At 57.2% G+C, this 53,234-nt stretch overlaps 1 protein-coding gene across 1 annotated transcript; it reads left to right on the top strand.

Moving 5' to 3' along the window:
• Positions 1–6,049: 6,049 nt before the first annotated feature.
• On the top strand, positions 6,050–52,827 carry NTSR1 (neurotensin receptor 1; the record flags this gene model as incomplete). The annotated part of the gene is made up of 4 exons (XM_082429793.1): positions 6,050–6,763; positions 48,302–48,503; positions 51,325–51,415; positions 52,522–52,827. 4 exons carry the CDS (start codon positions 6,050–6,052, stop codon positions 52,769–52,771), a joined length of 1,257 nt encoding a protein of 418 aa, XP_082285919.1. The 3' UTR covers positions 52,772–52,827.
• Positions 52,828–53,234: the final 407 nt, after the last annotated feature.

Raw genomic sequence — 53,234 nt, 5'->3', positions numbered from 1 at the left:
AGTCCCAAACTTGCCATGGGGACTGCACCCCGGAATCCACAGGCCGCCAGGCCTGCTGCAGGCGCCTCTGCGGGACCCCCTCCTCCCTCCAGGGCTCCCGTGGAGCAGGGGCCGCCCCCCGGCAAGTGGGTCACCTGCTCTCAGCCCTTATGGCACGTGCTCGTTTCCGAGGGTGCCCCTTGAATGGGCCATCGAAGCTCCACGGCAGGAATGACTAAGGGTTCATGGCTCAGGTTTTATTTCGGAACTCATATGAAGTCATTAGGAAATGGGAGACATGTCTTTCTATTTAAATATTTCTAGGCAACTAGAACTCCTGATTATAGACAAAGGGCACAGGCTTCAGATCCCTGGAGGATGAGCTGGAACCGTCAGGAGTCGTGTTTATGCAAATGCCACCCCCCCTCCAGGAGAAGAGAATGTCAAAGGCAGAGGAAAGGCATGCGGACACACAGCTGCCCCTCCCGCCTCAACCAGAGGGACCGCCTGGCAAAGCCCCCGGAGGAAGGCCAGGGGCACAAGCGTGTGCAGCGGGGTCCCAGCAGCTGCCAGGAGACTCGTATTAGCTGAATGTGACTCTTTCAGCTTAAGTCTCAAGTGCGTTCACAAGCACCTCTGGGAAATTTAACCAGAAATTGGTAAATTTATAAGAGGCATAAACTCTCAGCTTCCCCGGGTGAGAGCTGACAAAATACTGCTTTTCTTTGCAAATTGAACAGATGGAATTGTTTGTCCTTCTGCATTGGATGTGCTGTCGTCTTTTGCCCAAGAGCAAATCTCAAAAAGAAAATGCCTTTCCTGGGCCAGTAATTAGGGACCCTCCTTGCAGCCTGACCTAGGTGTGGAGGGGGAGGGGAATGAGGGGGGAAGGTGGTGGCCTCACGTGGGGGGGATTATTCCATCAGTTTCAAACCTGGTCCCCAGAAGTCAGGGTGCAACTTCAAAGAAAATTCTAAAAAGCATCCTTTGTGTTGATCAGCCTGAAATGAATGCCACGGCAAAGCCTTCCCAACAGTAATTTTTAGGAAACTGGGCTGCATCAAACCATGTTTTGGAGATCGGATTTTCTCTTTTTCCTTAGAAGATGATCTAACATGCCTCGTTTCCTCCAAATCATCATTTTCCCCGACATGTCTCTCTGCTGAAGTCTTCAGTGCCCCAGGCGGAGTCCACGGTTGCCAGGCCCCACCAAGCCCTTCTCTGCTGGGAGTATCAGTGGCTGGCGCTCTTACAAGTGGTTCTGCTCCATAAATCTGGAAAAGTGCACGGCGAGATGGTTTAGATTACTTAGGAGAAGGGGCCGTGCTTTGGCGGGGGGGGGGGGCAGTGAAATGACAATTGTGACAGTGAGGTCCCCATGGCCTGAATTCTGCACACCCCCCCCCCCCGCCCCTGGCCATCTCCCTGCCTGCTTCAGAGGGTGGAGTCCCAGAGGGACCAGCCCTGACCTGCAGCCTGGAACACAGGCTTCCTCATGCAACCTCCACCCCTGCTGAAACAGGAGGGAAGGGGGCAGGGCACAACCTCTAAAAGAATGACATAGCCCGAGGACACGACATAAACTAATTAGAACCAAATAGGTCCAAGATGACGGAGGAGTCCACTTCCACTAGACCTTAAGCCTCAGCATACGCTCTTTGTAACACATCAGCTAAATGACACACCTACAGGCGCCTTGACAGTTCCAAGGCTGACCATAAGGGTCAAAAAGTAGGCGGTGGCCCAATTCCTGGAAATCTCTGCCCTTTCCCCAAATTAGCTGGAATATTCCTCCCACTCATTAGCCTATGAAATTACCCACCCCTATAAAAACTGACAACCCCTTACCCTGGTGCCTTTCTCGCCTTCTGAGATGGCCCGCACTCTGTCTGTGGGGTGTGTTTCTCTATAAATAAATCCACTTCTTACCTATCACTTTGTCTCTCACTGAATTCCTTCTGCGATGAGACATCAAGAACCTGAGCTTCACTAAGTCCTGAAACCAGGTGTGTGATCTCAGTTAAAAGACCGTGGGGGATAGGCAGGGTGGGAGGGAGGGAGACGCAAGAGGGAGGAGATATGGGGATATATGTATACGTATAACCGATTCACTTTGTTATACAGCAGAAACTAACACACCGTTGTAAAGCAATTATACTCCAATAAAGATGTTAAAAGAAAAAAAAGACTGTGGGTTTTGGCTGGGTTTGAGTCCCCACACGGGGGTTCAAGTCCCCATCTGAGGTACACGGTTTCACTGCCACTCACGGGAAGGAAACCCCACGCCCGCACTCGCTGGGGTGGGGGGGGGGTCCCAGGAGCTGAGCCCCTCCTCTTCCCCGTCCAGCCTCTCCAGCTCCGGACGGGGTGAGCCCATGGGCGATAAAGCCGGAGTCTATAGAGCGGTGACCTCCACATGGTGTGTAGCTGTGCACCCGTCACCTGGTGCTCGTAGCAACCTAGTGACTTGGGGTCCACTGAGGCTTGGTCAGTTTATTTACCAAGGTCAGGGCAGGTGGACCCAGGACTCCAAACCACCTCCTAGGCAGCCCGACACCCAGGCAGCAGGATGCCCTCCCCACAGCCACGCCCTCCCCCTCTTCTGGCTCTTCCTTTTACCACAGCTCGCTTTTCCAGAAAGCTGGCCAAGGGCCAAGGCGCGAGCGGGAAGCGAGAGGGACGAGGATGTGAGAGCGGAGGCTGGTGCCCAGGCTGGAAGGACGTCCACAGCCCACCACCCCCCCCCCCGACCGCCCGCTAACACTTTCACATGTGTTGCTCTATTTTTAAAATCCTCCTTGGAATGCTGTGCATTCTGACATGGGCAATCCCATGCCGTGGGTGGGAAATCAACAGCTAAACTCTACAAATTACACGTATTACATATCCTTAGTGTCTCTAAATAAACGTACACTACTCCCCACCCACCTGTAGCTTCATAGGAAATCTAGCAATAATATTAATAACAATAAAATGTTTGTTTTGCCACTAAGTCACTGAGCTTGGGGTCCTTTGTTATGCAGCAGGAGGTAAACAGATAACTGATACAGGTATTGCTGCGAACTTATTTTTTTTTAATTTAGGAAGAAGCCTTCTTGTTAACAAGAGTTGCCCGATGGTGGCGTGGGGACCAGAGGAAAGAGAGGCACAGTGCCTTAAGGACACACTTCTGAGGGGGAGGGGCCCCTTGACACTGGGACTCCAAGGACTAAATTCTCGTAGCCAGGAAAGCAAAGCCCTCATCTCGCTGTCCATTGTCTTATCCCTTCCACTAGTTCAGCAAAAGCCCACTGAGCACCCACTCTACACAGTGGCCTCGCAGGGGCTTGGGAGGAGTTAGCAAGCCAAACAAACCAGGACCCCCGCCATGGCAGTGGCCATCCAGGCATCTTTCCTCCAGGGTCCCAGACTTGATCTTCGCTCCAGGGCCCAGGTGATGACCCAGCTTGGCAGCCAGGACCCCACCCTGCCTACATCACGCCCGGAGCCCAGGAATCCGGAGCCACTCAGGTGCCTGCTGCCCCCTCAGGTGACACGCCTACTTCTCCAAGAAACACAGAGCCTCATTTACGGACCTTCGCCCTTGCCGACACGGACAGGCCAGCTCCTCGCCGACACGCAGCGCTTGGAGGGGCAGGGGCAGGGCAGCAGGGCCCCAGGCTCTCCCGCGCGGTGCTCAGGGGGTCAAGGGTGTGATCCGGTCACTGAAGGACACAGCGGGCTAGCCCCGCCCTCCCCAAGCACCCGACCGAAGATTTCTCTAAAGGGCCTCAGCTGTTCAAGAAGCGCTCGTGCCTGGGGAAATCGCAAGAGAAAGGGAAAACAGCTTGGAGTCGGAAGGTTCCGGCTGCCGGGCCGTCCGGGCTCCCCGGTTCGCAGAAGGATTCAAAGTGGCCGGGGACCCCAGACAAGGGCCTGCCGCCCACACGGTACAGCAAAGCCTTCCAGGTGACATTTCCTGTGTGGTTTCAAGCAAATGCCTTGTCATAATATTTGTGCTACGTTGCCTTTTATGATTTTTTAAGCTCCTAGGCTGGCTGGAAGAGAAATCTTTGAAAAGAAGGTCAGCTTAGCGGAAAGGTCAGGGGTGTGAAAACCAAACAGTGAGCTTACGCAGCCCAGCCAGAGCACGTTTCCACTGGGGACATCCTGAGCGGCGACAGCTACCACCTGGCAAAGGGACAGGTCCCAGTGGCCACGGGCTGCTGCCTTCCCCTTGGGGGGCTCCCGAGAGAGGCGACGGATGGCACCGTCCATGGTGAGAGCCCGGTGTTCCCCTGGGTGCAGGGGTGAGCCTCCATGGGCCCGACACAGGCTGCCACATCACTCCGGTGACACGGACACTCAGCTCCCAATCCCAGGGCCTGCTCGCTGAACTGGTGGCCTGTCTTCCAGAGAGCAAACCTGGGCTAACTTGGTGGATTGAAAGCAACCTTTGTTGCCCTGGGCACGTCACTCTCACCCTCTGAAGTCCCCACACGATCCGCACAAGGGCGATCACTCCACAGGTGGCCATTGAGTGCCTGCTGTTTTCAGGGCTGACGGCATCCGGAACAGCTGGGCCCCCAGGAGCATGCATTCACCTGTATGCCCATTTCACAGACGACTAAATCGAGGCACAGAGAAGCTAAAACACTTGCCCAAATATTGAGTAGCAGGTTGAAACCACTTGTGTCGCCTCAGAGCTCACTGTGCTGGCCTCCAGCAAAGGGACGTTTGTGTTTCCTGTGGAGGCTACATTTTTAAGCACGGATTTTATGTGCTAAGACTCCGTGGTGATAACATCAGGGTTCAGTGGAGCAGGCAAGCCCAGAGCCAGTTGCGAACAGAAAAGTAAGTACTGAGCCTGAACTGCTCCCTTGGCTGTGCCTGGGGTCTGGGCAGGGCTCCTTGGCCTCGCCCCCTTTCCTCAGCGCCTCTCTCCCTCCACCCACTGCAGTTTCTGATTCCCAGCCCAGCAGGTGCAGCCAGCCAGGTCCACGGCTGGGCCCTGAGCGTGACATCTGATGACCACGTCTAGGTGGTGATGACAGTCCTGGACCGTACCACCTGCACCCACAGTGGCACAAGGCCACCCACAGGGTGCCAGGCGCAGGAGCCCAGCCTGCTCGGGGACCAGTGCCGCTTTGTTCTCTGCTTTCTGCTCCCCTCATTCAGCTCCCCCCCGCCCCCCCCCACTTAGTTGTGCCAAAGCTCCCCTGGGCACCCAGCTTCTGGCACCCCGTGGGCACCCCAGGAAGGAGGGGCAGCCCAGCCATCCCAGCAGGAAGCCTCCTCCTTGGGACCCCCACCCCCTCACCTCCTCTCCCCCACCGAGCGAGGTGGAGGCGACCCGGGGGGCAGTTCCCTTGGGGAGGCGGGGCATAAGAAGCTGGGAAGACCTGGGGCAGGAGGGCGAGCTGCCTGAGGAGGGTGCCTGGAAAGAGCCAATACTCCCTGCGCACCCCGCTGGAATCCCAGTTCCCTGGGGCGCTCCCCCCAGCCCGGATGGCCCCTGCGAGGGCGCGGGGGCGACCAGCCAGCCCTGCCCCCTTGCGGGGCGGAGACAGTGGCTGGGGCCGCCTCCTCTCCCCTCCAGCGCCCCCCACGGCTGGGCGCGCCAGTCGCCGCCGGCTCAGGGGAGGCGCGGAGCCCGGGGGGGTGCTGGCGCGGCTGGAGGTGCGCGGAGCGGGGTGCGCGGGGAGCGCGAGCGAGGAGAGAGCGCTCCGGACAGCCAGGCGTGCGCTGCGCTCGGCGCCACAGGCTCGCCCCGCGCAGCCCGAGCCCCAGACAGCCAGGCGCTCTCCGTTGGAGCCGGCGCTGCCGCCCCGGGGGCCCGAGGAACCGTGGGGTCTGGTATTCGGAGGAAGCCGGGAAAGCGCTCAGCCCCCCGTGAGTGCAAGCCCCGAGCGCTCTAGGCTGGCACGGACCGGGTCGGCGCTTCCCGGCTGGACGGCGAGCCCCCTCTGCCTTTCACGTCCACCCCTCGGGGGCTCCCTCTACTCTGTCCCTGCCAGAGACGCGCCCACTCTCGCCCCGGCTTCCAGCCGCGGACCCCGGGGAGCGCGGCACCCCGCCCCGCGCGCGGGACATGGACCTCAACAGCTCGGCGCCCGGCCCCCGGGTCTCCCAGGCTGGCGACCCCTTCTTGCTACCGCCATCGGGGCTGGAGGCGGCGCTCCTGGCCCTGGACTTCGGCAACGGCTCTGGCAACCTGTCAGAGCCCGTCCCAGCGGTGCCCAGCAGCGACCTGGACGTGAACACGGACATTTACTCCAAGGTGCTGGTGACCATCGTGTACCTGGCGCTCTTTGTCGTGGGCACGGTGGGCAACTCTGTGACGGCGTTCACGCTGGCGCGCAAGAAGTCCCTGCAGAACCTGCAGAGCACCGTGCACTACCACCTGGGCAGCCTGGCGCTGTCTGACCTGCTCATCCTCCTGCTGGCCATGCCCGTGGAGCTGTACAACTTCATCTGGGTGCACCACCCCTGGGCCTTCGGCGATGCCGTGTGCCGCGGCTACTACTTCCTGCGCGACGCCTGCACCTATGCCACAGCCCTCAACGTGGCCAGCCTGAGTGTGGAACGCTACCTGGCCATCTGCCACCCCTTCAAGGCCAAGACCCTCATGTCCCGCAGCCGCACCAAGAAGTTCATCAGCGCTATCTGGCTGGCCTCTGGCCTGCTGGCCGTGCCCATGCTCTTCACCATGGGCCAGCAGAACCGCAGCGCCGACGGCCAGCACCCCGGTGGCCTGGTGTGCACGCCCACCGTGGGCACCGCCAAGGTCAAGGTCGTCATCCAGGTGAGCAGCCTCTTCAGGGGAGCAGGAGTCGGAGGTCACCAGGCCAGGGTCTCCCCTGGGGGCAAGGGTCCAAGGCACACCCTCAGGGAAGCCTCAGTGCGTCGCTTTCCCTCACCCCAACAGTAGTTTCTGGTCTGTGTACCCTCTGGGTACAGGAAGTTGGAGAAATGTCCTAAAGGAAATTTACTCCTGGGAAGCTGGGAAGGGGTGGGGGGGGTGGGGCAGGAGGGGTGGGGCTTGAGAGCAGCCTGACCCCCACTTCTTCCCACCTTTCGCTCCAGGGCTGCCAGGTCTCAGCCCCCCTTATCTCATCTCCTCCTTCCATCAAAGGGGGCTGGAACCCTAGATCAGTGACCTCTCTAGGGGAGGGGCGTCCGTGGATGGGCCTCGGCTGTCTCCAGAGTCCCTGAGATGTAAGGTAAACTTGTGTGTGCTGGTGCCGGCCTCTTTCTGGGGAGAGTCCCTTCCATCAGCTTCTCAAAAGGCCCTGTGGTCCGTCTCCTCTGTAGCAGAACCGCCCCCGCCCGAACTGCTCCCCCTGTGCCTCCTGGCCTGATGCTGTCTTGGGCCAGTTCCTTAATTTAGCCTCAGTTTTCCCATCTGTGAAATGGGGCAATCACAGCCCCCACCTCTGAAGGTAGAAATTCAAGGGAGAAGGTGTGGGAAGTGCTTGTTTGGCTCCTGGCGTGTAGAAGCTCTCGGAAGCACTCTTACTGGTGGTGGTGGTGTCGACGCTGTTTCTACTGGAAAATCCTAAGGTACTGGGCGTGGTGGCAGGCGGGGGGCCCATGTAAGGTGGATAACACTGGAGCCGGGTGACCAATGGTCCTCTGAGGGTCTGGGCGAAGTGTGTGGGAACCCAGGGGGCACCTGTCCCCGGGGAATTGGCTTGGACGAGGCGGCCTGACCAGGAAGGGGGATTCTGGCCCTGGGGAGAGGCTTCTCAGGCAGGGACATTCCAGGCAGGGCCCTGAAGTGGGAGGAGGGCGTCCATGGGAGCAAGTCCTGGCAGAGACACCGCTTCCAGCGGCATCGTGGCCTGAGAATGTGGGTAGCCATGAAGGGGCGGGGGCGTCCTCCATCTCAGGGTGGGATGGGAAAGGAGGATCTGGGCTGAGCGGGGGTCGGGGGGGCTCTGGGCTGTCCCGTCTGGCTGTCGTTTCACGCCTGAGCCACCCGCAGCTTCCCAGCGGAATTGATGCCGTTGCCTCTGAGTGTGGCGGGTGTGCCAGGGTAGGGGAGCTGGCGTGCTGGGGGGCAGGAGGTGCCGTCTGCATGTCCGTCCCTGGGCTGCGGCTCACCCTCCACAGGCCACCACCGAGGTGGACCCGGCGGGCAGAATGAAGCTTCAGGCCCCCCCTCGCCTGTGCTGAAAACGCGTGGCTCCGGGTGTCCGTGCGTGGCGTGGCCCCGGCAGCCGCGTGTGGCGGGGAGATGAGTCAGAGGCGGCAGCCTCTCCTGTGCCGGAAACAGTGGCAAGCAGGGCGTGTGCAGTGAACAGAGTGGGAATGACCTTCCCGCTTCCTGTGAGGTCTCGATGGGCTGTGCCCAGGGTTGGGGGGTCGGGGGAAAGCAGCCATGACGCCTGCCTATGAAGGTTGGACGTGTCAGGCTCAGGTCAGCGGCTCGGGGTCAGCAGTGCCCACTGCCCGCCAAGGGGCTGCTCCCCTCAGACCCCTGCCCGCTGTGACCCCTGTGGCTCAGCCAGGAGCAGCCGGGGTTTGGATCATCCGGAAAAAACAACAACAGCAGAGGGAGCACGGCCTCCCCCTTAAAGCGTCCTCACTCCCTCTTGGTCGTGGAACCAGACACCTCAGTGACATGGCATCACCTCCCAGAGGGCCACTCCCAGGAATCCTTTCGGTTGGAGGCTGTGGTGCTGATGTGGCCCGGGGCCTGTCCTGCTCATTCGTCCGCTAGGCAGGTGTCCGTTGAGCACGCGCTGCGGAAGGACCCGCTCTTGCGCCCGCAGCTGTGGTGCTGCCGAGAGTTTACTCAATACTTGCTGGCTTCCTGGCGCCCTCGGAGATCAGAGTTTCCATTTTTTTTTAAAGGCCTTGGCCATGCGCTTGGGAGAGACCGACGGGCCGGTTGTAAAAGGTGCCCTTCCCTCTGACGTTGACCGCTCCCGCGAGGCTTCTTGGGCTTCTGCATGCGGGCTGCTTCCTGTGCCTGAGAGAACATTCCTCACGGGGGAGCTCGGCCCTGGCCTTGCTCCCCACCGCGTCCCTTCTGCACCGCCATCCGCCATCCCAGTAGAGGTTTCCCCAGGGGATTTTACGTTCCCCACACGGGCTTCTGGGCCACCTGGCAGCTCTGGGCCAACGTCCACAGTTTTTAAACCGTGACATCTGTCCAAAGAGGGGCTGGGTGCCTGCCTCCGTGCGTCTGCCTCTCATGGACCACATTTGGACGTTGGCCAATCAAAATGACCCTTCTTTCCAAAACGGGGGCCCCTCCCAGCCCAAGTGTCTCCCACAAGGCCTGCCAGCCCTCCACACCTGTGAGATTCCATCCTGGACACTTGCAAACAGAATTCGTGTTTAGAAACAAGGTGGTTTAGTGATTAGATTTCTGAGCCACTTGGAATTGTCATTGCTGGACGCAGCTGGGCATTTTCTGGGCGTGTAGCCGGGGGCTGGGGGTGGACGGGGCGAGAGGAGCTTACAGTGAGGTCAGGGCCTCGCAGACCAGCAAAGGCCCCAGACCCTGGGCCCCAGGTCAACGGGGGGAGTCTGGGAGGAGAGGCCGCAGGGCCTGCCGCGTTGCCCTAGGACGGTCCGGCCCCTCCCTGGACCCCAGAGGGAACTGGATTCAATCCTCCTAAACAGACTGCTGGCCCCAGGGCAGCCTTCGGGAGTGGAAGACAGCACGTGCCAGGGGTGGTGGGGTCTCCCTGTGCTGCCCCCGCTCACTCAGGCATCTCCCAGGGCAGGCAGCCGTCCCCACACAGGTGGGCTGGCCCTGGTCGTGTCTGGTCCACTGCGTTTCAGGCCTGGCCTCGTGCTCTGACCTCAGCGTGATGAGGTGCTGCCATCACAGGCTCTGTGTCGCAGCTGTGGGTCTGGTGGGGCCCGTGTCCATCCGCCCTGTGAGCGTGTACTGGGCACTGACCGGGCAGGTGGCCGGGAGGGCAGCGAGCTGAGGAGGCCTTAGTGGCAGAGACCTGGGGGCTGAGCGTGTGCTTGACTGTGGTCACTCACGCCCTCCTGTCCCCGTCACTGGCTGTCTCCAGGGCTCAGTTACTAGAAGGGGATCCTTTCCCTCCAAAGTACAGAGTCATCTGTGCCTCTGGGGGGACACGATCTGGGGGGCCACACCTGCAGTGGGTGGGCAAGGGAGCTTAGGGTCCAGACCTCGGGCTACAGCCAGAGACGCCCCAGGAGTAGGGTCACCTCCAGCCCTCGATGCTGATGGGCACCTGCAGGCAGAGCGCCCAGCGCCCCGTCCAGGACTCATGCTTAATACTGCCCAGTGGAGATTAGTGCCCCTGGTAGTTAGTACCCAGTGGTGGTGAGTGCCCAGTGGTGGTGAGTGCCCAGTGGTGGTGAGTGCACAGTGGTGTTTAGTGCCCAGTGGTGGTGAGTGCCCAGTGGTGGTGAGTGTCCAGTGGTGGTGAGTGCACAGTGGTGGCCTTGTGCAGTCACTAGCAAGTGTCCTTGGGGCAGCGTTATCCCCCCCGCTGCGTAAATCCAGTCCTCGTGACGCTCAGCCGGGGGGTAGATGTCCTCCCCCTGGGAGCACAGTGCCCTGCCAGGGCGGACCGACACAGCACCTCTAGGAGGCTCCCAGGTCAGAGCAGCCCCTTTGCAGTGGCCGTGCCCCGGGAAGGGTGAATTCGTGACCACAGGGCATCTGCACCCTCGTTAGAGAGGCCCCCACCCCCACCCAGCGAGGCCGCCCTAAGGCAGCCTCTCCTGGCATCGCAGGCAGGAGCCCGTCAGGCCTGCGTCGGCGCGCCTGAGGGCTCTTGGTCATCGCTTCGTTATTGCCGTTTTCCAGGCCCCGCGGCCCTGGCAGCAGCTGCACAGCTGGGGGCCACCCCGGGAGCGCCCGGCCTCATCATCTGCCTTCACATTCAGTGCCGCCGGCAACAGTGCTTCTCGCTGGGCTTGGGCCCGGCTGCAGAAGGGGGGCTGGCCCTGGGCGGGGCTCGTGCAGGGGGAGCTCGTGTCCGTGGGCACATCGACCCCGGTGGTGTCCTGAGCGCCAAGGCCGTTAAAGTCTGACGTGATTCCGCGGAGGCAGAAGCAGCCGAGACCCGTCTCCACAAAGTGGAAGAAAATTGGTTCCAATAAAATCAGGGCATCGATCATTTTCTCTGTTTCTGTCCTGTGCCACCAGCTGCGCCTGGTGACCTCCTCCCCCATCCAGCCACCTGTTCGCGCCCCGTTCATTGATCCTCCGTTGCTTCCCCTGTAGCCGACTCGGCCTCAGTGACGCTGACACTCAGGGCTGAAGCTTGGCGAGTCACAGGGCCCCCCGAGAGTAACGTTATGTTGGGGAAACGGGCAGACGCCAGAGTGAGCGCCCCCAAGACTGGGGCCATCGTGGGCCTCCTGCTGTATGTGCACTGAGGACACAGCACCCCTGCCCAGAAAGCGGACCCTCCACGCACCCCTTTGTCCCTGAAATTGAGGGATGTTCTAAAAGCAGCTGCCCTGTGCTCACAATGGCCCAGGTCATGAAAGTCCAAGACAGGCCGAGGGGCTGTTCTGTATTAAAGGGGGTTAAAGACACAGCCCCTGAGCGCAAGGCATGGCTTCCCATCAGACCCTGGTCCAGAAAGGATGTTGTTGAGACAGTGGCTGAATGAGGTCCGTGGTTCGCTCGTGGTGTTGTACTGATGTGCAGCGGGACTTCTCGATTTGGCAATCCTGCTGTGCTTCTGCACGAGGACAGAGTCTGTCCTGAGGCTCCGCGGGCCGTGAGTAGGGCAGGGACCCCCGTGAGCAGCCGTCCCGGGGACGCCCTCAAGCTTAGGGCCGGCAGCCCGTCCCCCGCGTCTGGGGTCTCAGCTGCAGGAGGACCGGGGCTCTGGCCGTGAGCTTTGGTGCCAGCGCAGGACGCTCTCCTACGGGCACCAGCAGGGCAGTGAGGCCGGGCCGGGTGGTGCTGGAGCCCTCCGTCCCCTCCAGCAGGGAGAGCCAGACTTCCCGTCGGGTTATCGAGTGTCTGTGTTTCGAGGGGAGAGGAATCGCAAGCCTTTTGCTCTTTTTTTCTGTTATAGTGAAATATACATAACATAAAGTTTTACCGCCCATCTCCAGAAGTCTCCCATTGTTCCCCAGGGAGACTGTGTCCCCACTGGACACCAGCTGCCCCTCCCCTCCCAGCCCGGCCTGTCCGTCTAGGGTTTGGCTGCTCCAGGCCCTCGTCAGACGGGATTTCAAGCCTTTCTTTGGTCTCTAAGATGCAGTGGTCAGGAGTGCATGCACCGTGCCGGGGGAACGGAAGCCAGCCTCAAAAGGCCCCCGACTGTACGACCCCAATCACGTGACCTGCGCACAGGCTGGGGGAGGTGGGGGGGGGGTGGGGGGGTCGGCAGTGGGTGGTGAATGTTGTGCGTCTTGCCCGTGCTGCCGGCGCACGTATCAGATCTCGTGGCACTTAGCTAGAGGAGTGGTTTCGGTGAATGTGCGCCGTGTCTCCACGAGGGAGTCGGAGACGAAAGATCAGAGTCCAAGGCCTCGTCCTGCGAAGGCTGTTTGGGTGCCGGGTCCTTCCCCGGGGGTGGGGTGCCTTTGGGCGGGAAAGAACCAAAGGGTCCTAGGAACGTTCCTGGGGAGCTCGAAGGCCCCAGGCAGCCGCTCGCCCCGCGCCCGCTCCATCACCGCCGGGAAGCGGGCAGGTGCTCGGCACCTGGGGGTGGGGGGGAGCGGTGGTGCCAAGCTGTGGCGGCTGCCTGGTCCCCAAGACCCCTGCTCCGACCCGGCAACGCCCTGGCATCGGACCTGGCCCCTGCCGTCCCCGGTGAAAGCCTGGCCCCGAGAGGAAGGGGAAACTGAGGCCCAGAGAGGGCGGGGGCATCCAAGCCAGGCCCAGCACCGGCCCCGTCCTGCTGTTCCCGCAAGGGGCCCAGGTGGAGCCATCCACCTGCTGCGATCCCTGCCCCCTTTGGGGACTTCACACACGTGCCCCTGTGGGGGCAGCTTCGTCCCCCGGGGCTGGTGCAGGAGGGGGAGGGGGGCCAGGGAGCTGGATGGAGCCAGGCCAGTGCGCCCAAGCCACTCGGAAAGGGGCCCTTTGGGTTTTCTCGCCTGTGGCAGCCCAGGACCCGAGGTCAAATCCCAGCTTCCCCACGGGCCAGCTGCAGGGCCTGGGCCAGCGGTGCGACCTCCTGTGGCTCAGCTTCCTCACCTGCCAGCTGGTCCAGGAGCCGAGGAAGGGCTCAGGGGCCCACACACAACAAAACGCAGCGTCAGGAGAGACGGGCCCTCTGATTCGTCATTTTACGGTAATAAGAGCCGTCTCCTCCCTAGAAAGCTCTGCCTGCCGGAGCTGATCCTGTGGTCCGTGCTCAGTCCCTCTCTGGGGGTCTGCGTGCACGTGTCAGGTCCTGCAGGAAACCCCTGGGCCTGGCATTGTTCCCATACCTGTAGGGTCAGGGCCACCCTCAGCATCCGTCCAGCTCCTCTGAGAAGCATTTGCTGCCTGAGGGCCTGAGCCAGGTCTCTGCAGCCCCGTGTGCATGAAGAATCCCCTTCTGTCACCTGTGATGACACCCGCCTCCCTCACCCCCTTCCACTCCTACTCGACGAGCATCATGTGTGAGGCACCACGGGTCCCGCAGGGAGCAAAACTGGCAAAGATTTCCGCCCCATGAAGTCCGCATCCCGGCGGAGAAGACAGACAATTAGCAAAATAAATAAGTACAACCTACAAATGGTAGATAGCAAGGAGGGCAGCAGAGAAAAGGTGAAAAGGAGGGGCCTCACAGAGGCAGGTAAGGGCAGGTGTGACAGCATCTGGGGAAGAAGGTTCCAGGAGAGGGAGGAGCAGGTACAGGACCATGGCCACCGGCACGTGGCTGCGGCGACGTGGCCAAGCAGGTGCGCCCAGGGCAGGACAAGACGGAACAGGTGATCATGTAGAGCACGCAGTGTCCCTTATCCAGGAAAAATGGGCCCCACGGGAGACTCTGAGCAAGGAGCCATGTGACATACATTTCAGGGGACCATTCTGTCTGCCTTGTTGAGAACTCAGCGGGGGTCAGGGAGGACGGTTAGGAAGCGGCTGCGGAGTTCTGAGTGCGTGATCACCCAGACCAGGCTGGTTGCGGAGAAGGTGGAAGAATGATAAGATACCAGATCCAGGTTTTTCTGTTTTCTTAGGTTTAAGTTTACATCCAGTAAAAATCATTTTCCTTTTGTTTACATCTATGCGTTTTGACAAATACATAGAGCCCTGTAACCCCCACCTCCAAAGAAAGATAGAGCCCGGTCCTGTCGCCCATGGAGTCTCTGCACGCCCCCATCCCCTCACCCACCCCGCCCCACCCCTCCGACAGCCTTGGGCCTGACTCCGACGCCAGGTACATGGAACCTCTGAGTCTGGCTTCCTTCGATTATGTAATGCCTTAAGAGTCACCCATGTTGTCACCTGTGTCAATAGCCTGTTCCTTTTGTGCGTAGAGTAGGATTCCATCGTACAGATGTTCCACCATTTGTTCACCCATTCACTGGTCGAAGGGCATTTGGGTCGTTTCCAGTTTTGAGCAATTATGAATAAAGCTGCTGCAAATATTCATGCACAGGACAGTGTGTGAACATATGCTTTCATTTCTCTCGAGTTAACACTTAGGAGTCAGATTTCTGGCTCATACAGGAAGTGTATCTAACTTTACAGGAAATTGCCAGAGCTTTCCAAAAGTGGATTTGCCATTTTGAATGTCCACCAGCAACGTGGAAAGACAGTTCTCTGCATCCCGGCCAGCACCTGGTATTGTCAGTGTCTGGTTTGGTTTTTTTGTTTTCATTTATCCATTCCAGTAGGAGTGTAGTGGTATCTTGTTGAGGTTTTAATGTGCATTTCCTTAATGACTCATGACATTAAACATCTTTTCAGGTGCTTACTTGAAATCTGTATATCTCCTTTGGCAAAGTGTCTGTTCCCGTAGTTTGCCTATTTTTATGATTGGGTTGTTTTCTTATTGTTGACTTTTGAGAGTTTTAAAAATATATTCTGCATCTAAGTCCTTTGTCAGATATGTGATTTGCAAATATTTTCTCCCCTTCTGTGGTTTATCTTTGTATTTGCTAACATTGCATGTCACAGAGCAAAAAGTAGGAATTTTGACAAAACCCAACTTATCAAAAAATTTAATGGATCATGCTTTTGGTATTGTACCTAATCCAAGGTCACTAAGTTTTTTCCTCTCTTCTCCTCTGGAATCTTTATAGTTCTATGTTTTATACTTAAGTTTATGATCCATTCTGAGTTAATTTTTCTATAGGGTGTGAGATGTAGGTACTTTTTTTGTATATACATATCCATGACCAATACCGCTTGTGAAAAGATGATCTTTTCTCCTTTGGAGTTTTTTTGCACCTTAATTAAAAAATCACCTGACCTCATGTGTGGGGTTCTATCCAGACTGTCATCTGTTCCTTTAATCTGTGTGTCTGTACTGTCCCCAGCCCCACAGTCCTGACCGCTGTAGCTTTATAGGAAGTCTTTCAAGTAGCATGAGTCCTCCAACTTTGTTCTTTTCCAAAATTGTTTTGGCTACTCTAGTTCCTTTGCTCTCTACATAAATTTTAGAATCAAATTTTCAGTATCTACAAAAAAGCCTGCAGGGATTTTGATTGGGAATGTGTTAATCTATAGATCAATGTGGGGAGACTTGGCATCCTAACATTGAGCCTTCCAATGCATGATTATACTACATCCCTCCATTTATTTAGGTCTTCTTTGATTTTTTTCAACAGTAGTAGTTTTCAGCACACAGATCCTACACATATTTTGTTACATTTATATCTAAATATTCATGTTTTGGGAATTATTATATATGTACTTAAAATTTTTTTCTATTTCCAATTTTTCATGGCCAGTATATATAAATGTGATTGATTTTTAGTTATTGACGTTGTATCTTACAACCATGATAGATACACTTATTAATTCTAGAAATTCCTTTGTAGGTTCCCTGGGATTTTCTATGTAGACAGTGATGGTGTCTGTGAATAGAGAAAGTTTTATTTCATCCCTTCCAAATCTTTAATTTCCTTTTCTTGCCTTACTGGCCTAGCTACAACTTCTAGTACGATATTTAATAGGGGTGGAAGAGAAAACTTCCTTGCCTTGTTACTGATCTTAGAGAGAAAGTCTTTAGTCTTTACAATTAAGTGTGAGGGTTTTAGTTTAAGTTTTTAGTAGATGTTTTTTATCAGGTGAAGAAAGTTCTCTTCTATGCCTTGTTTGCTAAGAATTTTTATCATGAATGGATGTTGAATTTTGTCCAATGCTTTTTCTGCATCTATTGGTATGATCATGTGGTTTTTCTTCATTAGTCAGCTAGTATGGTGAATGATATTAATTTTTTATTGTGGTAAAATGTACATAACATAAAATTTACCATTTTACCATTTTCAATGCACAGTTCAGTGACATTAAGTACATTTACATTGTTGTGCAATCATCACCATTATCCATCTCCAGAATTTTCTTCATCTTCCCAAACAGAAACCCTTTAAACAACTGCTCCCCATTCACCCATCCCCCAGCCCCTGGAAACTACCACTTTACTTTCCGTCTCGGTGAATTTGAGTATACTAGGTACCTCATTTTGGTGGGAAACATTGATTAATTTAATGTTGAACCAGTCTCACAGTCCTAGGACAAACTCCACTTGGTCATGTATTATCCTTTTTATATGTTGCAGGATTTGATTTGCTAATATTTTATTGAGAATTTTGGGTCTATGTTCATGAGAGATATTGGTCTATAATTTTCTTTTCTTGTAATGTTTTTATCTGGTTTTGGTATCAAGATAATTGTGGCCTCAGGAAATGAGTTGGGAAGTGTTTGCACCTCTTCTGTTTTCTGAAAGAGAGTGAGTGGAATTGGTATTATTTCTTCTTTAAAGGTTTGGTGAAACCTTTAAAGGTTTGGTGAAACCATCTGGGCCTGAAGTTTTGTGGGAAGGTTTCTAATTCAGTTCCTTTAATAGGGATATTCAGGTTATGCATTTATTCTTGAGTAAGTTTTGGCAACTTGTATCTTTCAAGGAAGTGGTCCATTTTAACTAAGTTGGCATAGGGTTGTTTGTAGTATTCATTTATCATCCTTATAATGTCTGTGGGGTCTGTAATGATATCTCCTTTTTCATTCCTAATATTGGTAATCTGTGTCTTCTCTCTTTTTTCTTTGGTCAGAGTATGGCTAGGAGTTTATCAATATTATTGTTCTTTGTAAAGAACAAGCTTTTGATTTCATTGATTTTTCAAATTGTCTTTCTGTTTTCAATTTCATTTCTGCTCCTATCTGCATTTCCTTTTTCTGCTTGCTTTGGGTTTAATTTGTTCTTATTTTCCTAGATTTCTTAAGGTGGAAGCTTAGATAATTAATTCAAGACCTGGGATTTCTTTCAGTTCTTTTATAATATAAACATGTAATGATAAAAACTTTCTCCTAAATACTGCTTTAGTAGCATCTCAAAATCCTTGAAATGCTGTGTTCTAATTCAGCTCAAAATATTTTCTTATTTCTCTTTAGAAAGAGCTTCCTTTGTAGAAGTGTGTTGTTTAACTTCCAAATGTTTGGCGATTTTCCAGATAACATTTTGTTATTGATTTCTCATTTAATTCCATATGTTCAGAGAACATACTTGCATGATATCAGTTCTTTAACGGTGTTAATGTTTGTATTCTGGTCCCAGATCATGGTCTGTGTCGGTGAGTGATACATGCACACTTGCAGAATATGTATTCTGCTATTGTTGGGTATATTATTCCATAAGGGTCAGTGTGGTTGATAATGTTGTATTATTTAGTTCTAGAGTTTCCATCGGTTCTTTTTAACATGGTTTATTTTTGTCTTTTTAGAACTTTTATCTTTTCAATCATTTCAGGAGAGTTGCCTTTACCTCAAGGAGCATGCTTACGATACCTTCTGTCAAGTCTTTGGTAATTCCATCATCTGAGCCTTCTCGAGGGTGGCATGTATGAATAGTCTTTTCCTTGAGAGTTAACCATATTTTTCTGGTTCTTTCAATGTCAAGTGATTTTGGATCACTTCCCAAATATTTTGAATACCGTTGTGGTATTTTGGGTTATGTTAAAATCCTCTGGAGAAGGTTGATGTTTCTTGTTGATTCTTTTCTTTGAGCCATCAGCCCAGCTAGAACTGAAGTTCTGTCTTACTCTCTGTTGGTGGTGGTTCCAATGTCAGTTCTGTTTTCAGGTCCTCGACTGTGCTATTCAGTTCTTCCCCATACGTGCACCATTCAGGGTGTAGTCTTGGATCTTGGAGGTGGTTTATATCACAGTTCAGAATATTTCGGAAGCTTTACTCTGGTTCTTTGGGTGTGTTGCATACATGTGCAGGTCAATGGTAACCCCAGGATTGGTGTCAGTTAATACACAGAATTAGGGGATCCCCTTTTCCAGGTCTCACCTGCTGAGATTCCCTCCCCACACGCTCCACTTTCTTAGTCCTCAGGCTGGGAAGCCAGAGTATCCCGTTTAGGTCCTCTACTGACTTTTTGAGGTATACCTCTCTGAATCTGTTCTTGTAATGGCTGCTCTCGGGCTATCAACATGCACCCTTAAGTTATCAAAGTTTGATGAGCGCTCATATTGTACCCCTTCACACCTGACACTTCTCATGCTCACTCTTCACCTGGAGGTCTGTTTTCATGGACTTCTGTTTCTCTTATTAGGGGGTCCCATTGTCCGATTTCTTTGCATACCTAGTAATTTTTTACTTACACTGGACATTGAAGACTCTGGATTCTGTTATCTTCCTTTGAAGAGTGTTGGCTCTTGCTTTAGCAGGCCATTAATTTGCAGACTGATTATCGTGAACTTGTGGAGGCTCGGCTTATGCCTCATTAGCGCAGCTCTGTGGAAAGCCCAGCCCTCCTATCCTGGGAGGATTCAAGTCTGGGCTCAGTCTCCACTGCTGATATTGTCCTTTGCTTTTAGGCTTAGTTAGGGTGGGTCTAGACTTGGCCTTCCTCTAGGGCACGGTCCTTACTACTAAGGTGTGGACTTGCTGGCATCTCAGCAGCATACTCGGTGTGTTAGGGAGGGCACTCCTCTCCCCTCCAGCTCTGCCAGAATGCCAGCCGCCCTCCCATAAGCCCTTCAAGGTTTCAGTCTGTGCACACACCCCAGCCAGCCCAGACCCATAGGAAAGCCCCCCACAGGCTTCCGAGGACCCTACCATGGGCATGCATGTCCCCTCTTCAGTGCCTTAATCTGCAGATTGAAGCCCCTCCTGCAGCCCCAGGCTCCGGTTTCCACCTCCTCAGCTGGAGTAGCCATGCTCCGCCCAAACCCCGGGTCCTAAAGCCACAACCAGAAACGTGTCCCCAGGAAGAGAACTGGGTGACAGTGGGGCCCACCTTGTGATTTCCCTGCTCTCAGGGGCCACAGTCGTGCACTGTGGCTTGTCCTGTGTCTGAAAACAATAGCCTGATAAATTGCGTACAATTGTATAGTTTATGACAGGAGAGCTTGTGCAGTACCCCACGTGGAAGTCATCTGTGGATTTTAAACACTGCCTACTTTCAAAAATATCTGAGGCAGCTTATGATAAAAGACCTGGTTCAAAGGATTATTAAAACAGTGTTGCAAAAGAATACATAAAAAGAAACAGTTATCCTAGAAACATAAAGTTGAAGGCAGCCACTGCATTTGAGTAAATCTTATACTGAGGCTTATGAAAAAGTGCAACATTATTTGGACTTAAACATTTTTAGCTCCTTGTCTGTTAAAAGGTGGATTTATTGTAAATTTCAATAACTCTCTCTGGACATATTTAAAGGTTAAGAGCATTCTTCAGTGAGTAATTCAAAAAGGATTCCTCTGTTTAAAAAAACACACCACTTCCAACCTCCTGAAGTTCAGAGAATCCTGGGGTTGTTTGGGAATCATCCCTGTTTAGGAATTATTAAGTTGCGACTGCTCACAGCAGGCCGTGGGATACTGTTGTCCAGAGCATAATTTCCCAGTTGTTTGGCAGGACCCCAAACCTCCAGCTCCCGAGGGTCAGGAGGGAGTGAAAGCACATCTGGGTCGTGTCACTTGGGAGCCCCGTCTGTCGAGCCATCCAGGACATGCTGGTCCGGAGCCAAAATCAAAGACTCACTCATCTGTGAACCGGTCCCTTTTGGGCTCTGTGCCCGACAGGATGTGCATGGTCAGAGCACCGTTCAGGGTCACTATTTATTGCCCGGGGATGGGGGAGAAGCAGTTACCTCTGTGCTGACCTGTTCCCCGGGCGCTCCTGATCTGGGCTCATCGGCCTCTCCCATTGCTACCAGCCCCTCCTGGGGACCCTTCAGAAGAAGGTGCACCGGGTGGGGGCACAGATCTCTCCATCCCAGGGACCCTGCTGGACCCGTAGTCCGGAGACCCCCCTCCGGACTGTCTTCAGTGTGGGGAGCCCCATGACATCACTCCTTTGTTCTCCCCACCCCAGGGATGGGCCTGGGGGAGGCAGGGCCAAGCTGCGGCTCAGCACCCGCCAGTGGTCCCCCAGTGGTCCGCCCATCTCCCCGGGACAGCTGGTCAGGAGCGCAGGCACCAGCGTCCAGGGCAGGAGGCAGGACGGAGAACCCCGCGAGCAAGGGGTCAGGCAGCTGCGTCGTGGCGGGTCCTGTGCTGACGCCTGCGGCGATGCCCACGTGGCTTTCGCAGGAGGCAGGAGGGAGAGCGGCCGGCCCGAAGGCCCCTCTGTCCCCACAGGCTGGCACGACGCCTGGGCACACCAGATTCCGCCCAGCCCCAAGGCCCATTCTGCTGAGGTGGACCTGAGCCCCACCTGGGGACATCTGCTCTGCCCGGGGCTGCACGGGGTTTGAGGAGGAGGGGGCATGTGAGGGCAGTTGCCGCACGCAGGCCCGGGGCTTGCGGGGCGCCGATCTCATGGGGCCCTGAGGACAGTGGGCTCTTTGCGCGCTCAGAGGCCCAGAAGATGGGAAAAAACACCAGCCGGCCACGGCGAGCTGGCGAACAGACAGCGTATCCCAGCCAAGGGAAGCTTTTCTGGAACAGCAAGGCGCCTCTGAGGCCCCCACCCTGTCAAACTTGCCTACAGACTCTCGAGGTGGATAATTGCAAGGCACTAAGACAGGGTTAACACCAGTTAAACTTCCTGCAATTCATTTTCCTGACAGCTTGTTTTAAGAGATGCCCGTCTCGTGTATTAAAAATACCTACTTTTGTGTCGGATCTGGAGAGCAGCTAGAAGACGCTCAGAAAGCTTCCAGTTAAAGCCGCCAGGGGCAGATCTTCATGTTTTGAAAAAGCTCTAACCCCAAACACCTTTTGTGCTTCTGTCCCTCACGGGGACCATGGGAAACTCCTTGGTCTCGAGAGCTGATTGTCCTGGGGCCACGGCAGCAAAGGACAACAGACCAGGCCTCTCAGAACAATAGAAATCTAATCTGGAGGCCAGATTCCAAAATCAGGGTGTGGGCAGGGCCAGGCTCCCTCCGGAGGCTCCAGGGGAGGGTCCTCCCTGCCTCTTCCAGCTTCTGGTGGCCCAGGCGTCCCTGGGCTTGTGACCGCGTCCCTCCCGTCTCTGCCTCCGTCTTCACGTGGCTTCTCCCTGGTGTCTGTGTCTCTCCTCTCTGGCTCCTCCTGAGGACACTTGTCACTGGATTTAGGGCCCCCCCACTCCAGGATGACCTCATCTTGAGATCCTTAATTGCCTCCACAGAGACCCTTTTTCCAAACAAGGTCACGTTCACAGGTTCTGGGGGTATCTTTTAGGACTGGACGTATCTTTTGGGGGCCACCAGTAACCCCACTAGAGCACACTCCAAGGGCAGGGACAGAATGCGGGGCAGGGACAGCTCTCGCGGACAGAGGGCTGGCCCCTGTGGGCTGCCTGCCTGGGCCATCTCAGCCCCAGGCCCGCGCGGGGCCCCTTGGTAAATGCAGGAGCAGGAGGGGTCTGCACGCAGACCTCACAGGCCTCCACTGAGCATGCCCAGGACAGTCCCAGGACAGCCAAGACGGGGCCTTGGGTGTCTCCAGCAGAGGAGATGCCCTCTGGCCTCCCTGCGAGGACACAGCCCTGGTAGGGGTGGGGGCTGGGGGAGGAAGAGGGATGCAGGTCAGGCAGGCCAAGAATCACCTTTCATACATACTCTTGTTTGACCCCCGTGGTGACCCTGTGAGGCTGGGACTATGAACCCATCTTACCACCCAGACGAAGAGGTGCCGCAGGCAGCATGCCAGCAGCGTCCTCCTGTCGCCCCTCCCAGACCCCTCCACCTCCTCTGTCCCGCCAGGGCCTGGACACACAGAGCCCAGCAGTCCGGATCGCTGGCCCGGCCCCAGCCAGGCAAGGCCCGTGGGCGGCGCAGGGGGAGAAGGGGGAGACGGCAGGTGAGCTTGGGGCCTGTGTTGCCCCGTCTCCTCCCTGCTGTGCAGTGGGCGCCGTCTCCCACCGCGGCCGTGGGTTCCGTCACTGGCCCTCGGGCCTGGGGTGGAAAGGGCTTCCCGGGGGAGCCTCAGGATCCTGCACCAGGCCTGGCCAGTCGTCCTACCTGCCCACCCTTGTCAGGCAGACCCACCTGTTCACACCTTGTCAGGAGTCCCACCTGTTCACACCTTGTCAGGTAGACCCACCTGTTCACACCTTGTCAGGAGTCCCACCTGTTCACACCTTGTCAGGTAGACCCACCTGTTCACACCTTGTCAGGCAGACCCACCTGTTCACACCTTGTCAGGCAGACCCACCTGTTCACACCTTGTCAGGCAGACCCACCTATTTACTCTTTGTCAGGCAGACCCACCTGTTCACACCTTGTCAGGCAGACCCACCTGTTCACACCTTGTCAGGAGTCCCACCTGTTCACACCTTGTCAGGCAGACCCACCTGTTCACACCTTGTCAGGCAGACCCACCTGTTCACACCTTGTCAGCTGCCCCTTGGCTGCAGCCCTTCACGTTGCCTCCCGAGTGAGCTGGCTGCCCCCTGCCGGGTCCTGTCCGACTCTGTGATGAGCCACACCTGAGCTCAGGTGGACTCGATGACCACACGCGAGCCTGCTGTGGTGGGACAGGTGCCTGTGACAGCGGAGGGGATCAACTGGGGAGAACCAGCTGCGGCAAGAAGGGTGTGGTGAGGTCTGGGGCTCCAGGGGCCGTCCCTTCTGCTCTGAGCTTGAAACCTTTAGCGACCCTGTGGGGTCTCTGAGCCTGGGTCAGGGTCTGCGAAGGCATCTCCGAGTGGCCATGTGAAGGCCCAGGGGACGTGTGTGCAGAACAGGCCTGGGCTTCCACCTGGGCCCCAGCACGTGAGATGGCTCTGCTGTTTGGGGCAGCCTGGGCACAGGCATGGACACTGGGACCCCGTCAGGAGACTGCGCTGGCCCAAGGGTGAGCTGGAAAGGGGGCGGCGGCAGTGAGGCCAGGCTGCGGGCAGTTCCCTGGCGCCCTCCAGCCCAGCACATGGGCACCCTCCCAACCCACTGGGCTCCCTGGCCTGGGCACAGGGGGCCCCTGGTGGCTCTGCCTCAAGCCCCCAGATCCCTGCTCCATCCCCTGGGGCCCCGGTGGTTCTCAAAAGAGCCAAAAGCTCCCCTCCCTGTCCTGCCCCTGACAGGGATTGAAAGGAGCTGCCAGACAGCGACCCAGGGGCTGGGGTCACTGGCAGCCCCGCGGCAGCCCGATGGGGAGCGTCTGGTTGACATGTATAGCATTTAGAGCTAATGCCAGCCCTTTCTGGGGGACCTCCTGCGAGTTTTAACGGACTCCTTCCCTGACCTTTTTAACTAACTCGAAAAAGAGATGGGACACCCCTGGGTTGACTCCCCACCACTCTCCCAGTGGGGAGAGGTGCAGGAACTACAGTCGGAACCCAAGTACCAACGTGCCAGAACTCAGGCAGAAACGGATCTCCAGGGAGGCTCTGGTCTCCAGGAGCCGACAGCTCAGGCCACAGCTGCCTGGGAACTTCCACTTCTATTGCCAATAAATTAAATTTGTTTTTGTTTCTCCTGCCCTGGAGAAACGACTGCTGTCAGAGCGTGGAGCCCAGGAGGGAGGACTCTTGATGAAGGACCCCCCCCAGAGGGGCTGGGGCTGCACAGGCCCCTTATGACCCCTTTCTCTGCACTCTGTGCCCCCCCCCGGGAGATGGAGCCGGCATCCCTGGCCACCCGCATGCGGGTCCCAGGAGACTCTGACTCTTCCATGCAGTGTGGCCCCTGGAACACGGAAACACTTCACAAATGTCAGGGGCTTTGTCACTTTACAGACTTGGGGGTCAAGTAGTTCCATCTCCACAAATAATGGGGGCGCCCACAGTGCCAAGCCGGGATGTCTGCTTGTCCCTTGCTACCAAAGGAGGTGACAGATGCTGAACGATGCTCGTGACCCTCGTGCATCTCTGCCAGCGTTGGGTGTCACACCGTCACCTTCGGGGTTGCTTTGGAAACCAGATGCCGTGCGTGCATCCGACCCTCTGAGTCCAGTCGGGAAACCGGCTCCATTGACGGGGCTGGAGGTTCGGGCGCTTGTATTTGTCAGGCGTGCCTGGCAGGATGGAGAGGGTTTTGGTGACACCTGTGTTCGTTGGTCCCAAAGGCTCCAGTGCTCCTGGAGTTGCCGGAGAGACCATCTAGTGCATTGGGAGGCGTTACCTCGTGAAGCCAGGTCAGGTCATATCGAGCCCCCCATGGGAGCTCGTGCAGGCCCCCTCGGCCCAGGGTCAGACGCGGGGCCTCCGTGCACACGTGGCCCCACAGACTTGTCACCGTGGGCTCCCTCTCTCTGCAGCTACCTCTGCCCTCTGCCCTCCCAGCACGGCTCCTGAACCCATGGGCACAGTCCCTGAATCTCCACATGTCAGGGAGCAGCAAGGGCTGGGAAGGCGTGGGGATCACAGGGAGGTCCCAGCCCGGAGTTTTCCATGAACAGGTGGGTCCAGGTGCCGGAGCGTGGCAAGGCATGAGCAGCTTGCCTCTGCCCCTGAAAATAAGCAAAGCTGTCACCGCCTAGAACCGTGGCTTCCTTCCCTGTGACAGGGCCCATCAAGCAGGCAGGTCTGGAGCCAACTTCTGCGCTCCACAAGGCTGCTGGCATTCAGCAGAAGTGGCTCTGGGTGTCCCTGCGGATGGCCGCTGGGCAGTGGCTCTGCGCCCCTGGCTGGCAACAAAGCGACTACAGTAGGCAGCACAGACGGGACAGCTGGACGTGGATTTCCGCAAGGACGTGTGTCCAGGGTGGCTGGAGGAAGCACCTCCGGCCGGAAGAGATGGACCCTGGGCCAGTCGTAATCTCCAGCTGAAAGCTTTTACGGCAGATGGCCCCTGGACCCCGGGAATCCAGGCAAACAGCCAGGGCGGGCCTCGGTCTGCAGGAGCTTCCTGGGGGCCAGCAGGGACCTGAGGCACTGCCCAGGGCGGGGGGCGTGGCTGCCCAAGAAGCTGCCCCGAGTTTCTTCTCAGTGCCCCCGGTCCTTCCCGGGAGACTGAGGGGAGATGTTGTCTCAGACTGGCCAGTCTGGTTCCTGGGCAAGGGCCGGCAAAGCGGGCCGGGGGACAGAGCATCTGTATCCTGTGCCCTGGGCCCCCCAGTGCTGTGACCGATTCAGGGTCAACCCAGCTCCCAGCTCCTGGCGCTGCTCACCCCTTGTCACAGCAGACAGTGCCAGGCCCGGCACAACCCCAGGAGTGCCCAAAGCTCATGGCTCATGCCCAAAGCCCATGGCCTGGCCAAAACAGGGCCAGTCGGCTCTTTGCACCCCTCCTAGGGCTCCCTATGAGGACAAGGAAGAGTGAGATTGATCTGCGAGCAGTGTCAGGCTTCCTAAAGCAAGGAGGGCTTCCTGGAGGAGGGGCCGAGGGGCTTTCAAGTCTGGGGAAGGGGGTGGTTTGCTGTCCCCCAGGTTCCCCGAGCATCTGAGCTTTGGCCCGGTAGGACGAAGGCTTGGGCTCCTTGACCCTGATGTTCTCACCTCCTCCCACCTGCTCAGCTGGGCCCCAGGTTGCCCCCTCCAGGAAGCCCTCCATCCCTCCACCCCACAACTCCTGTAGCCATCCTCGGGCTCCACTTCCTCCTTGAAGAACGTGGGCAGAGCAAGCGAGGCAGCTCTGACTCCCCAGCATCTGGCTTGGTTGGCAAGCTGCCAAGTTTCTGGCGTGGGGCAGGGGGGGCAGACGGACAGCTCAGCGCAGGAGTGAGCAAAGCCTCCATTCGACCGAAGCTTTGCTCCCGCAAGTTGTTACGTTTGGTTCTAAGAACTGCAGAGGGCTCGTTTCTCAACATCCCCTCTACAAAGCTGTTTCTATTTCAGTGAAAATTGAAGGCGTTTGTGGTTTTAATTGCCGACCAGTCCCTGGGCCCGTTTCCACTCTGGCTGGACCAGGGCTCTGCAGAAGAGAGTGTGTGCACAGTGGAAGTTTATTTCTATGTGCGCGTCTTGCTCAAAACGAGAAAGAAAAAAAGGAACATCCGTGAAGGGCGGGCAGGCTGACGGGGAGGCTGGGCTTCTCTGCCAAGCAGATTGCAAGGCGGTCTCTCTGGGGACAAACACCTGCTCCTCGTTCAAAATAGACGGGCGTCCACCAGGCCCACCTGGACGGGCCAGCAGATGCTCAGGCCGGGCGCTGGCAGCTGCACCGCAACCCCCCTCAGCAGGGCCCTGGGCTCGGGATGGAGGTGCCTCTCAGCAGAGAAGGGTCTTGGGTGCATTTTATCCCGAGGGAACCTGGGGTGCCGAGTTGGAGAGGGGCCCCCGAGGCACTTGCTGACCCCACCCCTCCCGACAACAGTCAGAGAGATACTGTCCTCCTGTCTGGCCCTCGTCCTTCCACGCCTGGGGGCTCTTGGCTGGCAGGTAGTCGATGCTGAGAGTCGACGGTGCCTAGACGCACACTTGGCCGCCTTTCCCAGCCTGCAGCCCATGGATTCGCCCAGGTCAGCTTCTCTGCTCTGCCTGCAGCCCCGGGGAGGGCCCGGGGCGGGGAGAGCAGCTGTCTGCAGCAGCAGGGGTGGCAGGCGAGGGGCTCAGGAGACGTCCAGCCTCAGCTCCTCCCGCTGGCACCCTGGAGCGGGAGCTGCCCAGAGGTTGTCCTGCCCGGAGGTGGGGCTGGGCTGTCACCCTCACGTCGGGCATCTCTGGGCCAGGAGTGACTCAGGTCACACAGGCCTGCAGCAGGGTCAGCACCTGCAGCCAGTCACAGCGCAGGGGGCCTGCGGGACACCAGAAGACCGCCCCGGCCCAGCGGAGGACACGTGCTCTCCACCCGGGGCTTGGGCCTCTGTCCAAGGTCCCCGCCCAGGCACAGCCACGAGCAGCAGAGTTCAGCGGGTCTGTGACACTTGCCAGCGGCCAGGGTGGAGTTCAGGGTGATGAGTCAGGAGATGGGCGGCCTTGCATCCAGCACGGGTGGGGCGGGCATGCCATTGGCAGAGAGTTGGGGGTGGGGGCAGCTGTGGTGATGTCCTCTGGGGGACCACGCAGGCAGAGCCGTTGGCCCCAGAGGACCAGGCACCCCAGCTTGCCCATCCGCAGACCTCGAGCATCCAGCCCTCCGTGCCCTGGTCCCACAGATGCAAGGACAAGCATGGCACCTGCGTCCCGGGCTGCCGTGAAAATTCCAGGAGCCTCAGCCCTCGGTCCCGGCAAGCACCCACGAGGCCTCAGATGTCAGCCCTGGGCCTCAGCCAGGAGGCTGAGCTCTCAAGCCTCAGTTTCCTCGTCTGTAGGGTGGGGACAGAGCCCACCCCGCCTGGGCCTCCGGCCCCCGGTGCAAGGCAGTGGGACCCACGACGGGGGAGTTTGTGGGGGAGGAGAGGTCTTCTGAACGACAGGGAAGCGTGCCAGAGCCCGAGGGCTCACCTGGGACGTCACCCCTGCCACCTCCACCGCTGTGGCCGGGGGTGAGGGCAGCTGACTCCACGCAGGGCCAGCCCATGACCCCTCTGTGGGACCAGGTTCAGCCCAGTTTGGCCATGCATGGGGGAAGGCGGCCGCAGGAGCTTAGCCCCCATGGCCCTGAGAAGGGTGACCAATCCCCGTGTGCTTGGGACTGAGGGCTTCCTGGGCTGTGGGACTTCCGTGCTAAAGCCAGGAGTTGGGAGCAGGCAAACCAGGACTGGGTCCCCCCAAGTGCCGGAGGGAAGTGGCCCCCGGTGCCCACCTGAGAGCTTGTTGAGCAGGGCAGAGGCATGGCCAGGAAGGTTAGGGTTTAGGTCTAGCTGGTTGAGGAACACTGTCCTGGACGGGCTTGAGGCTTGGGTGGCAAATGCTGAGACCCCTTGCACTGGCCCAACATCAGGCCCCCGCCCTTGGGCCGCAGACAAGGGCTCCCGGCGATGCTGTGCCCATGTGGGAGGGCACTGCCTGCCCAGGCCCCACTGCTCCCCACCCCCAGTGGCCTCTGCCGGGTGCTGTGGCTCCATCGAAGCGCTGCCCTCCTCCCAGGGGCTCAGGGGCCTCTGCTCCCCCAACAGTGGGTATCTTTCCAAGAGGTCTGGGTCCTAAGCTTGGCTGGCCCAGGCAGGCTCCAGGGGGGCACAGGGGTCAGTCAGTGGGGGCAGCGGCAGGCAGGATGCAGCTGGTGAGGGTGAGGCTCAGGGGATGGGGGACAGACAGCAGGGCCCTCTTGCTCCCTGGCAGCCAGCTGGAGGACTTGGGGGCCGCCACCTACAAGGGCAGGAGGGGCTGACCTCTCCCACGGCTCTGTCAGAGGCCGCTGGTCCCCCTCAGGGGCCCCTGGAGCCACCAGCTCAGACACATCTGGCCTTGCACCATCTGTCTCGGGGCTTGGAGTCAGGGAAGGAGCCCCCTCAGCCAGGGGGACGTCACAGACGGAGGGTCATCAGAGGGACAAAGCGCGGGGGGGCGGGCGCTAAGGCAGGGTCACCTGTTCACATAGACGGACCTGGCGGCCCCTTGCTAAGTGCTTAATCCTCTAATTTTGTGCCCGTTTTATTTATGTATTTTTAAAAATTATTTATTTATTTATTTTTATAAATTTATTTATTTTTAAAAAAATAAATTAATTTTTAAATTTTTGGCTGCATTGGGTCTTCGCTGCTGCACGCAGGCTTTCTTTAGTGGCGGCGAGTGGGGGCTACTCTTCGTTGCAGTGCACGGGCTTCTCATTGCGGGGGCTTCTCTTGTTGCGGAGCACGGGCTCTAGGCGCACGGGCTTCAGTAGTTGTGGCGCACGGGCTTTGTTGCTCCGCGGCATGTGGCATCTTTCCGGATCAGGGCTCGAACCCATGTCCCCTGCGTTGGCAGGCGGATTCTTAACCACTGCGCCACCAGGGAAGTCCCTAGCTTGTTTTTTCAAATCTGCTCATGCTTTACTCATGTTCAACCCGCTCTTTTATTTATTTTGTTAAAAATTCTTCCACCTTGTTTTTTTTTTTTTAAATGAGCAGAGCTTTTATTTTATTTATTTATTTTTTGGCTGCGTTGGGTCTTCGTTGCCGTGCACAGGCTTTTCTCTAGTTGCGGCGAGCGGGGGCTGCTCTTCATTGTGGTGCGCGGGCTTCTCATTGCGGTGGCATCACTTGTCGCAAAGCACAGGCTCTAGGCGCGCGGGCTTCAGTTGGTGTGGTGCACAGGCTTAGTTGCTCCGCGGCATGTGGGATCTTCCCGGACCAGGGCTCAAACCCGTGTCCCCTGCATTGGCAGGTTGATTCTTAACCACTGCGCCACCAGGGAAGTCCATTCCTATTTTTTTATTGTGGTAAAATTCACATCAAATTTACCACCTTAATCATTTTTCAGAGTTCAGTTCAATGGTACTATGTATATTCACATTGTTGTGCAACTGTCACCACCATCTATCTCCAGAACTCTTTTCATCTTGCAAAACTGAAACTATACCCATTAAACACTCACTCCCCATCCCCCCCACCACCAGCACCTGGCAACCACTGTTGTGCTTTTTGTCTCTGAATTTGACTACACTAGGGACCTCAAACAAGTAGAATCAGAGTATCTGTCCTTTTGTGACTGCTTTATCTCACTGGCTTATTTCACTGAGCTTAATGTCTTTGAGGTTCATTCATGTTGTAGCAGGTGACACAATATCCTTCCTTTTTAAGGCTACATACTATTCCATTGTATGGATGTGCCACAGTTTGTTTATCCGTTCATTTGTGGATGGATACTTGGTTGCTCCCACCTCTCAGCTATTGTGAATAATGCTGCTGTGCCACGTGGGTGTGCAAATATCTCTTTGAGACCCTGCTTTCAATTCTTTGGGGGATATACCCAGAAGTGGAATTGCTGGGTCAATTTTTAAATTTTTTTGAGGAACTGCTAAACTCATTTCCACAGCAGCTGTACCATTTTACTTTCCCATCAACAGTACACGAGGGTTCCAATTTCTCCACATCCTCACCAACACTTGTTATTTTCTGCTTTTCTTTTTTTAATAGTAGCCATCCCAGTCAGTGTAAGATGATATCTCTTTGTGGTTTTGATTTGCCACTTTCCGGATTAGTCATGGTGAGCATCTTTTCAAGGGTTCATTGGCCATTTGTATACCTTCTTTGGAAGGTCTATTCAAATCCTTTGCCCATTTTTAAATTGGGTTCTTTATTTTTTGGTTGTTGAGTTTTAGGAATTCTCTATGTATTCTGGATATTATTCTCTTACCAGACATGAAATAACAAATCCTTTATCAGATATGTGTTTTGAAAATATTTCCTCCCAATCTGTAGCTTGCCATATTCTCTTAACGGTGTCTTTGCAGAGCAGTTTTAATTGTAATAAATACAACTTAGTTTTTTTCTTTCATGGATCATGCCTTTGTTGTTACATCCAAAAACACGTTGCCGAACTCAAGCTCACCTAGAGTTTTCTCCTGTGTTATTATCTAGAAATTTTATTGTTTTGCATTTTACTTTTAGGTCTGTGATCCATTTTGAGATAATTTTTAAGGTTTAAGGCCCATTTTTTAACATATGGTTGTCCAGTTGTTCCAGGACCATTTGTTGAAAAGACTATCCTTTCTCCATTGAATTGATTTGCTCCTTTGTGAAAGTCAGTTGACTATATTTGTGAGGATGTAGTTCTGGGCTCTCTATTCTGTTACCAGTGATCTCTTTGTCTGTTCTTTCCCCAGTGCCATGCTGAATTGATGACTTCATAGTAAGTCCTGAAGCTGGGTAGTCAGTCCTCTGACTTTGTTTTTCTCCTTCAATGTTGTGTTGGCTGTCCTGGGTCTTTTGCCTCCTCTCCATGTGAACTTCAGAATCAGTTCATCAATATCCACAAAATAACTTGTTGAGATTTTGATTGGGGTTGAGTTGAATCTATAGATGAAGTTGAAGAGAATTGAAATCTTAACAGTATTGAGTCTTCCTATTCATGAACATGGACTCTCTCTCCATTGATTTAGATATTCTTTGATTTTTTCATTAGTTTTGTGATTTTCCTTCTATAGATCCTGTACATACTTTGTTAGATTTATACCTAATGTATATCATTTTTTTTGGTGCTAGCAGCAAGCGGGAGCCAGGCAGGTGGCCTAGATGCACGTCTCCACCCTGCACTTGCTCTCGGGGTGACGGGAACCTCCCGTTGCCTCAGTTTCCCCATCTGGTCTGCGGTGAGGATGCAGTGAACTTTCATCTGTAGGTCACTGAGAGCCGCACCTGGTGGGGAGCCCCTGTGTCAGGATTTGGAAATAAAGGCCACTGGCCTTCTGCTCTTCACGCAGGACATTTCCAAACTTCCTTCAACGACTGGCTTTAGCAGTTAGTTTAAACAGGAAGTCTGCCTTGGGCCCAACCCAAACCCACTTTGCTTTGGTTCAAGAGGAATATCTTTGATATCCGAGTTCCTGGGCCTTTGACCCACTGGGCGCACATGCGTGTTTTTACCCCACAAGCAGGAGGGGGCACAGGGCCCATCACCAGGTGGGTCAGCCGCGGGCCGGCCGGGCCATGCAGCTGCCACAGAAGGCCAGGCGTCTCCCCCTGGGTGGACCCCAGGCTCCCTCCGACTGTCCAGCTCACAGACGGGCTGCTGCAGCTTTCCTTGGGTGCCCGTGGCCACGGGGAACAGAGCCCCGGAGCTTCCCGCCCCTTGTCGGGTGATGGACGGGGAGCCAGGTGTGCGCGTGTCCCGGGGGGCCCGCAGCTTCGTCCCACTCCCACCGCCCGGCCAAGGTCAAGGGAGCCCTGGGTCTAGGCCAGAGCCCCAAGCGGCCACCTTTGGTTTAGAAGTAGGTCAATCAACCGGGCGAGAGTGGCCCTGCTCCTCCCTGTTCCCCGGTGAGCATGTCTCCTCCTGCGGGTCGGGATGACCGTGGGGCGGCCACGGCCTGCGGACCCTGCTGACATCTGGATGAAAGGGGCCTCTGGCGGCCTTGTCACGTCCCTGCGAGATGCCTGGGATCCCAGGCGGTCTGTGTCCTGAGAGCCACAGAAAGCAGACCCGCATGGGTATCACGCAGCCATGAATATTCATGCAAGCAATTGACTCGCAAATCCCAAGTAATTTACATGTCATAAACAGTGTGTGGATGTCTTTTCGGGATAAGAGCTGTCAGAGAAAATGAATCTTGATTACCAGTCGAAACAGGGAAACAGACTCTGTGTCTGCACCCACGTCTCTGTCTGCATCCTCGCAAGGCCACCTGGAGACACCTTTGTGCGACCATCCTTCAAAGTCTCAGCTCCAGGGGCTGAACGTTAGCGAGAATAAGGAGAGAAGGAAGCGTGGGTTCCAGCGTGAGCTGCAGGCTGACATGCCCGCCCACACTCCTCTCTGCGGGCTGTGAGCACTGTCGCAGGGACGGTGGTGTCCCTCGGTCAGGGACACTCAGGGCTCCGTGTGGAGTCAGTCTGTGTCCCTTCCAGTGTTCCGGACTGGGAGAAGGTCTAGAAATCGTGGCTGCAATTGACTGGCTTGGGGCCTCTCACCCAGTGATGCGCTGGGTCAGCTCGGGGAGGGCACGGCGCAGTGGTCCGGCCTTTGAGAGGGAGGGGCCCTCACCCTCTGGTGGCCGCTCTTGACTTGGGTCTCAGGTGATAAGGAAGGTTCTGAGCTGGGTGAGCAGACCTCACACGAGGGGTCCGTGACGAAGGTGTGATTAATGTACGGTCCCCGTCAAGCCCTGTGACAGCCCCGACGTGGTTGCTCCCAGCACCACTAATGATAGTTTCGAGAGCCGACTCTGATCCCCATGGCCACCCTTGGGGCTCGGGGCTCTCCCGACTGTCCCTGTTTATAGGTGAGGAGACTGAGGCTCAGGTGGGGAAGCCGCTTGCTCTGCCTCTTATCCTGGGACTCGCCGCCCCTCCCAGCGTCCTGTCCTCAGCGCTTAGTTCCTTGACAAAACTCTGGTTCATTTCTGAGGCTTGGTGGGTGAGAGGACAAAAGAAGAGGATGCCTTCCCGGGAGCACGGCCTGCGGCCTCTGCCCCCTGGGAAATCTTGGTGCATCTGGATTCTTCGTGGGGTACAGAGAAGGCCATGATTTGTTTCTGGAAGCTATGGCCCCAAACGCAGGCTGCCCTGGGGTCCCTGCTGCTCCTGTAGTGTCCTCCAGAGGGACTGCTTGCCCACTGTTCCTATAGGGGGGCTTCATTTTTTAGCGCAACTTTGCTCATGGCTCCTTTTAAATGAATGACTCATCCTTGACCTTGTGCAGATGCTGACGCATCCTGTTTTGGGGGTGACCAGGGGGTCCGGGGGCTGCACCTCTGTCTCCCCCGCTGACCAGAGGTGGGACCAGGGGAGTGCAGGCGCCACGGGCTGTGGGGTGGATGCCACCTGGAAACCGTTCTGCGTGGCTTCTCGTAAGAACCCCGAGCTGCCCTGTGTGCGGTGCGGTGCCCAGTCTGAATCCCGGGGAGCTTTCGGTGTAAAATACACACCCGTGATTCCAGAGAGCTTGTATGAAGGGAAAATGTACAGGATCTCACTAACGCTTTTTATACTATAAAATAAGTAAAATCTATTAATGAAATTATTTTCACCTGTATCTACTTTTTTTAGTGCAGTCCCTAGAAAACTGTGAATCATTTACGGCTGGCACAAACTGCACTATTCTATCGGGCTGTACAGCCGCAGGCACTGCCTCCGGGAAAGGAAGCTGCCTGTCCGTGCACACAAAGCTCCCGTGTGTGCTTGGGGCCGTTTGCCAGAGCCTCCCCCAGGTTAGGGCCCCCCCCATGTGGAGACAGCTCATCCCTTCCTTTGCCAGCTGATCTAGACTGAATGTTTGTGTCCCCCCAAATTCATGTTTTGAAGCACTACCCCCAAAGTCATGGTATTAAGGGATGGGGCATTTGTGGGGTGATGAGGTCATGAGGGTGCAGCCCCCATGATGAATTAGCGCCCTTATAAGAAGAGGCCAGAGAGCCCCTCGCCCTCTTTCTGCTACATGAGGACACGGAAGGCAGCCTCACCTGAGACCGTCCACTCCGGCACCTGGTCTCCGCCCTCCAGCCTCCAGAGCTGTGAGAAGTAGATTCTGCCGTTTATGAGCCGCTCAGTTGAGGGTACTGTGTTAGGGCAGCCCGGGCAGGCGGTCATTCATTTGTTCATTCACACGGTCAACGTGTGGGTGACTGGAGGGCACCGGGCTGTGTCCCCAGGCAGCCACGGGGCGGGGTGGCAGCAACTAAGAGACACACATCATCATAAGTACCCGGGGGAACCGCTCTCCCTCGGCCTCTCCACCCTCCCCGGCTGCGCCACTGCCCACCTGGCCTGCTGGGGGCGTGAGGACGGCCTGCCCCCGCCTGGCGCTCTGAACAGCCCCGTTCACAGTCATGCAAATCGCCGTAATTGCAGGTGGGAGGTGGGGCCACAGGAGAGGCTGAAAGCCTGTCTGCTCCGCGCACAGGCGCCCCGTTCAGCTGGATCGCGCTTCTGCATCAAAAACCTAACGTCAGCGGCTTGGCTTGACACACTCCCAGTCTAACAAATGAACCGATTGTGCCTTTGGGACAAACACGGCGTTAGGAGGGAGACTGAGTTCCTTGCGTGGGTGGGAGAGGACGCAGAGGAAGTGGCCCCGGATGAGATGCCCACTGCAGGGGGCAGCCCCTACGGGGTGGGCAGCCCCCAGCCTCCTCCGCGCGGTGGAGGACAGGTTGGTGGCCACGCCCCAGGTGCCACCCTGCCCATCGCTTCCTGGGGGCAGGTAACCCCCGGGAGCCGTCTCCATCTGCTCAGGCTGCTCTGACGGACCAGGCTGGGGGCTTCTAACAACACGTGTGTTTCTCACAGCCCTGGGGCTGGACAACCAGGGTCCAGGCGCTGGTACTGACCGTGTCCTCTCCCTGTCCTCACGTTGGGGGGCGAGCAGGGGCCTCCCTGGGCCTCTGACCCCATTACGGGGCTCCACCCTCACGACCTCGTCACCTCCGGGAGGCCCCACCTCCTAACACATCACCTTGGGGGGTAGGATTCGACAGGTGAATTTCGTAGGACACACTTTCTGTCCACAGCGGTGTCGCCCCCTCTGTGTAATGTGAGGTTGGAGCGAGGGTTAGAAACGTAACACACAAAATAAATACACAGGTGAGGGTGGGCACCAGGGACATTGTGAGGCTGTGAGGCTGGGCCTGCAGACCCCACTCGGGGGGCGGGTGGCAAATGGCAAAGCAGTGGCCAGAGAGCCAGGGTTCTGGCCAACCCCTATTTCTGGCTGAGAGCTTTCTTCAAAGGCATCTAGTCTGAACATCAAATTTGGATTCCGGGTTCAAGCACCCTCTTCATTAGAGTCTAACTTTCAGAGCCAGGTAATTATCGTCTAAATCTGCTAATTTTCATCCCTCAACAGAAACCAGTGTGCAGTGATTATAATAAGCCGGGGTGTTGGCCGAGGGGACGTGTGTTCAGAGACACGTCCCCTCGGTGGTGGCATGGACTGGGGGCCCCAGGGTCTGCTCGGAATCAGGGGTGCAGCAGCTCGACAGCATGGAACCTGATGGCCTTCTCAGTGGCGACTTGGAGGGAAGCCAAGGCCTCGAGCTGTCATGAGGCATTTCCCTCGTTGAAGTGACCACCCGGGCTCTGCGTGAGCCAGTGTCACCCAACCATATTCAGGTCCGCTCGCCCACGCGCAGTAAAGCCAATCTGCTGTCACCTGGTTGTGATGAAGGAAAATACAGCGTTTATTGTTGGCGCCAAACATGGAGTCCAGGGCAGCTAGCGCTGAAAAAGCCCAAACTCCCCAATGGGTTTCAGGGGAGCATTTTTAAAGGCCCAGTTGGGTCGGGGGGCTGGGGGGGAAGTCGCAAGGTATGTGATCAGCTCATGCACAATTAATTCTCTGATTGGCCGACGGTGAGGTAACACGGTGGGGTCACAGGGGTTCACATTATCAATCCTCAGACTCCAAGAGGCCTGGGGGCTACATGATCATGGTCATCAAGTACTTAACATCTTCCATTTGGTGGGGGTTTTAGCATCTATGAAACAACTCAGGAAGCGTGCATCAGATACTGTGCGTACTTCAGAGAGGAGCTACAGCAGAGGACGTGGGGGAGGGGTCTGTCCCGGGAAGGACCCAGAGGCCCTGCTCGGTTACACCAAGAGCAAACAGGACCAGACACGGGAGACAAGTGTGCACACACGCAGCTCACACACACGTGCACACATAGACACAAACACACACGCACAGTAAGCGGGACCGAGGTTTGGGGGCTTGAGGGAAGACCACTTAGACACCATCAAAGCACAGACCCCTTAAAGGAGGCCGGTCACTCGTCTCAAGCTGGACTCAGCTGCCCAGGGCCCTCTCATGTTTGATTTCACCCTCACTTGAGTTTGATTCAGCAGCGGGCTCTTCTCTTTCAAGCTTTAATTACACGCTGCTGGTTTTTCAAGAAGTCAGACCCACAGGTCAGATTCGCTGATGAGCCTCTCTTCGCGGGAAATAAAAGTAAAAGACACGGCCCTCACCCCCACCATGCTCCTTACCCTACTCTGCAGTGTGGCGGGAGGGGTGGGACACCACAGGTGGTGCCCAGTTACCTTTATAAAACCAGTCTCCACCTGGCCAGCTGGCTGCTGGCAACCTGTCCCTAGAACCAGAGTCTATAAAGAGATAAAAAAATAGTCCCTAAATTCTGGGGTCAGATAGCCCAGTCAGCCACACAAATGACCGCTGCCCACCGCTCCCACCGCATCCCCCTGCCTTCACAGGACTTGTTGTCAGTGCTTGGGGCAGGGGGTGGGGGGAGATTGTATTTTATTTAAGCAAGGTTTCCCTCCAAGGAGAAAATGCAATGGTGGGACAGATAAATTAAAAACACAGCACTTTGTAAGGCAGTGTCTCAGCTAACCTCTGCTGCGTAACAAAAGAGCCCCAAACTTATTGGCTTAAAACACTAGCTATTTATTTGCTTGTGATCCGTTGGATGGCAAGTTGAGCTGGCTCAGCCGGTCTCAGCTGGGGTCACTCACGTGGCCTCGGTCATCTTGTGGCTGCACTGGGCCTGGATGGGTCTGAGACAGCCTCATTCATCTGTCTGGAGGCTGGTGCTGGCTCTCACCTGGGCCTCTGTCCCAGGGTGAGAGGCAAATCAGGGTCTCTTCACATGGTGGCCGCCACATTCTGAGAGAGCCAGCAAGAGAGTGTGAGGCCTGGCTGGGAAGACACAGGCCAACACGGCCGCTGCATTTCGCTGGTCAGAGCCAGCCCAGTCGAGGGGTGGGCCACAGACCCCACGTCTCTATGTGAGGAGTGGCCAAGTCACATTGCAAGAGGTGGGCGTCCAGGGTGGGAGCCACTCTTGGCCGTCCTAAGGACCATCTGCCACGGGCCACAGGGTGGCAAGTTCATGGCACAGTCTGGTCCAGGAGAGCTTGTGAGGAGCTGCCTCACCATCTGGGATGACTAGGGGAGCCTAGGTTCCACCGCACGGCCCCTGGGGGGTCCTGGTGATTGTGAGGATGCGGGCAGGCACAGTACTGCCCCTGGGCAAGCGTGCCACTCAGTGGTGTGGGGGCTGGTGGCGGCCAGTCCAGAGACACCTGGACATACGGGGCTAGAGCCGTGCCTGGGCCTCAGGGGAAAGCAGCCACCGTGATCGCTGTCTCCCCGCCCAAGGGGTGACCTTGAAGTTGTTTCTCCCATCATAGGAGTGCTCAGGCCTGGTGTCGCTGTGGGTTTTACCCTGTAGCTCTGCGTGGGTAAGAATCTGCGGTTAGTCCATGGGGACGACGACAGACTGACCAGAAGAGGCAGAGACCTCACGGTGCTGACCGTTATGCAACCGACCGCATCAGTGGCCTCAAGTGGCAGGCTTGCCTACCAGCTCAGCCCAGGCCCAGCCCAGTACAGGGACCAGGCCCATACAGGGAGGGAGGCCAAGGCCCGGGAGTGCCTCGAGTGGCCTCCCTGGCCGGGGAGGGGCCGGTGTTAATTGAAGGGGGGAGGGGCAAAAGGTTGCCCTGAATGAGCCCCAGTGAGTGCACCTGGAACAGTTTCTAGAGGCTGCAGTTAGCGCCCAGGTCGACGGTGGGAGACGTGGGCCAGCAACACCAGGAGCAGAGGACGGGGGACCCCAGCCTGTGGGGGCTCGTGCACCCACCTCGAGGGCAAACCGATGCCCCGAGTTCCTGCCCCTCCCCCATGTCTCCTCACGTGTCTGCAGGTTGCAGGTACCCAGGCTTGGCTGGGAAGGCAACTCCAAGATGCCCCCACGCTGCAGTTTACCCTGCGATTCTACCGAGGGGGATAAACCCCAATTCACGAACTCAGTGAGTCATTCTTGGGGAGGAGGGGCCCTGGCAGCTCAGGGCACCTCCCAGAAGATGGACTTGTTGGAAGACTCGGGAAAGCATCTCTGCTCAGGGCACTTCCATGGGAAAGAGACTCAAATTGTTGGAGGAAAAACGTAAGAAGGAACCTCTGACCTGGGAGGTCAGCAGCAGCAAAGACACCTGAGCAGAAGGAGACGTGCTCTGCCCTGGAGCCTCCTGCACCGCCAAGTGCGCGGCTCCAGGGGCCCTGAGAGGCTGAGGGTGTAGGGGGACCTCCTCTCGGCATCACCCTCGCTGCCCCCATGTCCACCCACCCCGGGGCCTGCCTTAGCCCCCCTAACACAGATGCTTCACCTCCCTCCTGGGCCTGGGCCCCTCCCTGGGCCCTCTGCCCCCAGGCCCTACCCACCCTGCCGGCAGAACTCTCCCGAAATGCAAACGCCGCTGGGCCTGCAGTCTCCTGCTTCGCCCCTGCCCCCTTCACCCTGCCCCGTCTTCCATGAACAGGAGGAAATGGCCCACTGTCTGGGATCTGACACCGCCCGGCCCCCCGGGCTCCCGAGATCGCACGTGCTCCCCTCCTTCTCAGGTCCATGGGTGCCCCTCATCCCTCAGGTCTCCGTATGGAGGTCCCTCCTCCAGAAAATGGCCCCTTTCCCCCCAGTCTGGACCTCGAGCTCACCTCCATGCCATGTTTGTCCACCTGTCCTCCACGCTTACCTCAGTCTATGTGCAGGGTGCCTCGCATACAGCAGGTGCTCAATAAGTGCTTGTGCTGTTTAGACAAGGTGGGTTTGGGTGCACGGTGCATTCAGAGTTTGGAGGACGGAGCGTGGAGCACAGGCTGGTGGGCCTGCGGTGGGGAGGGGAGGGGGTGGGGAGGCTGCGGGTAAACAGAAGGGAGGGTGCTGGAACATTCCAGAAGAGACGCAGCGCCTGTCCCTGTTCAAGTCCGCGGCTCCTGGGCTGGGAGGAAGCCGGCTGCCCTGGGCCTGTCTCCAGGTAATCGCCTGAGTCCCAGGAGGCCTGAGCAGCACAGCCTCGTTTCCTGAAATCACATCACGAGGAAAAGAAGGGCTGATGAGCCTTGAGTGGAACATCAGGAAGGCCTCTTGGCGGTCCCTGCAAGCCGCTGGCCTGGCTCTCAAGAGAGAGAGGCTTCCCTGGGTGCCAATCAGCAGCCCCCCCGGCCCCTCCCCCCCAGCCCTCGAGCTCAGACCGTCAACAGTGCTCCAGGCGCCCAGGGCCTGGGTCAGGCGGGGGTCCTTCTGCAGGGGTGCGGGCAGGGCAGGAACTGGGCTGGGAGCCAGCCTGGGCTGTCCTCAGTCCCCTGGCCTTCAAGGTGGACCAGCCACCCCCATCTTCATAGGCAGGAGACAGGCCCAGCGTGAGAAGGGGACGTGCCCAGGGGGCGTGGCAAGACCCCAGCCTGGGCTGCTCTGCTCGTCACTCCAGTTCTAGAAACAGAAGTCACCCCACAGGCCCGCCTCTCACACGCGTGTGGAGAGCAGTGAGTCTCGTGTGCCCTGGGCCGTTCACATGATGCAAAGGCCAAGGCTGTTTGCTGTTGCAGAGGGGCCCTGTGCAGCCGTGAAGGAGGACAGCGTAGTGGAACGCCATGTGGTCACGCAGCCGCGTGGAGGCCCGTGGTCTCTCGGGGACGGAGGAAGAACGGTCTTTAACAGATACGGTCGTCGGGGGAACGAGCTTTGGAATGGCGCTAGGCAGCTGGCCGGCACCCACCGGCGTTCCCTCTTCCTTTACTGATTGACTTTTGTCCTGGAGAGGAGCACAGCCGGGCCCGCCGGCACTGGTGGGGACCAAGTGGGGGTGGGGCGCAGGACCCCACCGTCATTTCTAAGGTGCCCCTGCTGCTAATCACAGCCATTCGGGGTGGAAGCCCCAGGAGGCCTGGCTGAAGGAGCAAAAGTGTCACTTCCCGGGGCTAAGCCCAGAGCACAAGGTCCCCTCCACGCCCAGGGGCTGGTCAGCTTGGGAAAAAACTAGAGCCAAACGCTGGTCCAGTGGGGCCTGGGGGGACATGGGTGGCCTCTCCCAGCCCCCCTCCCTCACACCGGCCGCTCGGCTCCGGGTCCACCATAATCAGATTCCCCGCAAGCAGGGACGGAGCGCTAATTCTATTGAAAGGAGCCGAGACACCGGGTACAGGGCCAGATGTCCACGGGGATCACAGTTACCACTCTGCCAGTGGATGGTAATTCAAAATTGGGAAGGAACAGGATATTTGCTGAGCTGCCCACACACTGACATGGCAAGAAAACACTGAAAATCGTGGGATTGGAGATTCAATCCCACAACTGAATCACAGAATCGGAGATTCAGCTGCCAGCGAACACGCAGTAGGGCCGCTTCCCCGCCCACCCCTAGAGGTGGAGGACAGGCCCCGGGCTGAGCCCAGGCTTCGAGCTGCGTCTGCAGCACCACTCCTTCCTAAGCGCTTTCTGAAATGCACCTGACACCAGCTTGGACCCGGTCCCAACAGCACGGCAGTGCCCGGTCCTGCTGGACTCACTCCCAGGCACGGCTGGGGGATTTGCAAAGTTCCCCAGAAATCCACTCCCAACGTCCACCAGCCCCCAGGGGCTCTTGATTAAGACCAGGGCCCCAAGATTTCCTGGCATGGAGCAGAGAACGTTCTTCGATGGCTTGACTTCCTTCAAGGGTGCGTGCAGAACACTCTGTGTGGGACCGGCACCACTTTTACTCCTGAATCAAGGTGGCCCTACACGGGAGAAAGGCACACACAGAAAGCTTGGCAACTGACCGTGGGGGCTCATGTTTGGACCGGGAGCCACCCTGCAAGACAGAACTTGTCACAAGCAAGAAGATGGTCATCGTCGTGGTGTGAGGTGCCGGTGGGGGTGACAGCTGGGGCGCACCTGCTGTGGGCCGTGGTTTCATGGTAGGTGACCAGGTGACCGCTAAGGTGCCTCCCTGCCCACATTCCATGAGACACAGAGGCGGGGACCGGGCCCGGGGTTAGACTTCCACCCCCTGCCCTGCGCCTGTCCTTGTCAAGGATTTTTACAGCCCCGTTGGTTGCTAATTAGCAGATGTCCCACTGATTTGAATGTTCTCATGGGCTTTTTAGCCAACAGATATCTGAAAACACGGCAAACAGGGCTTCAGTCTACGGATGGTCTCGATGCAGTTTTGAGATGGGATGGCATGACCGGAACATGACTCACCACCCCAGCTTCCACACCCAGGGTGATTAACGAGCCCCCCACCAACGCACAGCCAAGGCCAGGCCCCCAGCACCTGCCCTGTGTGCTGCTGAGGGCAGGATGCCATCCTGTCTCTCCTCGAGGACGGCGACCCTGGTACAGGTGGAGGGACAGGCGTAGTGGGAAGGCCATTTCCCTAATCCGATTGAGGGTCTCCCGGCAGCCCGGCTGGTGCCAGCGCTGCAGCACAGCCGGGGCCAGGCAGGATGCGGCTGCAGGGCGGAGGGGTCCTCTGTGGCTCCAGCACTCCAGGAGGGTAAAGACTCCCACGTACAGGGCTGCTGGCTGTGCGGGCAGCGGGGACTTGGTGGGGGCCTCTTGCAGAGGTTACAGGCTGCTCGCCTGCCCTTCATCAGCGGACGGGAAGGGTCTGGGGACACGGTGGGGTGTCCCAGTTGATCCCCGCCCCCAGCTGGCTCGGGGCTCCCACTCCCCAGTCCCTCCCCACCCAGGCTTCCCAACCACAGTTCCTCCCAGCCGGGCGCTCCTGCCCACCGGGGCAGCCCCTCCACAGCGATGGGCGCTGTCCATGGTCCTGAACCCTAAGGCGCCCTGGGGCGCGAGCATTCTCTCCACTCGAAGTCGCTGGTGACTCTGGTCAGTCCTCTCCCAGAAACTCCAAACCTGAAGAGGAGCACGGGGACCAGCGTGGAACAGAAGGGAGATCAAAGGAAGGAGAGAGTAATGGACAGAAGTTCAGTCCTGAGAGATCACCGCGGAGCCGTGGCCTTTGGACTAGAAGTTGTTCTCAAATTTTTGCAGTTACCCAAAGTGTCCCCTCTGGGAAGCTGGGGGTGGGGCATGCATCCACCGAAGTGAGGTCCCCCGACACTTGCCCCCGACCAGGGGGTTCTCCCTTCGTCTGCTCTCTGCGTGTCACAGGCCCCAGGGCACGGAAGCAAGCACTGGGCTGTGGGTCAGACTATGTCTGGGCTTTTTCTTCTATAAAGTGAGAGCACCAATAGCTTCTATGTGCATATTCCACAAGGTGACACATGCAAGTCACTGAACATGCGTCTGGCTCGTGGAAAGCACTCTGTTAAGAGTTAGCTAAAGGGGGGCTTCCCTGGTGGCACAGTGGTTAAGAATCTGCCTGCCAATGCAGGGGACACGGGTTCGAGCCCTGGTCCGGGAAGATCCCACATGCCGCGGAGCAGCTAAGCCCGTGAGCCACAACTACTGAGCCCGTGTGCCACAACTACTGAAGCCCGCGCACCTAGAGCCCGTGCTCCTCAACAAGAGAAGCCACTGCAATGAGAAGCCTGCACACCGCAACTAGAGAAAGCCCATGCTCAGCAACAAAGACCCAATGCAGCCAAAAATAAATAAATTTTAAAAATTTATTAAAAGAAAAAAAAAAAGAGTTAGCTAAAGAGTGTGTATCAACCAGAAAGTGGAAGTCCTTTATACTGAGCCAAAATCTGGTACTAGAGCCACCTAATGCTGGGTGGAACTGCATTGTGAGGAGCTGGGACTGGTGGCCGGAGGGGCCAAGCTAAGCCCGGAGCGGCACACAGTCCGTGGAGCCCCCTCCCCTCCCCGAGGTGGCCTTTCTGGCCCTAAGATGACTCACTTGGTGCCTCAGCAATGCAGGCAGTTCTTGGGGAGGTTCGGGGTCCCTCCCCTGCAGGCACACGCTGGGCTTCTCCTCAGACACTCAGGCCTGCGGTCAGTGCTCTGACCCACGGAGCAGCGGGCCCTCGACGCTGGTCTGTCTTCTTTCCCAGACGCCTGTCTGCCGTGGGCCGCGTGTGCCCTCCTGGGTGGGATCCCAGCGGCGTCCGGAGGGTCTGGGTGCTCATGAGATGAGGGATGCTGGAGGGCAGAGTTACTCGGACAATGTCAGCCCGGGAGATTCTGGGCTGTGTCACCTCGAAGGACAGTTTCTGCCCTCCCGGCCCTGGTGTCCCGCCTATGAAGCGAGGGTGGATGCCCTGAGATCTGGTCCCCCCCACCTCCAACACCCCCGTCCCAGGGCGGCACGGTGGGGTGTGTGGTTCTCGTGTCACTGTGGGAGCAGGGGCCCGGGCACCTGTCACAGGACACACGTTCATTCCACTCAGGTGCCTTAAGGTCAAGAGGGCGTGCCCGGAGCCCCCCAGCTCCCTGCCCGTTCCCTGAGTCGGCCTGGGTCAGCCTCCGTTAGGCTTCTCTCCCGGGAGCCATCCTGGGCGTAGAGGCAGCTCCTTTCGTTACGGAGGCACCAGCTGCTCTCTGCTTGCTCTTTGCACTAAACCGTGACCTTGGCCGTCCCTGTCGGTCATTCTCAGCGTCGACGGCACCCCGTGGTGTGGATGCGCCATGACTTATCAAGCAGCCCGAGTGGGTGGGCGTTGGACTTGTTCTGGGGTTTTGCTTTTCGAGCAGGGCTGCGCTGAGTGACAGTGACAAACGGGGACTCTGGAGTGACTTGCATCATTGTTCTGCCCTTGGTGGTGGCCGAGAGGGAGGGGGCTCTCAGCATGTGCTGGATGAGGAGGTTAGGAGGAGGTGGTCCCTAAAGCCTGGCCCTGGCTGGACTGGTCATCTGCTGGGGGCGGCCCCTGCCAGGCCAGCGAGGCCATCTACATTGGACGGTTTGACAGGGAGCCCCTTCTCTCCGCCTCTCCCCTCAGAAGCTGTTGTACAAGCTGCTGAGTTTTGCAAACACCCTGAGCAATATTTTTATTTATTTATTTATTTATTTTTGGCTGCGTTGGGTCTTTGTTGCTGCACGTGGGCTTTTCTCTAGTTGTGGCGAGTGGGGGGTCTACTCTTCGTTGAGATGCGCGGGCTTCTCAGTGCGGTGGCTTCTCTTGTTGCGGAGCACGGGCTCTAGGCGCGCAGGCTTCAGTAGTTGTGGCATGTGGGCTCAGTAGTTGTGGCTCACGGGCTCAGTAGTTGTGGCTCATGGGCTCTAGAGCGCAGGCTCAGTACTTGTGGCGCACGGGCTTAGTTGCTCTGCGGCATGTGGGATCTTCCCGGACCAGGGCTCGAACCTGTGTCCCCTGCATTGGCAGGCGGATTCTTAACCACTGCGCCACCAGGGAAGCCCCTGAGCGGTATTTTGCACCTCCCCACTCACCGCAGGCTGGTGTTGAGCCGTGAAGCTCAGTAGTCCAGGGGCTGTCTCTTTGCCTAAACACAGTGGGATCAGTCAGAGAGAAACAAGCCGGTACAAGACAAGCTGTTGCCCCTCAGAGGAAGGGTAGACGCGACGACAGCCTTGAAGGAGGAGGGAGAGGCGTGAGGACGCCCTGACTGCGGGCCAGGCTATGTGCCTCCCATTGGCGCCCCGCATCTGTTTGCAGCAGGCCGGGGGCAGCCCTTCCTCCCAGACAGACCTGTGTCCTGTTCCACTTTCTTCTTGTTGCTTAACCATTTCACTCCCTGTCCCTCACAAAATTACAAATGCTGGAGAGCAGAGACGAGGCCCTCCACGGTGCTCTTCTTTCACCTGTGAGGGCCCATTCTTAGGCAGGTCTCCCACACAAGGTGGGAGAACAGAACCAATGGCCGCAAAAGCAGTTTTCTGCTCAGCAGGCCCCCCGCAAAGGTGGGGTCTCTCTTCTGAACAGCAGGCCTGGGGCTGGTTCTCATAGGACAAACGTGATTGGTGGAGAGGTGAACATGTGGCCTGTGTGTGTCCAGTGAGGACTCACCCGGGCCTTTTGGAATGTGCCCACTGGCCAGGAATGGAGCGGGGTGGGTGTTTCCAGGGGAGCGGACGGAGGTCCTGGGAAGGGGCAGTGGAAGCAGCAGGCCCTGAGCGTCCAGCCCCCAGCTCTGCAGCCCGTCACCCACCTCCTCCCACTGGTTCAGGCGCTGCCTTTACCACATGCCACGTTTGCCTCATCGGGAACTGCCCCTGGCCTCTCTCCTGCTCCCCTGATTTATTCGCGCCAAACTATTCTCATACAATGTCTTTTTAGCACCCTCCCATAGTGGATGAGGCCTCCAGTCCCCTACTGACCTGTCACCTTCCTTTCCAGAACTTTCCTGGCTACTCTTAGATTATCTTTTTTTCCATTTGAATTTTAGAGTCAAGCTGTCTATCCCCAAGTGGTCTGACATTTTACTGGGACAAATGCATAGACGAGCCGCATCCCTCCGCGTCCGCGTGCCTCTGTCTGGAAGGGCCCTGCTTGCCCCTCCTTCCCCCCTGTCCTTCCTGTGGCTACACTTGCAGTGGTTCCTGGGCGTCCTGCACAGGGCTTAGCAGACTCCCTTCTCTTTGCTTGTTGCCGGGGGTGGGCTGCTCCCCTGTTCCCAGAAGTTGGGGGTGCAGTGCAGGAAAGGGGTACAGGCTGAGCTCCCATCCGTGCTGTGAGCCTCGGCAAGAGAAGGCAGACGCCGGGAGCCAGGCGTTGCCCTGGTACCCCACAGTCCGGGTTCGGTCTCAGTCTCCAGGCTGGAGGGGCGGGGAGGCCGAGAGAAGACACACCCCTCCGGAAGCCCACGCCGGCCCGAGCCTCGAGCCTCGGCCCCAGGCCTCTCTTGGGGGCGCCTGCAGTGCCGGGGCCCCTCTCCCCACTCCAGAACCTCAGGATCAGGGCCTGGACTTCTCCCAGCTGGGGGATCCGCTGGGGGCCTGGGCCCTGGCCCACCGCTCGCGGCCCCCAGAGGTGGCTGCTTTTGCTGTCTGTGCTCATCGAAGTATGGTATTTCAAATGTTTTGACATTTAAAATCTGTGTTGAATACATTTGTTGTGTTTAAATTATGCCCGGCTGTGGTGACTCACGGGAATTGGTTTGTCTCCTGGGCCCAGGCCCAGCATCCCCGTGCACCCCAGCCCAGCCCCCGGCCCAGAGCTGCCCCTCGGCCGCACCAGCCCCTCATCGTCCTGCGGGAGGGCCTCCAGACCCCCACTTGAGCTCAGTGGACGCAGGAGAGAAGGGTGCCCGGGGGAGGCCACTCCCAGGCACCCAGCGGCTGACTAGTGCCGGGCGCAGGGCTGGCAAGTGTGGAAAGGCCGCCTGCCGAGGGCCCACGCGGCCCCTGTCCGACGTGTTTGTCCTCTAGTTTAGGGGAGTCTTTTCCAGAAGGAGCCAGAGGTGACCTCAGCCACCATCTCCTGGATGCCTAGAGTCCTCCCAAGCGGGACCCGGAGCACCGTGCGGCGGGCAGGACCTGCGGAGGCGTCGGCCAATGCCCCGAAGAGAGGGCCGTGTGAGCTGCCCTGCTCGGGACAGACGCCTGGCATCCAGGAGGCCCAGGAGGCGAACCCGTCGACCTTCTAGAGCCTCCAGCACCTCTTGGCTTCCTGCCGGCCGCGGCCGCATTCGCAGGACAGAGCTGGACGGTCCTCCCCCTGCTGAGACCGTCCTTGTCTACCATCGAGGAGGCCTCCACGCGGGACCCTCGGCTCTGCTCTCAGGGCTGTGGGCAAACCCGAGTGAGGAGACGGAGGGGGCAGCCCGGAGCCCGGGGCACCCCCGTGCAGACCCCGGGAACCAGGTGGGGCCAGTGCAGGTGTCTCTCCAGGTGTAGCCGTTTGCTCTTGGACTCTGAAGTCCATGTGAGCATTGGGGGCCGCGGCGGTTGGGTGGCGGGGATGGAGAAGAGGCACCGCCCCCTCACCAGGGCTCGCGAGTTCACACTTAGAGGCTCGGGTGTCGGAACATGACGTCAGGACCCGCGTGCTCAAAAGACAGCGCCAAACGCGTTTTTACTCCAGAGGCTGTTACTCCGGGGCCCTGGGAGGTGATGCCGGATTCAGGACCAGCTCGGTGGGAGGCCTGTTCCCCATCGCTGGTCAGGGCCACACGCGTCCACTGGCAGGTTTGCGTCCCTGTCAGGAACGGCAGTGGCAGCTCAGGGAGGCCACAGCTGCTCGGGCTGAGCAGGTGCCCGTGAAGGCGGGTCTCAGCCTGGTGTCGCCGAGCAGCCGGGCTCCAGCTCAAGTCCAGGTCCAGCCACTTCTGAGCTGGTGACATTGGCAAGCCCCTCGGCACCCGGAGGCTCGGTTTCCCCAGAGGCAGAGAAACGTGGAAGGTGGAGGTGCCAACGAGAAGCTCTTTTCAACGCGCTGAGAGGCAGTGGGGCGGGGGGCGGGTCTTCCCTTCGTGTCCTAACGTGAACTGCCCGGGTGCAGGACGAGGGACGCTGGGTGAGCCATCCTGGAGAGGAGTCAGGAGGGACCGCTTCCTTGTCCAGACCTGGGAACGCAGAGCCCCGGCCCCTCACCGCAGCCGGGACGCCCCAGGGTTTTACTCCACACTGTACAGCCTGGGGGCTCCCCAAGCTGACGGAGAGTCTGCAAACCTCCCCGGAGCCAGGGGTGTGGGAGCGGGCGGAGAGTCAGTCTGGGAATGGACAGACCGAGCACCGCCCACGCTCCAACCCCTAAACCTGGGCCAGTGGGCGGGGTGGGCACCAGGGCGCGTCCCGTGCCCCGGTCTCACAGGCCGCCCCTCTCCATCTCTCGCAGATCAACACCTTCATGTCTTTCGTGTTCCCCATGGTGGTCATCTCCGTCCTGAACACCGTCATTGCCAACAAGCTGACCGTGATGGTCCGCCAGGCGGCCGAGCAGGGCCAGGTGTGCACAGTTGGGGACCAGCATAGCTCGTTCAGCATGTCCATCGAGCCCGGCCGGGTCCAGGCCCTGCGCCACGGCGTCCGGGTCTTACGTACGTAACCGCTGGGCCCTGCGAGGGGCGGGCGGCGGGTGGCCACCAGGGGCCAGCAAAGCAGCGAGCTCGGTACCACAAACAAGGTTTAGAGACCCGGGGGACGGAGCGCGTCCGGGCCGAGGCTGGGAGTGCCGGCTCCCCCCGGGGTCGGGGCTTCTCTTCGCTCCCTCACTCATCCATCCATCCATCCACTGATTCAGCAAGCCTCCTGGCACCGGCTCTGAGTCGGACAGTTTGCTCACAAAGCCAGGGCCGCGGAGTTGGGGTCCCCGTGCGTGCCGGGCGGTCGGGTGCCAGCGGGAGAGGCCGGAGGTGCCGTCCCTCCGCATGCATTCTGGCAGGGGATCCTGAAGGCCTGAGGATCGTGTCGGGTGGACCCTACGTTTCTGTGGGCTGTGAGGGTCCGTCCTCCCCCTGTGTGTCCCCGGGCCTGGCCTGGGCCTGCAGGTGCATCATGAGGAGGGGTCCTCAAAACAACCTGCCCCCTCCCTGCTCTCCTGAGGCAGCCCCGGCCCCCCCCGGTCCCCCAGAGCACCTACCCTGTGCTTCCCACCACCCCAGCATCCACCCTCCATCTCCCCCCATGCCCCGGGCTGCCTGCCCCTCACCTTCTGCAGCCACTGGTCTTGGAAGGAAAAGGTCCCCGCAGCTCTGTCCAAAAGGAACGTGATGCAGGCCCCACATGGGGTGTTAAATGGTCCAGTAACCACTTTTTTAAACAGTCAAAAGAAACAGGTAAAATTCATTTGGATCATTTATTACTCCAGTATTTCCAAAATAGTATCATGTCTGCATCCATCCACATCATGTGATTGACGGGAGAGTGACTCGGATGTGCTCTGCACTTGGGCCCGCTCGGCTCCCCACAGACGCGGGTCAAGTGACGGACAGGCAGTGTCCAGTGGGCAGGGCCGCAGCATCTGCTTCTGCTGTGTGCGGGCAGGCTTTCTGGAACAGCCCGGTGCCACCAACCCCTGCTGCCAGCAGGCAGCACCTTCGTTGGGACCTCCCCGGCCCAGGGTCTCCACAAGCCCCCCCAGGGTGGGTCTCCTGGGCCCATGGGGTCAGGGCAGCAGCCCTGGAACGGGGACCCCAAACCCAGGACCTCCCACGGATCCCCCCATGTCGCCAAGAAGATGACGCACATCTCGGGGACCACCCTTCTCTCTGCAATGGGACAGCACATTTGGCCCTAAGTTTTCCCAAGTGGTTGGGTGCTTTCTTTTTCGTTGTGGTAGAATATACAGAGCATAAAATTTACCATCTTGACCATTTCTAAGTGCACAGTTGAGCAGCAGTGTAGATGCCCATGTTGCTGTGGGGCTATCACCACCAACCCCCCCACCTTGTAAAACTGAAACTCTTCCCATTAAACACCAAGTCCCCACCCCCTCCCCCAGCCCCTGGCAACCACCTTCTACTTTCTGTCTCTGTGAATTTGACTCCTCCAGGGACCTCCTTTAGGTGGAATCATACAGTATTGGGGTTTTTTGTGATTGGTTTATTCATATGGTGTAATGTCTTCAAGGTTCATCTATGTTGTAGCCTGTGTCAGAATGTCCTTCCTTTCTAGGGCTGAATAATATTCTGTTGTATGGATGGACCACATTTTGTTTATCTGTCATCCATTGATTTCAGCTACTCTGAATAGTAGTGCTGCTATGAGCTACTGGTATCTGTTTGAGCTCCTGCTTCCAATTATTTGGGGGCATATACCCAGGAGTAGAATTTTAATTTATTGAATTAAAAAATATTTTTAAACAGCCAAACTGTTTTCTAAAGTGGCTGCAGCATTTTACATTCCCACCAACAGTGTACAAATGTTCCAGTTTCTCCATATCCTCCCCCAAATTACTCTTTTCTGTGTTTTTCTTTTATGGTAGCTATCCTATTGGGTATGAGGTGGTATCCTATTGCAGTTTTGATTTGCATTTCCCTAGTGATCAGTGATGTTAAGCATCTTTTCATGTACTTATTGGCCATTTGCATCTCTTCTTCAGAGAAATGTCTATTCAAGTCCTCTGCATCCTTTTGTATTGGGTTGTTTGATTTTTGTTGTTGAGTTTTCTGTATACCCAGGATATTAATTCCTTAACAGATGTGTGATGCAAATATGTTCTCCCATTCTGTAGGTTGCCTTTTCACTCTGTCAGTTGTGACCTTTAATACACAGTTATTTATTTTTATATAGTCCAAATTATTTATTTTTTCCTTTGTTGTCTTTTCAAATTCAATGTTGTGAAATTTTTGTCCTATATTTTCTTCTAAGAATTTTATACCTTAGCTTTTATGTTTAGATCTTTGATCCATTTTGAGTTAATTTTTGCAGATGTTGTGAGGTAAGGGGACAACTTCATTCTTTTGCATGTGGGGATCCAGTTTTCCCAGAACATTTGTTGAAAAAACAGCCCTTTTCCCTTTGATCTTGGTGCCCTGTAGAAAGTCATTTGACCATGTATGGGAGGGCTTATTTCTGGGTCCTCTGTTCTAGTCCATGGGTCTATACATCTGTCCTCATGCCGATACCACTCTGTTTGGATGACTGTAGCTTTGTGGTAGGTTTTGAAGTCAGGAAGGGTGAGTCCTCCAGCTTTGGTCTTCTTTCTCGAGATTGTCTTGGCTGTCCAGCATCCCTTGAGATTCCCAATGAATTCTTCTATTTCTGCAAAAAATGTCATCAGGATTTCCACAGAAATTCCACTGAATCTCTAGATTACTTTGGGCAGCACTGTCATCTTAACACTATTAGCTGTTTCAGTCCACGAACACGGGACATCTCCCTCCACCCCCCTGAGGCCCGTATCCCTCCATGTCTCAGGTGCCGTGGTCATCGCCTTCGTGGTCTGCTGGTTGCCCTACCATGTGCGACGCCTCATGTTCTGCTACATTTCGGACGAGCAGTGGACCCCGTGAGTACGGGAGGCTGGGGCCGAGAGGGTGAGGCTTGGGCTGGGGGCATGCTCCCCAAAACAGTTGGATGTAGGGGTTGGGGGCACTGAGAGGGGCAGCTCAGGGCGGGCGGGGGGGGTCAGCATCCCCCAAAAGGCCCTCAGGTGTGGCTGTGATAGGGCAGGGAAGGCAGAGGCCATAGAGGGACAGACACCCTGGAAGCCGCTTCATAAAAGGAAAGCAAGTCCTAAGATAGTCAGTACAAGACAGTTTTGGGGGCGTCTGGAGAGCGACAGGAAGGGCTGGCGCTGCCGGCTGTGGGAGGAGCGATGGCGACCGTCGGGGCCCCCAGACCACCCCCAGCCTGGAGGAGTTGCCAGGAGGACCCCTGGGACTCCGAGAGCATCACACCCGCACTGCGACGTATGGACGCCGGCCTGGCCAGCTGGCCTCCCCGCGACGGTAGCCTCAGCCCTGCTGCGTGAGCTCCTCTGCATAGCAGGGCTGCCAGGTCCCAGAGTCGTGGGCTCTTCCAAGTGACGGGGAGCCACTAGGGAGGGCAAATCTAGAAAGGATGAGGAGAAGGTACAGGGCATGGAACACCACCCAAAGTAAAGGGTTTCTGAAACTCAGGGCTGCCTGGCGGTGAATGAGCTGCCGGATGAGGGAGTGAGATCCCCGTGCATGGAGGCAAGCAAGTCGAGGTGAGGTGCACAGCTGTCTGGGAGGTGCGGAGGGGGCTCCTGGCCTGGCTGTTCCGTTGAGGCCAGACCCCGGCCACATCCTGCGGCCCTGGGTGGGGCTGGGATTCTGCACAAGGAAGGGCAGGCCAGCTGGGCTGCAGGGAGAGGTGGAGACTGCGGCCAAGGGTGTCTGCACAGCTGGCCTCGGGAGGGCGGCCGCAGCTCAGCTCGGCAGTTCAGCTGACCGGTGCCAGGCGGGAGTGTGCTCAGAACTTCCAACCTCTCAAGAGAAACCAGAGCCCTGGAATTTATTATGAAATATCCCCACTTCAAAAGATGTCCAAGTAGTCTGTAATGACCGTCCCAGGCCCCCACGTCAGCCACGGGCTGCCCCGTGCGGCCTGTGTCTGGCCCGCCAGCCTGAGCATCCTCTCCCACCCCAGGTTCCTGTATGACTTCTACCACTACTTCTACATGCTGACCAACGCCCTCTTCTACGTCAGCTCCACCGTCAACCCCGTCCTGTACAACCTCGTCTCCGCCAACTTCCGCCAGACCTTCCTGGCCACGCTGGCCTGCCTCTGTCCCCTGTGGGGGCGCCGGAGGAGGAGGCCGGCCTTCTCGAGGAAGGCGAGCAGCGTGTCCGGCAGCCACACCTTCTCCAGCAATGTCACCCGGGAGACGCTGTACTAGGCCCGGGCGGGGCCAGGCGGGGGGCCGGGAGGGGTCACGGAGGGGCTGCCACTCGGCCTCCACCCCTGTGCACCCAGCGCCTGGGAGCTGGACGGGGGTCGGCCCTGGGCCCGCTCCGTGGCATCCGAGGCCCAGGACCCAGCACCCACACCCAGAGGCTCCATTTCTTTTCGGCTTCTCCTCTCTCACCCTCCCCACCGCCCCCCTCCTCTTTGAAAGCCAGAAAGAGAGACTGATCCTCTCCCAGATCCAAAAAGGGCCTTTAATGAGGAGAAATTAGTGTTGGGTGAGAGGTGGTCTTTTTTGTTCTCGGACTAATGGATGTTGAGGGAGAAAGACATGAAGGGAGTAGGTTGGGGCCGGAGGGTGGTGACCCCGAGAGCTGGCGCTGGGAGGAGCCCAGCTGGCAGGACCACCGCTGTCCTGGCACCGCCGAGAGGGCCTCCGGGCAGCTCAGGACCGG

The sequence above is a fragment of the Balaenoptera physalus genome (assembly GCF_965194825.1).
Source record: "Balaenoptera physalus genome assembly, chromosome: 16".
NCBI classification, from domain to species: Eukaryota; Metazoa; Chordata; class Mammalia; order Artiodactyla; family Balaenopteridae; genus Balaenoptera; species Balaenoptera physalus.
The sequence above is the reverse complement of the archived record's forward strand: the minus strand, read 5'-3'. Positions and strand labels throughout refer to the sequence as shown.